This window comes from Pimephales promelas, chromosome 3 (genome assembly GCF_988280905.1).
Source record: "Pimephales promelas chromosome 3, fPimPro1.hap1.1, whole genome shotgun sequence".
Lineage (NCBI taxonomy): Eukaryota > Metazoa > Chordata > Actinopteri > Cypriniformes > Leuciscidae > Pimephales > Pimephales promelas.
This window is the reverse complement of record NC_142771.1, coordinates 44,018,689-44,082,352: the sequence shown is the minus strand read 5'-3', so window position 1 is coordinate 44,082,352 and position 63,664 is coordinate 44,018,689. Positions and strand designations below refer to the sequence as shown.

Sequence of the window (63,664 nt, the reverse complement as noted above, 5' to 3'; positions counted from 1 at the left end):
TTTGGGGGGAATTATTTATTTTAGCTCGTCTAGTCAATTAATCATCCTCTGTATCACAGAGGATTGCCAGGTGTGGTTTTGTTTTGGGGGATATTTTAGTTCTCACAGTCCTAAACTGTGTGAGCGTTCCCTAATGCTGCTGCTGTCAGAGCTGAACAGAGCCATACCGCCAAATTTCAATTCAGGAACATCAACTATTGCAATCATTTAATAAATTCTAAATAAAAAATTTTTCATTAAAATTTTTGTCTGTGTTGTTCTTGACTTAATGGACCTGACAGAAATTCAATTCCGATGCATTGCTCAATTCAACTTCAAAAAACTATAATATCTCCACTTCACATAGGGTAATGAGATCCTACAATTTGCATCAGAGAACAAAATCAGCCTTGCCTCAGTTTAAAAGAGAGCATAGAGTCCATAGGGCAGCATGTATAGACAGAAGAATACAAAAGACAAATGTACTGGATGTTTCCTTATGGAGCACAGTCACTGCTTGAAAAAGGGGACATTTGTTCTTATTACAGGAGGTAAATAATTTCCTCTTTTTGTACCATTTGCACAGGTTGTACTAACCACTTGTCCACCACAAGTCCTCCTCCCATCCAGCCCACCACCGGTCCTCCCATCCAGCCCACCATCCAGCTCACCACCAGTCCTCCCATCCAGCCCACCACCAGTCCTCCCATCCAGTCAACCATCCAGCCCACCACCAGTCCTCCCATCCAGCCCACCACCGGTCCTCCCATCCAGTCCACCATCCAGCTCACCACCAGTCCTCCCATCCAGCCCACCACCGGTCCTCCCATCCAGTCCACCATCCAGCTCACCACCAGTCCTCCCATCCAGCCCACCACCGGTCGTCCCATCCAGTTCACCATCCAGTCCTCCCATCCATCCTACCACCGGTCCTCCCATCCAGCCCACCACCAGTCCTCCCATCCAGTCCACCATCCAGCCCACCACCAGTCCTCCCATCCAGCTCACCACCAGTCCTCCCATCCAGCCCACCACCAGTCCTCCCATCCAGCTCACCACCAGTCCTCCCATCCAGCCCACCACAGAACCACCTCAGCAGAAACGCAGTAAGTTCTGCTGATATTTTCAAATAGCATATAAATCATGATTCAATTGCTAGTCGTGTAGTCAATGGCTAGACGCAAGTTCAAACGCTCAAGCTGTGGGCGCTCAAGCTTCTGTGCGACCCGAGAGCAGCAGCGTGAATGCTGATCGTTGCTTTTTTATGTGTGTTCACGTTCGTTTGTTGTTATGTCAGCGTGCACTTTTTAAAACTTTTAAACTTTTTTTATCTGTTAATCCGGAGCCATGAATTGTGTCTATTTGTCACTTTTGATTGCGATGCTTAATCGCTTTACCTGGGGAAGTGATGGCAACGGCAGGGCTGGCCACAGGATTACCTACTCCCGAGAGCTACTGCTTGAACTTCGTCCACTTGCATCTGCTGCTAATGATAATAGTCCATATCTGGTTCGCAGCAAGGAAAGTTCTACAACAGGGGATATTCATAAAGTTCCCAAAAGTCGACGGAGGAAGAGAGGAAGGAGAGGCGGTGTACAACGCCGATTAAGGAGATGTGGGTTGTCTGATAAACGCCGGCTCCCTCCGCTTCCCACCATTCTTCTCTCTAATGTACAGTCCATTCGGAATAAAGCTGATGAACTGGAAGCTTACGCTAGGTGTAAGTGTGACTTCAGAGACACATGCCTGCTAGCTTTCTCTGAGACATGGCTGGGAGACGCGGACAAGAACGAGGATCTACGCATTAGCGGCTTTGGGTGCCCTGTGCGCATGGACAGGTCACCTGTCATAACAAAAAAATCCACCGGGGGAGGAGTCTGCTTCTACATCAATGAGAGGTACTGTAACACCGTCACTATTCGGGAGGAAATCTGTACCCCCGATCTCGAGCTGCTATCTATCTCTCTTCGCCCTTTCTATCTTCCAAGAGAGTTTCCTCAGCTCTTCTTTACCCTGGTGTACATACATTCGTGTGCAAACGCTTCCTCAGCCGCTCACGTGATCGCAGAAGTGACCAATAGACTCGATGCTCTCTCACCTGATGCCCCAAAATTTGTTATGGGAGTTTTTAACCACTGACAGACACATAAGACACTGAAAACATATGAGCAGTATATTTCTTGTGCAACAACTATGAACAATTCCACCATTGACTTATGCCTCGGCTCAGTGCCTGGTGCTTTTAAATCTGTGCCAATGCCTGCTTTTGGCGCATCTTACTACAATAGTGCCCTCCTGTTACCTACCTATAAAGCCATCTGTAGGCGACAGGAAAGGATTGTTAAGACGGTGAAATGCTGGACTGAAAATGGCATTGCCAGCTTACAAGCTTGTTTGGAATGCACAGACTGGGACATGTTTTATAGTTCCTGCTCTGATTTAAATGAACTTACACAAACTGTGTCATCTTATATTTCGTTTTGTGTGGACAGTAATATTCCCTGTAAAAACATTACACTATTCCCTAACAACAAACCATGGGTCACTAAAGAGTTAAAAAGTGTTCTGAATAAAAAGAAATGCATTTTTTATACAGGGAGTAGTCAGGAAAAGAAAGAAATAAATAGAGAATGAGGAATGGGATAAGGAAAGCTAAAATTAAGTATAAGGATAAGGTGGAACACAAGTATAGCAGTGGGGATCTTCGTGCAGCCTGGAGGGGAATCAAAGCAATGTCCTCAGTTACTCAGGGAAGCGGAGACAGTAGGAAACCGGTAACAATTAGTGGAATAAATGATGCTGATCTCTCAAATGCTTTTAATAATTTTTATTCCCGTTTTGAAAAATATGACTTCTCTGTAAATATTTATTGTTTGAGACAGTCTCTATTTTCTCAAAATGAGGCTACCATCAGTCAGGAGTGTGTCAGGGACCATCTGAATAGGGTCAATATCAGGAAGGCCCCTGGACCTGATCTGTGGGCGGACACTACGCTATTGTGCCGATCAGCTGAGTAGCGTTCTCCAGCACATCTTCCAGATGTCACTGGACAGTAGTGTAGTTCCCTCTCTCTGGAAATCATCCAAAGTGATCCCAGTTCCAAAGATTAGCAAACCTATGCAATTAAATGATTTCAGGCCTGTTGCTCTAACATCACTAATTATGAAGGTATTTGAGAAAATCATTAAAAACCGGGTACTATCAGCTGTAGAGGAAAAACTTGACCCCCTGCAATTTGCATATCGAGCGGGGAGGGGAGGAGAGGACGCAAAGCTTTTTATTTTGAATAATGTATACAAGCATTTAGAGAAACCAAAATCCCATGCCAGGCTTCTGTTTGCAGATTTTTCCTCCGCTTTTAATACAATGCAACCGCATATTCTAATAGACAAGCTCCTGTGTGATTTTAATTTGCCTCATCAACTTGTTTTATGGATTTTAGATTTCCTAACTGTAAGAGAGCAAAGGGTCTTTGTAAATGGGCATTTCTCAGAATCCTTATTGCTCTCTACAGGATCACCTCAAGGGTGTGTCCTCTCACCCCTTCTTTTTATCATGTACACAAATGACTGCAGAAGTGCCCAGGAGAGTAGCTATTTGGTCAAGTTTTCCGATGACACTGCGTTGTTGTCACTCCTCCAAGGTCCAGTATCTGACCACGCGAATGCTCTGACTGATTTTATCTCATGGTGTGATAACCATTTTCTTAATTTGAATGCATCAAAAACCAAAGAATTAATTATTGACTTTAGGCGGAAGAAAGATACTGCTAGTTCAGAGAGCATTATTTATAACGATAAGGTGGAAATTTTTTCATCATATAAATACTTGGGCACTGTTTTGATGACCATCTTAAGTTTGATATAAACAGTGCTGCCATTGTGAAGCGAGGGCAACAGAGAATTGATCTTCTCCGCAAACTAAAATCCTTTTCTGTCTCGCCGGTCATCCTGTGTAGATTTTATCAGTCTTTTATTGAGAGTCTCTTAAGTTTTTCTTTTATCTGTTGGTTTCACAACCTGACAGTCAAAGACAGGAATAGCCTGAACTATATTGTGAATATCTGCTCTAAAATTATTGGTGTGAAACAGAGAGACCTCACTGTTTTCTGTAACCAACAAATAGTTCGGAAGGCAGCGAGTATCCTAGCTGCTCCGGGACACGCTGTGGCAGGCGAATTTTCTCTGTTGCCCTCAGGGCGTCGTTATGCGCTTCCCGTATGTAAGACGAACCGCTACTCCAAATCTTTCATTCCTTGTGCGATTAAACTATTAAACTCTAGGTAGGGTTTTTGAGGTTTTTTAAATGTGCACATAACTGACTGACAGTATGTTGTGAATATTGTGTCTGATTGTTCTATGTATTCATGCTGCTCTAAATGAATTGCCCCTTGTGGGATTAATAAAGTTGACTGAACTGAACTGAAGCGTATAAGAATAAATATATTATTTTTCATATATTTAATCAGGATATACGTGATAACCATGTTAAACGTCTCGGTTACGTATGTAACCCTCGTTCCCTGAGTAGGGAACGGAGACGTTACGTCAGAAGGGACGGAGATTGGGGGTTTCGCATAGAAAGCCAATCCTTTTCGAGTATTTAAAAACGAGCCAATGGCATGCGATGCCTTGGGGCTGCGGAAATTTGCATAGCGTACTCCGCCCTACTCCGTGAGTATAAAAGGAGGAAGTGAATGCAACCGCAGTATGTCCTCGCTGAGGAGCCAAGACTGAACTCGGCGTCTACCCAGCGATACAGCAGAAGTGGCAGGGAGACGTAACGTCTCCGTTCCCTACTCAGGGAACGAGGGTTACATACGTAACCGAGACGTTCCCTTTCGTAGTCACTTCGAGTTACGTCAGAAGTGACGGAGATTGGGGGTCTGTGCCATCACGCCATCTTCAAGCTGTCTTCCAGTGCCCTGCGAAAGTCTGGACCCCTGAGCCTTACCTTTTTATTTATTTTTTTTTGGGGATCCCACTTTGACACAGGATTACCAAGGTACACTGGGAAACATTTCCCGGGAGGGACATTTCCATTTTTTTTTTTTTTTTTTTTTTTTTTTTTTATGTATTTATTTTATTATTATTTTTTTTAGTGCCTTCTTGTCTCATTTAGTTTTTAAGTTTCTATTGCAGTTTTATATCTGTGTCTCTTTTATTCCTTGTAAAGCACTTTGGTCAACCTCGGTTGTGTTTTAAATGTGCTCTATAAATAAATGATTGATTGATTGATTGACATGCTACCAGCTGCCTACCAAAGGGAGGACTTACGAATACACATATGGCCACAAGGAACGCATATGGAATCACTGGAGCACCAACCGCAGGTGGCTACTAAAATTTAACTCCAGGGGTGGCAGATGGCTTGCCAAGGGAAGACACATGCTCAGAAAGGCTTACAGTGGATAATACACATGAGACGGTTACCATGGGGAACCGTACGCATGGAGGCACCTAGCCAGCATCCAGAGCAACAGCAGTGGTGCCCGCATCGTCGGTGCTGGAGGACTCAAGACTTCAATGGAAGAACTGAGGAAATATTGCACTTATCCAGTCCGGGGAGTGGAGTGGCGAGCAAGCGAAGACACCTGAGCGGATCCAGAACTGGCCGAAACGAGAACGTGAGAGGACACTGGCCCAATTCGCAGATTATAGAATCTGGCGAAGGTGTTGGGTGTCGCCCAGCCTGCAGCTCTGCAGATGTCTGTTAGCGAGGCGCCGTGCGCTAGAGCCCAAGAGGAGGCCACACTCCGAGTGGAATGGGCCGTCACACCAAGGGGGCACAGACGGCCTTGCTGCTGGTAAGACAAAGCAATGGCGTCCACTATCCAGTGGGACAGCCGTTGCTTTGAGAGAGCCCTTCCCTTCTGGCTCCCCCCATGACAGACAAAGAGCTGGTCTGAGGTCCTGAAACACCGCGTTCTGTCGACATAGGTGCGGAGAGCACGTACCGGACAGAGCAGTGCCAAGGCTGGGTCTGCCTCCTCCAGGGGCAGCGCTTGCAGGTTCACCACCTGGTCCCGGAAGGGAGTGGTGGGAACCTTGGGCACATATCCAGGCCGGGGTCTCAGGATCACGTGAGAGTAAGCCGGCCCGAACTCCAGGCACGCTTCGTCAACGGAGAATGCGTGCAGGTCCACCACCCTCTTGATGGAGGCCAATTCAACCAGGAGTGCTGTCTTCATGGACAGAAACTTTAACTCTACCGATTGCAAAGGCTCAAAGGGATGCCTCTGCAGAGCACTTAAAACTACCGAGAGGTCCCAAGAGGGTACGAGGGGAGGACGAGGCGGATGCAGCCTCCTCGCTCCCCTCAGGAACCTGATGACCAGGTCGTGCTTCCCTAAGGACTTACCTTCCACTGCTTCATGAGAAGCGGCAATGGCCGCGACGTAAACCTTAAGGGTGGAGGGCGACAGCCTGCGCTCCAACCCTTCTTGCAGGAAGGAAAGCACGACCTCGATCAAACACCTCCGGGGGTCTTCTCTGCGAGAAGAACACCAATTGATGAAGAGGTTCCACTTCAACGCATAAAGGTGTCGCGTGGACGACGCTCTTGCGGAAGTGATGGTTTGAGAGAGCCCTTCCCTTCTGGCTCCCCCCATGACAGACAAAGAGCTGGTCTGAGGTCCTGAAACACCGCGTTCTGTCGACATAGGTGCGGAGAGCACGTACCGGACAGAGCGTTCTGTTCAACGCTCAAACCTGTCTCGTCCCGTCCAGGAGCCACACGTGCAGCCTCCAAAGATCGGGACGAGGGTGCCACAGAGTGCCCCGTCTCTGAGAGAGTAGGTCCTGTCTCAGAGGAATAGGCCAAGGAGGTGCTGTCGCGAGGAGCATGAGTTCGGAGAACCACGTCTTGGTGGGCCAGTAGGGGGCTACCAGCAAGACCTGCTCCTCGTCCTCCTTGATCTTGCACAACACCCGTGCAAGGAGGCTCACTGGGGTAAACGCATACTTGCGTGGGCCCCGTGGCCAGCTGTGCGCCAGCGCATCTGAGCCGAGCGTACCCCCGGTCAGGGAATAAAACTGGGCGCAGTGGGACGAGTCCCGAGAGGCGAACAGATCTATCTGTGCCTCCCCGAACTGGTCCCAAATCAGCTGGACCGACTGGGGATGGACCTCAGGTGCTTCTGACTCCATATCAAGAGGTGGCGGGCGAGCTGCGACAACCGGCGTGAGCGTAGATCCCCCTGGTGGTTGATGTACGCTACTGCCGTAGTGTTGTCTGACCGGACAAGCACGTGCTGGCCCGAGAGCAACGCTCTGAAGCGGTGCAGGGCAAGCCGTACTGCCAGCGGCTCGAGGCAATTGATGTGCATGAGGCGCTGGGCTCCTGTCCAGGAACCGGCGGCTGCATGCCCATTGCACATGGCACCCCAACCCGTGGTAGACGCATCCGTGGAGACAACGAGAGGCCTGGAAACTCGCTGAATAGGGACCCCGGTCCGTAAGAAGCTGAGGTTCGACCACGGGAAGAAGGTTCGGCGGCACGCTGGAGTCACTGGAACTCGGAGCGAGCCGCGATGCCATGCCCACCTCGGGACTCGATCGCGAAGCCACAGCTGAAGCGGTCTCATATGAAGCAAACCGAGCGGCGTTGCCGCGGCCGCGGATGCCATATGCCCCAGGAGCCTCTGAAATAGTTTCAGTGGAACCGCACTCTTGCCCTCGAACTGTCGAAGACAAGTCAGCAGTGAGTGCGCGCGCTCATTCGTGAGCTGCGCGGACATGGCGACCGAGTCTATCTCCATGCCGAGAAAAGAGATCCTCTGCACGGGGCAAAGTTTGCTCTTTTCCCGGTTGACCCGAAGGCCCAGACGGGCTAGGTGCCGGAGCACCAGGTCTCTGTGTTCGCAAACCTGAGCTCGAGAGTGCGCTAGTATCAGCCAGTCGTCGAGATAATTCAGGGTGACGATCTTCGTGAAGACGCGAGGGGACAGAGCTAACCCGAATGGGAGAACCGTGTACTTATATGCCTGGCCCTCGAAAGCAAACCGAAGAAACGGTCTGTGTCGAGGCAAAATGGAGACATGGAAGTACGCGTCCTTCAGGTCGATCGCTGCAAACCAATCCTGAAACCGAACACATTCGAAAATGCGTTTGGCCATGAGCATTTTGAACGGTAGTCGATGGAGAGAACGGTTCAAAATGCGCAGGTCCAGGATCGGTCGTAACCCACCGGTCTTTTTGGGGACAATGAAGTAGAGGCTGTAAAACCTGGACCTCACCACGCACCCTTCCGCGCCCTCAGAGACAGAGAGGAGTGTGTGGGCTGACGCACTGGGATGTCGAGCACACCCACTCAAGTCTGTGGGCTCAGTGATGATGTCAAGTCTTTCTTTAACCAACTCAGGGTGCTGCCCACCCGTGGGTGAGAAGCGGGGAGCTGAGAACAAAAGATTCTCCCCCGGCCCTCCACCGGGGGAAGGAGGGGGCCTGCTACCGCCTCCTGGGAAAGACTCGACTTCGTCACTGAGCAGCCCGTGTCAGGATCGTCGCTTAGCCTGGCGTTTAGCGGGGCGTGCGGCCTGAGGGGGCTGTGACGCCTGCCTGCGGCCTCCTCCACGCCGTGGCCCGGGTGAAGGCTGCTGCTGGGGCCGGGCGGGAGGGAGGGGAGCCGCAGGGGGCTGTCCTCGGCGGCGAGCAGCGGGAGGCATCTGTGCCGGCGAGTGGGTGGTGGCAGCAGCTGGTCGCCGGGGCAGAATGTTTTTAATTGCCTCCGTCTGCTTCTGGGCAGTGGAGAACTGCTGGGCGAAGTCCTCGACTGCACCGCCGAAAAGGCCAACCTGGGAGAGTGGAGCGTCGAGCAGACGAGTCCGCTCAGCGCTCCGAACGTCTACAAGGTTGAGCCAGAGATGGCGCTCCTGGACCACACTGGTGGCCATCACCTGACCAACGGCGCGAGCGGCCACTTTCGTTGCCCGGAGAGCAAGGTCAGTGGCAGACCACAAATTTTTAAATGCCGTTGGATCAGTCCCGCCCTCGTGCATGTCTCTGAGCATCTTCGCTTGGAAGACCTGCAAAGTGCTCATCGCATGCAAAGCGGAGGCCGCCTGTCCCGCCGCTCTATAGGAACGCGCCGCCATAGCAGACGAGAACCCACAGGCTTTGGATGGGTGCTTAGGAGGACCACGGGAGGAGGCGCTCTCTGGACACAGCTGCATCGCAACAGAGCGCTCCACCGGGGGCATCCCAGTGTACCCACGGGCGGCCCCACCATCGAGGGGGGGAAAGGCGGGGGAGAGATCGCACTCTCGAGTGGACAGGGGAGCCCCCCAAGAGCGCGATAACTCCGCATGCAGCTCGGGGAAGAAAGGTATTGGAGTTGGCCGTGGCCTTGCGGCGGCAGCTTTGTCCAAAAACCAATCATCCATCCGTGAGAGATCGGGGCAGGACGGAGGGTTCCATTCTAGCCCGATACTCCCAGCGGCTCGAGACAGCATGGCCGTCAGCTCGGGATCCGACGCGGGCAACGCTGGTACTCCCGAATGAGGCAACGCAGCCGCATCCTCATCTCCCGAGGACTCTAGCCCGCCTAGTGATGCTGTGATAGACATCGCATCATCATCTGGAGCGCTGCCCGAAGCAGCCGGCGCCGCCGAAGAAGCAGCCGACTGAATCGAGCTAACGCTTGCTGGCTCTCGCACTGAGGCGGGAGGTGTGGCCCGAGGAACCGTCGGGGCTTTATCCCACACCGTCACCGTTAACCCACCGGGTCGACGGGCCCCCTTCCGTGAAGGAAGCCGATCGAGTAGGGGGGACCGGGGCTCTCACTCTAGTGAGATCATTGAGCCTCGACCTCAGTGAAGCGATGGTCATGTTCCCACAGAAAGAACATGAGTCATCCACGAACGCTGCTGCTGCATTCTGAATGCCCAGGCATACAAAGCAGCGCTCGTGACCATCAGATGACGACAGAAATCTACCACACCCAGAAGAACACGGGCGAACCATCTTTAAAAAGACGTGCCACGTGCAGCTCTTTCAATGAGAGGAGGAAATTCACTCTTTCAGCGCTGAGGCTACCAGGGAGAAGTGCAAAGTCTGGCAGACCACTGCTCAGATCGCAGGCGATGCAGAATCTCGCTGGGTACCGCCGTCACACCAACACTGAAGAGGACGCTCGTCTCGAAGAGTCTTGAACAGTGAGAATGGCTTTCATGAGTGAAGAGGTTCTCTTGGCTCCGAAGCGAAAACATACTGCGGTTGCGTTCACTTCCTCCTTTTATACTCACGGAGTAGGGCGGAGTACGCTATGCAAATTTCCGCAGCCCCAAGGCATTGCATGCCATTGGCTCGTTTTTAAATACTCGAAGAGGATTGGCTTTCTATGCGAAACCCCCAATCTCCGTCACTTCTGACGTAACTCGAAGTGACTACGAAAGGGAACATTTAATATGTCTCTCCTTCTTAAACTGAAATAATACTCTAAATGAAGAAATGTATTTAAATGTGGAAAAAAATACAAGTGACTGATTAGTGTGAGGTGACTTCTGAGGTGTTATACAAGTTACTACTGTAATATGTAGGTCTGGATAACTTGCCTTTCAAATATTACTAAAGGGAAATATAACGTTTAAAAATTCTAACAGTATGATTGACAGATTTTGAAGCAAAAACTTTTAGCAAATGAATTTCTGAGGTGGTATCGGCCACAATGTGCAACCAGAACAGTTTCAATCTATGCAGGAACTGATGATGATGGAGAGCACTGTTGCACATCCAAAGTCTACTGCAGGTGTTTTGTGCCTCATTCTTAGCTGTATAGAATTCACTTCAGTCTAAATTTGGCCCCTGAGGATCATACAAACCCCTATTCCAGTGAAGTTCCAATATTCAATGAATATACAACGAAGACAAGATGTTTAATGTTCAAACTGAGAAGCTTTATTGTTTGTTTGCAAAGATACACTCATTTTGAATGTCATGGTGCATGGGTATGCCATGGACACTAACACACCCCCATGGCTTTTGAACTTAGCACTGAAAACAATCTGGGAGGTCCTTTTCCTTTTTATCCGAGGAACACGACGTCCATGATTTCCATAAACTATTTTAAATGTGTACAGCACTCATAGTACTTGTAGTAGCGACAAACTGTGTTAACTGACAATTGTTTTCCAAGGTGTTCCTGAGCCCATGTTACAGTAATATCCTTCATAGTTGTGATTCCCAGCATCACATAGCATCCCCAGAAGAATCAGTCATTCACAACCAAGCATGACTTACTTGTGAATGAATCCTGGGATGCCCCTTTAATGCCCAATCATGACACTCACATGTTTTTAATGAACCTGTTCACCTGTGGAATGTTCCAAACATTCCCAGTCTAGATCCTATCCCTGTTCTGGTAATATAGGTTGAAAATGATTTGAAAATCGTTGTATTATGTTTTTATTTTTGTTTTACAGTTGACCCAGCTTGATTTGGGTTTGTAAAACCTATTGAATCAGATTGACAGAATCTTCATACTTAGTAAATCATTTTGTGAGACCCTGTGCCCTGTGAATTGAAGCATTATCAGTCTTGAAGACACATCTCCCATCAATATTAAAATTACAGGACAAAGGTGATATGTATAGGAGGAACTACATTCGGGGCGGCAGTGGCTCGGTGGTTCATGTGGGTTGTCTACGAACCGAAAGGTTGGTGGTTCAATCCTCGGTTCCACCTGACCAAGTGTCGAGGTCACCTAACCCCGAGCTGGCTGGCGCCTTTCATGGCTGACACCGCCGTCGGTGTATGAATGAGTGTAAGAATGGGTGAATGTGAGGCAAATGTGAAGCACTTTGGTGGCCTTTAGGTCTATGAAGGCGCTATATAAATGCAGTCCATTTACCATTCATTATTTTTCCCCTCATCTTCCAGGCTTTTCCTTGAATTGATCACCTGTTTGTACATCTTTCTATAACCCTTAGTAGAGTGAATAAGTGACCATACAACATTTGGTTGAACAGTGTCCATGTATTTCAATTAATACCCTGGCCTGCAAATATCTTTCCAATTGTAATGTGACATTATATATTTGTTATTGGAATAAAGGTATTTAGACCAGTATTCATTGTAATAACAGCTCTTCACAGATACATTTCCTTAATCTCAACAGATATGTCTGCAAACAACAGAAAGAAGCAGAAGAATTCTGCAGCCTCAGACATGTCTAAAAGAAAGAAACTGAGGGGGGTACAATCAGCCAAAGGTTATTAAGCTTTAGTAGTTTTACATCTCACCATTTCAAATCAGACTTCAAATACAGTGATTCTTTTGCCTTAGCCAGATATACTTCACTTCCAGCCAGGTCATAAATATATCATGTGTAGCCGGTCAAAATTTTTTTATATATTGATGATGTATGAGGTCAAACTCATTTACTTTTTTTGCTCATGTTCTTTTTTTTTTCAGATTGTAACCATGGAATCCTAGAAAAGGAGCCTTACTACCCAGGGAAGAGGGTGAGCCGCTGCAAAATGCAAAAGGTTAGCTTTAGAGTAATTTATAAAAGTTATAGATGTTCTCTGTACTCGGTGGAATTGCAGCACCACATCTGGAAACCCCTTAACTCCCAACTTTGATGTTTTTACAGGGGATCCAAATGAAGTTAGTGGAATGGGAGCCCTGTTCACTTTGGTATGTACAATTTATCATATATTCCATATTGATTGGAATAGCCTAATTCTTAGTACTTCAAAACAAAGTAATAGCCTTGGCTTGTATTTGTGGGCGGCTGTGGCACAGTGTGTCAAAGTGTCCTTGGGCAAGACACTGAACCCACACTTTCTCCCCAGTGTGTCATTGGGTGTGTGAATATGTGGGAATCCAATCTCCAAAGCCTGTCTGCAAACAGTTCTGTATGAATGTGTGTGTAAAAGGGTGGTACTGAGGAACATTGTAAAAGTACTTTGAGAGGTCCCAGAAAGTCTAAAAGCGCAATAAAAGTGCAAGTCCATTTAACATCCATAATTGCTTCAGCCACTTAACTGAACAGGTTGAATTCGGGATAGTCATCTATATGTTGCTTGCCTTTAATTTATTTTGTGCAAAGCTCTTGCTCAAATATAAATTAATTATAATTTTGTGCATGTGGGTAACATGAGACTAACTGGATGGATTAATTGTTTAGAATCAAACTAAATAATGATATGTCGCATGCTGCATAAAGTTTAAACATACACGTTAAACAGCACAAGGGAACTGAGATCTACTATGAAAAAAAAAAACTAACTGAGACTGAGTTTCACTTATCAAAATGTGCTATCACATCAAGTCCATGAGAGGGCGGACAATTTTTGGTACTGAGCTTTTAGTTCAAGTTTTACAGTTTGTGTATTTTATCAGTTATGTTTTGCTTAAGGCAGAAAAACCTGACTGATGATAATGGAGAGACATATGTTGGACATAATCACCAATTTATTCTGAGCCAGGATTTCCTTTTTCTTTACATTGAATTTTGATTAGATGTTGACATTGTGTTGACATAAAGTAACACACATTGGTTAAAGGCATTTACAAAAGTCAGAAGACTTGAGAGGTCTTTCATGACTACATTTTCAAGACAATTATTGTGCAGCAAATTGCAGAGGTCTTTTACAATGGATACCTTCAGAGCAGAGGTATATGATTTCAAATAAATGGCTACACCGTAGGTAATGCAGATTCAAACCTTAACCAAATTATTACCATAGGCAGACAATTGACTGTTATCAGGCGACTGTAAGTTTATAAACCTACTGAATGAAAGGGTGGCTTGCTGCTCCTCATTGCCCTTAACATTGTCATGATTGTTTTGAATTAAATTCATGGCTGATTTAAAGACCTAAATTAATAACAATCTCTTTTAATTACAGTGGGAAAACGTGGCCGACACAGTGGGTGACGGAGGAGAACACCAAGAATTAAGAAAATGTTCAATTCCATTGTTGTTTATGTTGTTACAGTATATTAAAATACTTTTTCAAAAGCCTTAAAGTTGCCTGAATTTTTTTTTCAAAAGCCTGAAAGTCTCCCACTTTGTAGAAAACCAGAGAACACATGCTGTGTTTGTAAAAAGCTTGACAAATCAACTCTCTCCTTCACACAGATAGATAGATAGATAGATAGATAGATAGATAGATAGATAGATAGATAGATAGATAGATAGATAGCGCATTGCCACCACCTGCTGTGATGGCAGATCCAGAAACTCTACAAACTACCCTCTACCCATCCTTCTTGAAGTCACGTGACTCAACCAAAACGTTTCAGTTTCACATTATTCTGGCGAGATCTAAAAATTCTAAGCAACAACGAGCAAGCGAGTGATTATGTACATTCAATGACTGAATATTATGAAAATAAAATATATGTTTCTCGCTAGAAATGTAATCAAAACTTATTTTCATGCAGAAACTAACTAAAAATATGGCGATAGCAGCGTCCATGGCAACCAAAACGTTTCAGTTTCACATTCTGACGAGATCTGAAAAATATTCGCAACAACAAGCAAGCCAGTGATTATGTACATTGACTGAGTGAATATTATGAAAATAAAATATATATTTCTCGCTAGAAATGTAATCAAACCTTATTTTTATGCAGAAACTAAGTCAAAATATGCCGATAGCAGCGTTATAGCAACCAAAACGTTTCAGTTTCACATTATTCTGGCGAGATCTGAAAGATATTCGCATTAACGAGCAAACAGGTGATTATGTACACTCACTGAGTGGATATTATGAAAATAAAATATATATTTCTCGCTAGAAATGTAATCAAAACTTATTTTTATGCAGAAACTAAGTCAAAATATGCAGATAGCAGCGTCCATGTTATAGCAACCAAAACGTTTCAGTTTCACATTATTCTGGCGAGATCTGAAAAATGTTTGCAATAACGAGCAAACAGGTGATTATGTACTCTCACTGAGTGAATATTATGAAAATGAAATATATATTTCTCGCTAGAAATGTAATCAAAACGTATTTTTATGCAGAAACTAAGTCAAAATATGCAGATAGCAGCGTCCATGTTATAGCAACCAAAACGTTTCAGTTTCACATTATTCTGGCGAGATCTGCAAAATATTCGCATTAACGAGCAAACAGGTGATTATGTACTCTCACTGAGTGAATATTATGAAAATGAAATATATATTTCTCGCTAGAAATGTAATCAAAACGTATTTTTATGCAGAAACTAAGTCAAAATATGCAGATAGCAGCGTCCATGTTATAGCAACCAAAACGTTTCAGTTTCACATTATTCTGGCGAGATCTGAAAAATATTTGCAATAACGAGCAAACGGGTGATTATGTACATTGACTGAGTGAATATTATGAAAATAAAATATATATTTCTCACTAGACATGTAATCAAAACTTATTTTTATGCAGAAACTAAGTAAAAATATGCCGATAGCAGCGTCCATGTTATAGCAACCAAAATGTTTCAGTTTCACATTATTCTGGCGAGATCTGCAAAATATTTGCAGTAACGAGCAAACAGGTGATTATGTACACTCACTGAGTGGATATTATGAAAATAAAATATATATTTCTCGCTAGAAATGTAATCAAAACTTGTTTTTTTATGCAGAAACCAACTGAAAATATAGTTTCCCTTTCAAGGGAACTTCGAGCTGCGTTGTCAAACGCGATGCGAAGGGAACGCTCTGCGTGATTGCGTCGTGAAGCATCTGTACAATCAGTCCAATGAGAGAGTAGGACGTCAGGTGACGTCATCGACCAGGAAACTATAAAGCACCCTTGAGATCAGACCGCGACAGCTTCTGTAGCCTTCAGCAAGCGATTTCTGTACTCTGTCCTTGTCTATTTATTGTTGTTTGTCAAAGCCAAGAAAAGAAATATATATCACTATCTATATTTATGGCAAGCAAGATTATAGACGCTGTGTGGTTCCCTGCCCTCGTTACATCACGGGTGGGGACACACATCAGCTATTTGTTTGGGAGTGGAGCATGCCAGCAGTCAGTTCTCGAGGGAGCTGACTGTGGGCATTGCGAGAAGCTGTCCGCGAGGACGCTCCGCTCCCGCCGGACGTTCTCCGAAGAGGACGGTTCGGTACGCGTTCCCCGTGCGGGTCTCTCTGTTGCCGAGGCACGGAGACGACTCGCATTTCGGGGTTCGCAAGATCTGACTGCGGGGGTTGGGACGAGCTCAGCTCTATTTCAGCTTTCACATGCCAGATCTAGTGGACTGCGATTTCCAGTTCCGAAGAATTGGTATCGTTAGTGTTTTGTTTTAAAAAGAAACAGTACAAAACAAATAAAAATGTTAAGAGAAAGGCAGATGTTTGACTTTTAAATGAATGAATAAATAAGTCAGCTCATAGGCCTATCTGCTGAATAAAGAGGAGCTTTTAAAAGGAGGTTTTATTTATGCTTTTGCCAGTTCAAATTTTACTGGCTAGCTGAATATTGTGAGGTTGAAAAATAAATAAGAGTTTTTAGATTAAATTTATCTTAAAAACTAGAAAACTCTGTATCTCAGCCTCCTCGTCGGGGTTTATATTTTATGTGTTTAATCCCCATGATGTCTAATTATAGCAATATTTGGGTATTTCAGTGCCTCGGCTTAAAGAGACGCTTGCGAGCTTTCTCTCTCCCGAGTCAGTGTCATCGTTTTTAACCCCGACGTTACCCACCAGCCATCATAAATAATGAATACATTTTTATTAGGCAGCCCTGGTGGGTATGGAATGAGTGCGAGGAGCGACTCTCTGAGGAGGGTCGCAGCGCTGCCAGTTCGGTTGTTCCCGCTGGTGGCCACAGAATTATATGTACATACTGTATATGTTTTTCCGATAAAAAGATAATGGGAAAATAAAGATATAAATATGTCTGTTCTTCTGGACGCTCCGCTTTCAAGAAAACTATTAAATAATCCATTCATCGGTGTTCCAGAGGTTTCTTCCTCACCAATGTTCCTGAGACTGCTGGACGAGAGCAGTCTCGGCCTATTAAGCTCCTCGCAGCACAAGGTGCAAAAAAGAACAGTCTATAGCCAGTTAGAGATATGCAAGCTCTGAGGACTGTTTTATCTCTAAAAAAGCTTGGACAAAGGAGAAGCCCTGACGCTGAGGCGGTCAGGCTTCTAAGGGTGGTCCCCTCTGGGGTAGGGACGGTTTTGAGAAATCGTTTCTCCTCAGTGCCCTTTGGGGCGCGACTCTCTGAGGAGGGTCGCAGCACTGACGGTTCGGTTTCCCTGTCGGTTCGCCGTTTTAGGGCACCAAGGTCTCAGTGTCCCCAAACGAGCCTTAAAAAAGAGCAGTCAGTTCGGTTTCCCTGCCGGCTCGCCGTTTCAGGGCGCCGAGGTGCCTGCTTTATCCAACGGTCCTCCGAGGAGGGTCGTAGGAACTAAGCTAGTTAAGAGATAGGCAAGATCTGAGGACTGTCATCATCTCTAATAAAGCTTAGACGAGAAAATGAGGCTATCAGGCTTCTGAGGGCTCCTCCGGGGCAGGAACGATTTTGAGAAATCGTTTCTCCTCGGCAACCTCTGGGGTGCGACTCTCTGAGGAGGGTCACAGCGCTGCCAGTTCGGTTGTTTCCTGCCGGTTCGCTGTTCAGGACACCGAGGTGTTGGCGTCCCCATACGATCCTCCGAGGAGGGTTGTAGAGCGGTCAGTTCGGTTGCTCCCTGTCGGTTCGCCGCTTCAGGGCACCGAAATGATTGTTCAAGCAAATCCAGAGGCCAGTCTTGAGAGACTGGATCCCCTAGTAGAATTTCTGGCAGCGTAAAAACTACTGCCACACATTTCTCAGTGGGTCCTGCACACTATAGAAAAGGGTTTCAGAATTCAGTTCGGTTCTTGTCCGCCCAGATTTCTAGGGGTCCTCCTCGTAGTGGTCTGCTACACTATCAGAAAAAGGGGTTCAGTAGGAGTCCATTTTTGTCCCCCAAGGAACAATCTACACTAATGTACCCCATAGGGCTTATTATTGGACCTCAAGGTACATACATATGTACATTTTTTAGGGTTAAAAAGGTACATATATGTTCCTGAGCATCAAAGGTACATATACCCACTAAGCAAAATGGTTTGTAAGATATCATTACACTTATACATCATAACATATCCTATTACCAAATTGAAAAGGAAGGCTTGCTGCGCTTCGGTTCTTGCACATTTGTAGCTTCTGTGGCGGCGCCCATCCCCGCATCGTATGCCCAGTGTAGAAATCTGTTTTAAAAAAAAATTATTAAAAAAAAAAGATTGCTTGTCAACTCCTGTAAATATTTTGCACATCCACTTTGAACTAGCCCATCACCCGAACGCTGAATTTACACATTACCTGCTGTCAGGTCTAAAAAGTGGCTTTAAACCTGGCCTAGAATACCTGCTCTCGCAGAACATCATGTGCAAAAATCTTCAATCCACCATCGTAGAACCTGAAGTCATAGACGAGCTGATCGAAAAAGAAGTCGAGTCAGGCTTCATGATCGGCCCGTTTGACGATCCTCCGTTTAATCTGTTTCGTATTAAGTCAAGTCACCTCTATTTATATAGCGCTTTTTACAATACAGATTGTATCAAAGCAGCTTCACAGTGATAACATGAAAATAATACAACACAGATCAATAATATTGTTGAATATTAAATGTCCCCAACTAAGCAAGCCAAAAGCCAAGGCAACAGTGGCAAGGAACCAAAACTCCATCAGGTGAAAGAATGGAGAAAAAAACCTTGGGAGAACCCAGGCTCAGTCGGGGGCCAGTTCTCCCCTGGCCAACGAAGGAACAGTGTGTGATTCGGGCAGCATTACAAGTCAAATTGGATCAGATCATTAAGAGTATTGTCACCGGTGACAAAATCGCTTGCCGATCGGAACTCTCCTCAGAGTCGCAAGTTCCCTAGGGGAACGGATTGTGTGCAACACACCACTGCGGTTCCGGGCGTGATGGAATCATGCCCGCACTGATTAGCGCTAATGCACTGCAGGTGCGAGAGAGAGAGGAGCGGCACTCACACAGGTTTCCTGTTTGACGAGTCAAGATAAACAAGATAAAAGGAGACAGACAGAAGGGAGAGGAAGGCTCAGACGGGAGGGGCTCAGACGGGGGAGACACAGACGGGGAAGGCTCAGATGGAGGAGGCTCAGATGGAGGACCCGATGACAGGAAAGGGGAAGGGGAAAGGGAGAGACGCCCATTTAAGCTTGCTGGAACAGAGTGATCGTTTGTAGGAAGACTGCTGGACTGAGCTATCGACTGGATATGTGCTGGGAAAGGAAAGAGCAAAGATAAGTGAACTGATTTTATGTGGGAAATGTATGTGGGAAAAATGCGGATCAGAGTAACACGGAACAGTATATTTCCAGACAAACCCGGAAACCTCACCTACGCGGGCATATACTAGCCTGGCTGCGCCCGCCTACGCACTTCCGCTCAATTTCATTTTCCTTCAGTACTGCGACTGGTACTGCTCCATATCCTTAGGTTTCCAGAAACCATTTTTTGTAGGTATTTCCTACCAAAAAAGAATGTGATTCACGAGCGGGCGTGTTTTCATCAGAGAGTGCAGAGGCCCGGGGAAAATGCAGAGTGCTATATCAGAGCCCTTTACGAACTCAGTGAGAATTGTGAATTCGGTGCAAGTCGAAATGAACATATAAGAGACAGACTGGTAGTTGGAATTCATGGTAAAGAGCTGTCTAGGAGGATGCAGCTAATGACAGCACTTACCCTGGAAACTGCGGTGCAGATGACGCGGCAAGCCGAGGATGTCGGGCAGCAGATCAGTCAGCAGGAGGGTCAGTCGACAAACAGCGGGCACGAGGTAGCCTCCAGACGTTCATCAAAGGCGGCAAATCGGCCCTGGACGAGAGAGAAATATAAAAGAGCTGGTGAGAAAACAGAAAACGAGTGTAGCAGGTGTGGTAAAACAGGACACAAAGACATCAGAAAATGCCCAGCAGCAGATACCGAATGCAGAAAGTGCAAAAGAAAAGGACACTGGGCGAGAATGTGCAAGTCAAAAACGGTGAGACAAGTGACGGCGAATGAAGTGAGTGAAGACAGCTTTTATCTGGGCGCAGTGAGTAACAAAAATAAGTCAGAAGAAGCTAAATGGAGTGTGTTACTTAAGATAGGTGATACCCCAGTTAGTTTTAAGATCGATACGGGAGCGGATGTTACCGTAATGAACACTGTGACATATGAAAAGCTTCAACCAAAGGCTCAGCTCCTTCGTTCGAACGTAGCACTAGACAGCCCAGGTGGATCACTGAATTGCATTGGACAGTTCACTGCATCAGTGGAGCATAAAGGTAGAAAATATGCCATAACCGTGGTTGACGGAAGGACTGTCAGTAATCTTCTAAGCCGACAGACAGCAGCTGATATGGGGCTAGTCAAAAGAATAGAGCAGATAACCACAGTTTTTGAAGGAAGTGGTATAATGAAAACTGAGCCGGTAAAAATACACCTGAAAGAAGGCGAAGAGCCATACGCAGTACATACTGCACGGAGAGTACCATTACCACTGCTTTCTAAAGTAACAGCAGAACTGCAGAGAATGGAGGAACAAGGTGTCGTGGAAAAAGTCACACAACCTACAGATTGGTGTGCACCCATGGTTCCGGTCATGAAGCCCAACGGAAGCGTGAGAATTTGTGTGGGGTTAAATAAACTAATCGACAACATTAAAAGAGAAAGATACATGCTTCCCACTACAGACGAAATTCTAGCTAAGCTAGCTGGAGTAAGCGTCTTTACATCATTGTATGCTGCGTCAGGATTCTGGCAGATTCCGTTATGTGATGAGAGCAGCTTACTGACGACATTCATTACTCCGGTGGGACGCTATTGCTTTAAGAGGCTTCCTTTCGGGATCAGCATAGCCCCGGAAATCTTCCAAAGAAAGATGAATGGACTTCTCAGGGACATTGAAGGAGTCGCAGTGTATATGGATGATGTGATCGTGTACGGGAAAGATCAGGCTGAGCATGACAAACACCTGGAGAAAGTGCTGAAAAGGATGGAAAGTGTGGGGCTCAAATTAAATAAAGAAAAGTGCGTTTTCAGGAAAGCAGAGCTGAGTTTCCTGGGTCACGTCGTGGATGCACACGGAGTCAGAGCAGACCCAGAAAAGGCACGTGCAATAAGTGACTTGCAAGAACCGAACAATGTGAATGAGCTGAGGAGGGCTCTAGGCCTCATAAACTACATGGGTAAATACATTCCGGACTTGGCAACGAAGGGAGGTCCCTTGTATGAGCTGCTTAAGAACGGACGTGCATGGACATGGGACCAACCGCAGAAAAGAGCATTCAACATTCTGAAAAGCTCGCTCACAAAAGCTCCAGTCCTGGCACACTACGATCTGGAAAAGGAAACCGTAGTATCAGAGGACGCTAGCAGTTACGGTATCGGCGGTGTTTTAATGCAGAAACATGAGGACAGCTGGAAACCAGTTGCGTACTGTTCGAGAAGATTGACGGATTTTGAAACAAGATACGCCCAAATTGAGAAGGAATGCCTTGCAGGCGTGTGGGCGTGTGAAAGGTTCCAGAAATACTTAGTGGGCATGGACACATTCAAATTGATCACTGATCACAAGCCATTAGTACCACTGATTAATAGCAAAGATCTAGACACATTGCCGGTAAGATGTCAGAGACTTTTAATGAGACTCATGCGGTTTAACGCAAAAGCGGAGTATGCACCTGGCAAAACCTTGGTTGTTGCGGACGCACTGTCACGTAGCCCATTGAACACCACTGAAGACTTCATGACAGCAGATGTGAGTTGTCACGTGAATGCGATCATCAGTTGTCGTCCTGTGTCACAGCGCAAGCTAACAGAAATAAAAACGGAGACACAAAAGGATGAGCAGCTACAAACCGTAGAGAAGTTCGTAACAGAAGGGTGGCCAGAATATGCTAAAAGCGTTCCTGATAGCGTACAGAGCTTTTACAAGTGGAAAGACTCTTTATCAGTGAGTGAGGGACTGATTGTGCTGGGGAATCGCATAGTAATTCCGAAAGTGATGAGACACGAGATGCTTAGCAAAATTCATGACGGACATCAAGGTTTGTCAAAATGCAGGGCACGCGCTCAAGAGACTGTGTGGTGGCCTGGGATTTCGGAGGATCTCAGACGTAAAATCGAGACGTGTAAGTTTTGCATTGAAAACAAACGTGCACAGCACAAAGAACCCTTTACAGTCAACACCACTGCCAGAAAGACCTTGGCAACGAATAGCCATAGACTTGTCTATGCACAGAGCGCAACAATATCTGGTACTATCTGACTACTATTCGCGCTACTTAGAAATTCTTCTGCTAAACGTAACAACATCTGAACATGTTATTCAGAGACTCAAAGTGTTGTTTGCGAGATTTGGCATACCAGAACAAATTGTTATCGACAACGAACCGCAGTTCTCCAGTGAAGCGTGGAGTATGGAATTAATATTGAGCCAATAAAAATGAACGTAACTTTTCAAGAAATCAACGAAAATATAAATTGAAACTGAAAAAAATATCTTTGAAACTGAAAAAGAATAACTCACTAGCAAATTTATTGACTTCGTTTTTAGCACACTGCATGTTTTGCTAACTATTTCTCATATTTCTTTCGCTGATCTGAACTTACAAATGCACTTCTAGAGTTTTCATTTACGCTTCTGACATTTTCGCTTACGCTTCTGAAGTTTTCATTCGCAATTCTGTCCCATACCTACCGTGTGGGCGGGCTTAACAGCGGTTTGCTCTCATTGGCTAGTGAGATTTGGATTGACAGATCCTTGAACCGGAAGGAGAGACTTCAGCGGCGCGAATTTTGGGATCTGCTGCAGACATTCTCTGGATCTGTGTCTAACAACAGTAGCAACACTGTGATATTAAAGCACATCATCGATCAATATTAATAAAACCGAGATGAGTAATAACCAGGAGCGGCACGGAGCGTCATCAACATCCTCAACTGCAGGGCATTCGAGGCAGCCCGAGGTAACGTTACGTTTAATATCAAATCCATAGACAAATCTAGAAACAAGTTTTTTCTGCTCTGTCCAAGTTATGTCTTTATGTCTAGTAGATCGATTTTGACGTGTTTATATTCGTATTATTCACATGTCTGCAGTGCAATTTTTGTAGTTTGAGTACTTTGATTGCTACCCCCAACATTTTTATTACCCCAACATATGTGATGCGTTCAAGGATGTTACATGATGTAATTTAAGCAAAGATCTCAGACTGATCTTTATTCTGCAGCAAGGCTCAAATGGTGGTGCAGCAGATGCTGCATCAGCTATTCAAAACATCATAGAGGTGCTCCACCAGTCGCTGGGTAAAACCAGCACAAGGCAGAGTCAGAATCAGGGGAATCAGAATCAGCGCTCAGGACAGTGCCAGACTGTGGACCAAGAGATGGCCAGGTTTCAGCTTGCAGTCATGATTGCAGTTGCAGATTGCAATGACAGTTACTATTTGCAATGCAATTTTGTTCACATGTAGCCTATGCATTTATCAGATACTTTTATCCAAAGCAACTTGCATAAGCCTACATAGAGTAGCATAAGCAATCTGTCACAGAATGTATGTATGTATGTATATATATATATATATATATATATAGTTCTAAATACTTTGAGTTACTAACTTTTTTTATTTAATCATCTCTTGTAGGTCTTTCCCAGGATTTTTTAAGCGGGGGTCCAAAAGGCGTTTACCCAGCTGTAGTAAACCAGCTAAGTTTAGTAAAGCTTGGAAACCATTTGTGTTTTCAGTGTTTCTTTTAAATAAAAATGTAGAAATGACCCCTTCATCAGCGGAGGAGCTGCAACTCATGCAGGCTGGACTGGGGAAACGAAATCTCTCAATGGCTGATGATTTGACGCATTCAGAGGTTATGCATAAAATATTCATTCATAGCTGATGGATACAATAACTTTATTTGTAATAATAATTTGTTGTAATTGTGGATTTTAGGTTTCCAGCTTGTTTTGTGATACCTATCCCAAAATGAAGTCAGCATCTGGAGGATGGCTTCTCTACAAGGCATCTGGTACTATTTGGACACCACTACAACTTCTATTTGCAAGTTACAGAGATTCACAGAATCACACAATGCAACTAGTTTCATGTATATTTTATTTGTTTATGTACGTTTAAATAGGTTGGTATAGTCAATATTCATGTTTTCAGCAATTAAACATCAAAGTGAATACCTGAGAATGAACAGCAAAATAATTAAATAGTACAAAAATGCTGATCATGTCCATATAATGAAATACTTTTTTTTTGTTAAAAACAACACAAAAACACATTACTCCTCTCACGCTTTTGCTATTTGGTTAAAAACAAAATCTTATTTTGCATTTGACTATCAAAAAGTCTACGAGGGAGTAAATATGTGTTTTTAACCTCCAGTATCATCAAATGCCTTTATTATTGACTAATATCAGTGCATTACTAGTATGATTATCAGGGTAATTAATTTGATTAATTTCTTTTTCAGTTTATTTTCTGTTTGTGAGGGTATATACATTTCTTTTTTCCATAAACCAGTTTGTAAGACTTTAAAAGGATGATATACAGTATATTGATGATGATGTTGTATAAAAGATTTACATAATAGAGTATATATATATATATATATATATATATATGAAGAGTTCAGATGCAAAAGCCTCTAAGTGCCATTTGAAAATTTCTTCTAGAATGATCATTTTTATCAAGCTTGTATATATAAGTTCAGTGATTTCACTTAAATGGCAATGAAGATTACCTATTAATTGTCATTTAAGTGAAATTACTGAACTTAAATATACAAGTTTGATAAAAATCATCATTAAAGAAGAAAATTTCAAATGGCATTTAGAGGCTTTTGCATCTGAACTCTTCATATATATGTGTGTGTGTGTATGTATGTATGTATGTTTTTATTTTATTCAGGTGGACAGGGAAGGCGGCGTCTTAATCTTGTTCCCCCGGAGTCGGACGGATACAGTGGCAGTACCATCAGATGTGCAACTGGAGGGGGGAAAACCATGCTGTATATTGTACTTTTACAGGATGAGTTCGATCTTTCTCCTCTTCCCTCCGATGCACAGGAATTTTCGCTAATGCCAAAAGCAGAATGCAAGAAATGTTTTAAAATGATGCCACTTCAAATGCTTGCCCTGCATGTGAGGGAATGCGATACTCTGGAATATGAGACACTCTCAGATTCGGAACCAGAGGTAAAAACTTTGTGTTTTTTTAGGTTACCTTTTAAGTAACTTATGTAGGCTGTTAGGGCTGTTACGATTCCCTCATGTTACGACTCGATACATATCACAATACGATATTATTGCGATACTCCAAAACGTATGGTAAAAGATTAACAATAAATTAACAGTTGATTAAAATTCTAAATTTGGTATTACATTTTGAATGAATATCTTGGACTTGGTGCTAGAAACCCAATGAACAGGACAAAAGTGACAATGCTCCTGAAAATACAGAATTAAATTAAACGAATATGCTTGCACTCTTTCACTGATTAACTATCCACGATACAAATTGTTGTATTTTTGTTTTGCGATACATTGTGACACCCCTATTGCATATGGAAATGTTTTTTTACATATATATTTTTGTCTATAACCAGGTACCTGATTCACCTCGTGCCTTTGAGGAAAAGGTAATTTACTTCTGGCATGGGATGACATCCTTCTGAGTGCTTTTAGTATTTTACATAATCACTTGCTTTTTAGTCGACAGATGCAGAGTGTCCTGTGTGCATGAAAACGTTTCCTCTGATGGAATTGGAGATCCATGCAAGTGTTTGTGGTGACTTGGAAAGGTAATGCAATACACATAGCAGTTTAGAAACTGCAGTCTAATTTTATGGTGTGTGATGTATATTTTGACAGTTCTTGATAGATTAGACTTTAATAGAAAGTAGCTACATATAAATGCACTGAATTAAATATTTTTACTTCACATAAACAGTATTATATTTTCACAGTTGCTTTTTTTCCTAGTTCAGAGTCCCTTCAAACAAGGAGCCCTGATATAATGAAGCCACAAAATGAAGAGATGTCATGGTACTTTCATTTAAAAAAGTAACATTAATATTGTTAAGTAAAAATGTATAACTTCTGTATCATGCGGTCTAAACCATTCCATGCTGAATATTTAAAAGATTTAACAGTTAAATATAAAAACAATTTACAGTGAGGAGGATGTCCTACGATGGCTAGCTGCTCAAGTTGACGCCTCCAAGGAATTCAGCATCTGTGTGTCCAGAATGAACCTTGTGGAACGAGCTCTGTTACTTTGGAGGCGACAAAAGATCAGCTCTCCAGTCAATACTTTAAAGATTACTTTCTTAGGAGAGGCTGGAGTTGACACAGGTGCTCTACGAAAAGAATTCCTGACAGGTCAGAATTTTTATATTTTTTTACTTGGTAACATATCTTAAGCGCTACACCAAAAAACATTTGATTTCTTGTTGATTTGTTATGGTTAGATATCTATTTTTTTATATATAGAACTGATTGGTGGCATAGAGACCAGACTCTTTGAAGGAGAGGAGGGCAAAGGCAAAATGCCAAAATATTCATTGAATGATCTTGACAATGGCCTGTTTCGGTAAGTGTTTCTCCTCAAAGAAATAGGTCACCCAAAAATTAATGTTGTCATTTATTTGCACTCATGTCATTCCAAACTTAAGTGTGCCATTTTCTGTGGAAAACAAATAAGAAAATCTCAGCTGTTATTGTCCGGACAAATCAATGACATTTAAACTTTTCTGGATCTAAATAGGAAGCATTTGTTTTAGGCTGAACAATCCTTTCAAAAGCAAATGTAATTTAAACATGTAAATTTCAAATACTGGTACACACTAACTGGTAAATTGTAAAATTCTACTATACTGTGTTTCTTGTTTACTTGTCATTGCAACAGAGTTGCTGGGGAGGTCTTTGCCGTTAGCCTTGCACAGGGTGGCCCAGCTCCAAGATTTCTTCAGGACTGGTGTTATGATTTTCTGTTGAGTGGAACCCTTGAAAACGCTACCAAGGATAACGTTTACGATGCTGAGTTTTCACCACTGATTAAAATGGTATCTGAAAAACAAATTGTCTTAGGTTATTTCTATTGCCACGTAATTTTTTTTTTGAAGTGTAACACTTAGATTTTCCTTTACTTAAAGATCGAGGAGGCCTCAGACTTGTCATCTTACTGTGAACAGATTGTCAACTGTGGCTACACGGGGCCTATAAATGAGGACAACAAGGAGAATATAACAAGGTTTATCTCTGCAATATTTTTAAATGTGTTTATTTTATGTATCTTCCACAGAAAATACAATGGTTAAACATTAACACTGAAATTTTTGTTTTATTTCTTTGAAGAGCTATTGTAATGCATGCTGCTGCGCGGAGAACACTCATGCTTCAGCAGCTCCGTGAAGGTTTACAGCTTTACCGTTTAATTGACACTATGGAGAAGAACAGGGAAGTGTGCCGCAGCCTCTTTGTTATGCAAGGTGGTAATGATAAGGTAAAGTGATAGGATTTTCAAAACATTCTAGTTCTATTTTGCATAACTGGTTTAAGAGATGTTACAGCAGTAATCCTTAAATAATTTTTTCTTTGTATATTGTATGATGTTGTTTATATAATGATTGTCATTTTTGTTGTGTTTCAGGTGGACTCTCATTACATTGTATCCCATCTTGTTCCACAAATGAGTGAGAGTGGCACTCTAAAACATACCAAAGAGGTTCAAATACTGAATCACTTCCAGGATTTTCTGATGGAGCTTGAAGGTAAGTTTGTATTCATTTCAGGTGTTTCACATGCAGATATTTATTATATTTCTACAATGGTGAAACATTATTAGTAAAAATATGGCTGATAACTAATTGATCAGATCGTTACTTGTCTTCAGTGTCACATGACCCTTTAGAAATCATTCTAATATGCAGATTTGATGCTTAAAAAAATTTCAGATTATTGTTAGAAAAAGTTAACATTAACATAGCTTAACATTATTGTGGAAGTAGTTATGTTTTTCATGATTCTTTGAAGAATAGAACGTTAATTTATTTATGCATTTATTACATAGGACTCTTTTGTAACATTATAAATGTTTTCTTAATTCAATTTATTAAATCCTTAATGAATACAATTATTCATTTGTCTTTTTATAATCTTACCAAAAATGTTTTAATGGTATCATTGTTTCCACACAAATGCTGCAAAAACTGATTTCAACATTGATACGTTTTTGAGCATCATATTAGAGTGATTTCTGAAGGATCATATGACACCGAAGACTGAAGTAATGATGCTGAACATTCCGCTTTGATCACATAAATAAATTACAAATGGTACAATTTATAAATGTTGTGATGATATAAATGGTTATTTAAAACATTGTATATTTTACTGCCCTAGATGGAGATGCTCAGGATGAGGCAGCACTCTCTGTCCCACAGGTGATGCAGTGGCTGACTGGTCAAGCGCATAGGCACCTGCTTCTGTCAGAGAGAGAGGCCTTTAAAATTACTGTTCAGTTTGACCACACTTGTATGCAACGACTGCCAAGCCACACACTTTGCTATCCAATCATCAGTGCATGCACCCAAACCATTACATTTCCCACTGCACATCTGTCAAATTGTGATGAATTTAAAGAAATAATGAAAACAGCTGTGCAACATGGAGGTTGCTTTTTTAGGGTGTAGAAAATTAACTGAAATGTCCACATAGAATTTCTCTCAATAGGTTTAATTTCATCTTTAAAATTCAGACAATGAGAGACAATGTTCAACGTGTTAATAACTTTACATGCTTCTGAATGGTTAAATGTTTTACAGCATTGTATAAAATTAATTAAATGTTTTAATGGCAATTAACAGATTTTTTTTTTTTCAATTAAAATTCTGACAGAACTGCATCTGTACTTGAGTGTTTTACTTAAACATTTAAATGTTAAATAGAGCACAATCTTTGGATGATAGCAAGTGTCTGGATATAAAGCTCCCTGTCATTCAATGGTGATGTCAAGGGATTAATCAATCCATGCAGAACAGCAAGTTTTTGGTCAGAAAAAGGGCAATGGATCTCTGGCACCACCACACCATCCTCTAAGTCAGTATCAGGAGTTTCCTCTCGAAAAAGTTGCTCCACCACCTGGAAAAACAAACCATTGTTATGTAAAAATTATTTTGTTTGATAAACTGGTTAATTATCTTATCCCAAAGAAGCTATATCGAAGTAAATTAATAGTTCACCCAGGAGGAAAATCCTGACATTTATTTGCCTAAATGTATTTTAGGCCTTATTTATACCAGGCATTGAAATGAGTCACGATTGCAGGGGTTCTCGACTCTGGTCCTCGAGATCCACTTTTGTGCAGAGTTTAGCTCTAAACTTAATCAAATACACAAGGTTGTGGCTAAACTTTCGGAAAGTAGATCTCGAGGGCCAGAGTTGAGAGCCCTCTGGCTATGTCAAGATAATAGTGCCAAAATGGAAAAGCATTAATTATTCAGCTATCTGAAAAAATAAAAACATTTACATTACATTTCATGTAATTACATTTCATGTCAAGTCGCTTCATTAAATTAAGGTTAAACCACTGGAGTCACATGTAAGGACATGATTTCCGGGGCTTGAAAGTGGTAGTTACATGTAGAGTATCAATGGAGGGACAGTCATTAAAGGGTTATTCACCCAAAAATGAAAATTCTATCATCGTTTACTCACCCTCAAGTTGTTCCAAACCTCTATGTGTGTTTGGAACAACTTGAGGGTGAGTAAACGATGATAGAATTTTCATTTTTGGGTGAACTAACCCTTTAAAAAGATAATTTCTGTTCTAAAGATGGATGAAAGTTACGGGTTTGAAAGCGACATGAACATTTACATTTTCAATTGAAATACCTTTTAAGGTTGAGCAAATGAAAACAGAATTAGCATTTTTGGATGTGTAATCTTTTTAACTTTGCACAGATGCTTAAAGCATACCTCTATATCTGGCTCATCCACTGGTGTCTGTAACATTCCGATGTACCAAAGCTGTTCTGGTGAAAGATTTCCCTCTGTTCTGATCGGATGGTTGTTCCAGCTCCTCGTGAAGCCCTTTAGGTCCGATTTCAACCGTGGAAGAATTGCATAGTGCACACAAAAGAGGTGCAGCTCATCGGATAGATCAAGCACTCTCTCTTCTTCCATTGTATGCAGGACTTCATAATATTTACAAGAGATGGCTGACCAAACATCACACCACAGACGCTCAATTCTAAAATAAAAAGACACATAAGTATGCACAAATCATAGCTTACAAAAAAGTAAAGAAAATGCAAATATTTATCATATTGCTGCATTACAAAGTTCAGGTTTCAAAGATACGTCATGGTGTGACCTCTAAACTGAATTGAAAGAACACCAATTTTAAAGCTGCACATGCAGCAATTTGAGAAAATTCTTTCCATGTGATTACATTTTCAGTCTCCCACAACTGAATGTATATAAATAGAAGTCAATATAACAAACAGTGTACCACCCCTTTAATCAGGGGAGATTTAAAAAATAAATTTGCTCATTGTTAGTAAGTTTCAAAATTAGACTCGAGTGGTTTCTGCTGAGATTAAATTAGAGATGTTTGTTTGTGGCATCATGTGTAAGGCAAGTGACTGTGCCCCACAAGAAATAAAGAGCATGTGATACAACTCTTAATGATTTGATTTGTACCTTTGATTGTGCACGCTTTTTCCAGAAATGAAACTGCCTCGGCCCGTTCCTCGTACTGAAAACATGCAACGAGCGATGTCCACATTTTCAACTCCCTGGTCACCACGTACTCTGCAAAAGATTTAGACAACATACATGCATGCATGGTGTTATTGATTTACAATTTTTTTTTACAAGTTCCTGTAATTGTATACTTATTGTCAAACACATAGATGATTTTAGCCCAGATTATCACTTTCAGTTTTGTGGAGACTGCTGACAAAAGCCTGAAATCTGAAGCAGATCAGGGCCCGCTCATGTGAGCGACAATCACTAAGTGCAAATTATCAAAGAGGCGATCTGACAAAAGATTTGAAGAGGTCTCATTCATAAGTTCAAACACTGATAAATCATCATGACTAACATGTCATGTAGTAAAGATAATTTTTACCTCGACGGCCACCCATGTTTGTGGACACCCTCCAAAAAAAATGAGAAAGCAGTCGATGCTTTGTTGTTTGCAGCAGCATCAAGATACAGGATCTAAAATAAAAACGATTTTAATATTTTATAATAGAACATTTACTTTTGAGACCAATTTGTCGTGACAACTCTGGCAACTATTATAACCTTTTGAGTTTAAAAACAGACCATATGCAAAGTTTGTCAAACAGTACCTTCCTTGAGAATCCATCAATTCCACCAAATATCACAATGTTGAAACTAAACACAAATACAGACACAACTATGCTGTTTATTGTAAGTCATTTGTTTTGTGTACATATGGTACATGCATCACTGTGTGAAGACAGCAATATTTTTTGTAGGTTTGTGCATGCAAGTGAAATTTACAGTTCAAATACTCACGTGATTAGTTTATGGTTGGTATCCACATGAACTAGGGACAATGGAGCAGGAACAGAATAACTTCTACGAGCTACAAAACCAAGCTGGAGCATTCTGGCCAAAATTCCAGCTCCATCGACCCGTCGCATACTGGCCTTCAACCTGTGCCATTGTATGCGGTGCCCTCTAGCCAAAAGCTCCCCTTTTACTAGCCTGTAACCAGCATGGGGCATTCTTCTTTTTATTTCTCTCACCACACGATCAAGTTCATTATCCGATATGCTCGAATAGCAGCCTCTGACAGAGAGGGACTGCTCCTTCAGTCTTCTATTCATTGTTCTTCTTGAAACACCACAGAGCTGTGCAAGAGTTTCTACAGGAAGAGCAGTAGTGAGAAGTTCTTTAAGGTCATCCCTGCTGATTTCCAAACGTGGGCGTCCCACGTTTCCCCAGGTGTAAGTTACAATTTCTGACGGATTTCCTGAAGGGTCTTCCGAATTCAGAGATATATTAACTACGTTGATTAACTCCTGTAGACCACTAATTAAATTATCTGGGATGTTAACGTGAGTTGATGCATTAATAGCCAAAGCAAGTTCTTGCTGAGCAACATCCAGGAGGTATTCCAAATCTATAGCTTCATTCCGACAAATCAAGTTAAACTTGGTTAGCATACGCTGTAAGATATCTTCTTGCACTTGTTCCTGCAGGTATCAACAATGCCTGGTTAGCTTACTTATCAAAGTAACTAACGTTACATAATTCCATGCCGATCTTGGCAAGTTTAGCAGGGTAACGCTGTATTAAAAAACAGCTAAAAACTTAACTTACCCAAGTTCGTTATTTTATGCATTCGAATAACATGAATGTATGCCTACCTGGAGAAGTGACATTTCTCTTTGGCCCTAAAAAATAATATCAAAAGAAAATAAGATTCTATTTTTTTATGGACAATAACAAAGATAGAATAATTTACTTAACGGTTAACAACACTGTTATTAAATACAAAAGAAGATGATTTAGATGATTCGAGAAAAACATATTTTAAGAAGTAACATTACCAGGGCTGCGTTTCACAAAAGCACGGTAAACATAACTTACAACCAGCCATCAATCAATGTGTTTTACGATTGTTACCTCGCAATGATTAAGAAACGCAGCCCAGTTCATTAATGAACGATCTAAACAAAGACATAACTTGGATTGAGCAGAAAAAACTTCTAGATTTGTCTATGGATTTGATATTAAACGTAACGTTACCTCGGGCTGCCTCGAATGCCCTGCAGTTGAGGATGTTGATGACGCTCCGTGCCGCTCCTGGTTATTACTCATCTCGGTTTTATTAATATTGATCGATGATGTGCTTTAATATCACAGTGTTGCTACTGTTGTTAGACACAGATCCAGAGAATGTCTGCAGCAGATCCCAAAATTCGCGCCGCTGAAGTCTCTCCTTCCGGTTCAAGGATCTGTCAATCCAAATCTCACTAGCCAATGAGAGCAAACCGCTGTTAAGCCCGCCCACACGGTAGGTATGGGACAGAATTGCGAATGAAAACTTCAGAAGCGTAAGCGAAAATGTCAGAAGCGTAAATGAAAACTCTAGAAGTGCATTTGTAAGTTCAGATCAGCGAAAGAAATATGAGAAATAGTTAGCAAAACATGCAGTGTGCTAAAAACGAAGTCAATAAATTTGCTAGTGAGTTATTCTTTTTCAGTTTCAAAGATATTTTTTTCAGTTTCAATTTATATTTTCGTTGATTTCTTGAAAAGTTACGTTCATTTTTATTGGCTCAATATTAATTCCATAGTGGAGGAGCTTTGTGTAAATGTATGAAAAGTGTTTCAAGGTGTATAACAATGTTTTTTCTCAAATAAAATTATGAAAATGCCAATTAGGCGCTCTCTCAGAGCAGCTCTGGAAATGTTCTTGAATTCATATCCTCAAATTGTTTGTGAGACGCTGAAAACAACATGAATGTCACGCATACTTGAGTATCTAAGTTAGTTGACAAAGCGGCGGAACAAATAGGGTTTTGTATTTACAAGCAGTATTTTTGTGCTTAATGATTCACAGATCATGTTGCGATTGGATTTATTGCACAGTTCTACTTTCCATATATTCATCCATCCATTATTTTGTGTGTTTTACGTGACATCTGCCTTAAGTGAATAATTCTATTTTCATGACTGGATTCCGGAATTCCCTCGGCTTTAAATTATAATCGGCACATAACTTTATCTGCAGGAGGAATGGTATATCCTCCTTTTGCAGCCACTTTGCATCCACATTTCTTGCAAATTGGATATTTATCCTCGAGGAAAACGTCTCGGTTACGTATGTAACCCTCGTTCCCTGAGTAGGGAACGGAGACGTTACGTCAGAAGTGATGGAGATTGGGGGTTTCGCATAGAAAGCCAATCCTCTTCGAGTATTTAAACACGAGCCAATGGCATGCAATGCCTTGGGGCTGCGGAATTTTGCATAGCGTACTCCGCCCTACTCCGTGAGTATAAAAGGAGGAAGTGAACGCAACCGCAGTATGTCTTCGCTGAGGAGCCAAGACTGAACTCGGCATCTACCCAGCGACACAGCAGAAGTGGCAGGGAGACGTAACGTCTCCGTTCCCTACTCAGGGAACGAGGGTTACATACGTAACCGAGACGTTCCCTTTCGTAGTCACTTCGAGTTACGTCAGAAGTGACGGAGATTGGGGGTCTGTGCCATCACGCCAACTTCAGGCTGTCTTCCAGTGCCCTGCGAAAGTCTGAACCCCCGAGCCTTACCTGTTTTCCTTAGGGGATCCGACTTAGACACAGGATTACCAAGGTACACTGGGAAACATATCCCGAAGGGGACATGCTACCAGCTGCCTACCGAAGGGAGGACTTACGAATACACATATGGCCACATAGGAACACATATGGAATCACTGGAGCACCAACCGCAGGTGGCTACTAATTTCAGCTCCAGGGGTGGCAGATGGCTTGCCAAGGGAAGACACATGCTCAGAGAGGCTTACAGTGGATAATACACATGAGACGGTTACCATGGGGGGAACCGTACGCATGGAGGCACCTAGCCAGCATCCAGAGCCACAGCAGTGGTGCCCGCATCGTCGGTGCTGGAGGACTCAAGGCTTCAATGGAAGAACTGAGGAAATATCGCACTTATCCAGTCCGGGGAGTGGAGTGGCGAGCAAGCGAAGACACCTGAGCGGATCCAGAACTGGCCGAAACGAGTACGTGAGAGGATACCGGCTCAATTCGCAGATTATAGAATCTGGCGAAGGTGTTGGGTGTCGCCCAGCCTGCAGCTCTGCAGATGTCTGTTAGCGAGGCGCCGTGCGCTAAAGCCCAAGAGGAGGCCACACTCCGAGTGGAATGGGCCGTCACACCAAGGGGGCACGGAAGGCCTTGCTGCTGGTAAGACAAAGCAATGGCATCCACTATCCAGTGGGACAGCCGTTGCTTTGAGAGAGCCCTTCCCTTCTGGCTCCCCCCATGACAGACAAAGAGCTGGTCTGAGGTCCTGAAACACTGCGTTCTGTCGACATAGGTGCGTGAGCACGTACCGGACAGAGCAGTGCCAAGGCTGGGTCTGCCTCCTCCAGGGGCAGCGCTTGCAGGTTCACCACCAGGTCCCGGAGGGGAGTGGTAGGAACCTTGGGCATATATCCAGGCCGGGGTCTCAGGAATACGTGAGAGTAAGCCGGCCCGAACTCCAGGCACACTTCGTCAACAGAGAGTGCGAGCAGGTCCCTTACTCTCCTGATGGAGACCAATGCAATCAGGAGTGCTGTCACATAGGACAGGGCAAAAACTCTACCGACTGCAAAGGCTCCAGGGGAGGCCTCTGCAGAGCACCCAGGTCTACTGAGAGGTCCCCAGAGGGCAGGAGGGGAGGGAGGGGATTTAGCCCCCTCGCTCCCCTCAGGAACCTGATGACCAGGTCATGCTTCCCATAGACTTACCTTTCACTGCATCATGAGACGCGGCAATGGCCGCGACATAAATCCAAAGGGTGGAGGGCGACAGCCTACGCTCCAACCCCTCTTGCAGGAAGGAAGCACGACTCCGATCGAACATCTCCGGGGGTCTTCTCAGCGAGAAGAACACCAATTGACGAAGAGGTTCCACTTCAACGCATAAAGGTGTCTCGTGGACGACGCTCTTGCGGAAGTGATGGTTGCCGCCACCGCAGGTGGCAGCGAACTCAAACCTGCCTCGTCCCGTCCTGGAGCCACACGTGCAGCCTCCAAGATCGGGACAAGGGTGCCACAGAGTGCCCCGTCTCTGAGAGAGTGCGGTCTCAGAGGAATAGGCCAAGGAGGTGCTGTCGCGAGGAGCATGAGTTCGGAGAACCACGTCTTGGTGGGCCAGTAGGGGGCTACCAGCAAGACCTGCTCCTCGTCCTCCTTGATCTTGCACAACACCCGTGCAAGGAGGCTCACTGGGGGAACGCACACTTGCGTGGGCCCCGTGGCCAGCTGTGCGCCAGCGCATCCGAGCCGAGAGAGCCGCGGGTCAGAGAATAAACTGGGCGCAGTGGGACGAGTCCCGAGAGGCGAACAGGTCTATCTGTGCCTCCCCGAACTGGTCCCAAATCAGCTGGACCGACTGGGGATGGAGTCGCCATTCGCCGGAGATGGAACGGGCCCGGGACAGCTCGACGGCTGCCCGGTTCCGGTCTCCAGGAATGTAGCTGCACGAAGGGACCTCAGGTGCTTCTGACTCCATATCAAGAGGTGGCGGGCGAGCTGCGACAACCGGCGCGAGCGTAGACCCCCCTGGTGGTAGATGTACGCTACTGCCGTAGTGTTGTCTGAGCGGACAAGCACATGCTGGCCCTTGAGCACGCTCGGAAGCGGTGCCGGGCGAGCCGTGCTGCCAACAGCTCGAGGCAATTGATGTGCATGAGGCGCTGGGCTCCTGTCCAGGAACCGGCGGCTGCATGCCCATTGCACATGGCACCCCAACCCGTGGTAGACGCATCCGTGGAGACAACGAGATGCCTGGAAACTCGCTGAATAGGGACCCTGTCCGTAAAAAGCTGAGGTTCGACCACGGGAAGAAGGTTCGGCGGCACGTCGGAGTACTGGAACTCGGAGCGAGCCGCGATGCCATGCCCACCTCGGGACTCGATCGCGAAGCCACAGCTGAAGCGGTCTCATATGAAGCAAACCGAGCGGCGTACCGCGGATGCCATATGCCCCAGGAGCCTCTGAAATAGTTTCAGTGGAACCGCACTCTTGCCCTCGAACTGTCGAAGACAAGCCAGCAGTGAGTGCGCGCGCTCGTCGTGAGCTGCGCGGACATGGCGACCGAGTCTATCTCCATGCCGAGAAAAGAGATCCTCTGCACGGGGCAAAGTTTGCTCTTTTCCCGGTTGACCCGAAGGCCCAGACGGGCTTGGTGCCGTAGCACCAGGTCTCTGTGTTCGCAAACCCGAGCTCGAGAGTGTGCTAGTATCAGCCAGTCGTCGAGATAGTTCAGTGTGCGAACCCCGTGTTCGCGAAGGGGAACAAGGGCTGCCTCGACGATCTTCGTGAAGACGCGAGGGGACAGAGCTAACCCGACTGGGAGAACGGCGTACTGATATGCCTGGCCCTCGAAGGCAAACCGAAGAAACGGTCTGTGTCGAGGGAGAATGGAGACATGGAAGTACGCGTCCTTCAGGTCGATCGCTGCAAACCAATCCTGATACCGAACACATTCGAAAATGCGTTTGGCCGTGAGCATTCTGAACGGTAGTCGATGGAGAGAACGGTTCAAAATGCGCAGGTCCAGGATCGGTCGTAACCCACCGGTCTTTTTTGGGGACAATGAAGTAGGGGCTGTAAGCCCGGACCTCACCTCGGCTGGAGGGACCGTCTCGATTGCACCCTTCGCCAGCAGGGTCGCAATCTCCGCTCTCAAGACTGGGGCATTGCCACCAACCATCGCGGAGCGAACTCCCCTGAAGCGGGGAAGAGACCGTGCGAACTGAATCGCGTAGCCGAATCTGATCGTTCTGATGACCCAGTGGGATACCCGGGAAGCGCTAGCTAGGCTTCCAGGAAGTGAGCCAACGGGGTCATGCGAACCACAGACGTCCCCCCGGAGGGGCAGCGTGGCGGGTCGACTGGCACGCGTGCAGGAGTTACCCCGCTCGGATGCGTCGAAGCCCGCTCCCCGACAGAAGAGACCAGGGAAGGCAGAGCGTTCCACGGGGGTCTGTTCTGCCGGGGGTCTGGCGACAGAGGGGGAAGGGATTGGCGTAGCCCGGGGACGACACACGCACCCTTCCGCGCCCTCCGAGACAGAGAGGAATGAACGGGGCGACGCAATGGACGTCGTGCGCGCTCATGCCAGTCTGTGTGCTCCATGACAGTGTCAGCTTTTCCTCAACCAGCTCAGGGAGCTAGCTAGAACAAAAGATTCTCCACCGGCCCTCCACCGGGGAAGGAGGGGCCCTGCCACCGCCTCCTGAGAAAAACCATGACACTATCACTGAGCGGCCCGCCTCAGGAACATCGCTTCGCCTGGCGTTTAGCGGGGCACACGGCCTGAGGGGGGGGGGGGGGGACGCTTACCTGTGGCCTCCTCCGCGACGCGAACCGGCTGAAGGCTGCTGCTGGGGCCGCGTGGGAGGGAAGGGAGCCGCAGGGGGGCGTCCTTGGCGGCGAGCTGACGGAGGCGTCCGAGCCGACGGCTGGTTGGAGGCAGCAGCTGGCCGTCGGGGCAGAGAAACCGCCTTCGTCTGCTCCTAGGCGGTCGAGAAGTGCTGGGCAAAGTCCTGGACCGCACCGCCGAACATATGATGCTCCTGGACCACAGCGGTGGGCATCACCTGACCAAGGGAGCGAGCGACCGCCTCCGTGACCCGTTTAAGGACAAGGTAGGCGGCAGGCTCGCAGCTCGCTTGGTCCGTCACCTCCTCGTGCACATTCCTGAGCAGCTAGCTTTGTAGGTGCTCATCATATGCAGGGCGGAGGCTGCCTGTCCCGCCGCTCTACAGAATCGCGCCGCCATAGACGACGAGAACCCATAGGCTTTGGAGGGGCATCTGAGAGCAACCGCCGGTTGACCGGGGGAGCCCCAGCGTACCCACAGACAGCCGCATCGCCGAGGGGAGGAAGGGCGGGGAACTAAAGCACGCCTTTTTTTTTTTTTTTTAATTATTTATTTATTTATTTTTTAGTGCGTGTCAGTTCCGCATGCAACTCGGGGAAAAAAGGAAATTGGGGTTGGCCGTGGCCGTAAGGCGGCAGCGTTACCCAAAAACCAATTATTCAGCCGCGAGAGATCGGGATGGGGCAGAGTTCCACCCCCACCCGATGCTCACGGACGCCCGAGATAGCACGGCCCTCATCGCGGGATCAGACACGGCGGCGCTGACGCTCCCGAGGGAGGCAACGCGGCCGCATCCTCACTTCCCGAGGAGTCAAGCCCGCCTAGTGATGCTGTGATCGACATCGCATCATCATCTGGAGCGCTGCCCGAAGCAACCGGTGCCACCAAAGAAGCAACCGACTGAATCGAACTAACGCTCGCTGGCTCTCGCACTGAGGCGGGAGGTGTGGCCCGAGGAATCGTCGGGGCTTTGTCCCACACCATCACCGTAAAATCACCAGGTCCCCGGGTCGACGGGCCCCCTATGGAGGAAACCGATCGAGCGGGGGGGACCGGGACTCTCACTCAAGTGAGATCATTGAGTCTCGACCTCAGTGTAGAGATGGTCATGTTCCCACAGAAGGAACATGAGTCATCCACGAACGCTGCTGCTGCATGCTGAAATGCCCAGGCATACAGAGCAGCGATCGTGACCATCAGATGACGACAGAAATCAACCACACCCAGAAGAACACGGGCGAACCGTCTTTAAAAAGACGTGCGCGTGCAGCTCTTTCAATGAGAGGAGGAAATTCACTCTTTCAGCGCTGAAGCGACCAGGGAGAAGCGCAAAGTCTGGCAGACCACTGCTCAGATCGCAGGCGATGCAGAATCTCGCTGGGTACCGCCGTCACACCAACACTGAAGAGGACGCTCGTCTCGAAGAGTCTTGAACAGTGCTTTCAGGAGTGAAGAGGTTCTCTTGGCTCCGAAGCGAAAACATACTGCGGTTGCGTTCACTTCCTCCTTTTATACTCACGGAGTAGGGCGGAGTACGCTATGCAAAATTCCGCAGCCCCAAGGCATTGCATGCCATTGGCTCGTGTTTAAATACTCGAAGAGGATTGGCTTTCTATGCGAAACCCCCAATCTCCGTCACTTCTGACGTAACTCGAAGTGACTACGAAAGGGAACCATGCTTTTTTCCTACAAAATATTTTCATACTGGCCATATTTCGCTTCACAAGAATTTGAGGGCGCTTAACCTTCAGCTGCATACAAATCATACTTTAGTAAAAGTAAAAGTACAGATTTTAAAAACTACTTAAAAAGTAGAAGTCCACAAACAAAACTACTCAATTACATAACACGAGTAAATGTAATTCGTTACTTCCCAGACAGCAAACTGACATTGAATTAATGTGGAAACGACGTCTCTCATGACATCGAAACAATCGGCATTCTTCAAAGCTAAATGAAAATCGAAAATTGGTTTGCTTTCATAACGTTGAAACAACGTTGATTTCAAGTTGATTTTCCGTTAGTTTTGAAAGAATGACCCGTCAGACATTGGTTCAACGTTAATTCGATGAGCAAAACAATGTCAGATCAACGTTGTTTCGATGTCATGTTTCCACGTTGATTCAATGTCAGTTTGCTATCTGGGTTTCCACCTCTGAAAACCATAAGATGCTTATTCTTATCTTAAAATTTGTTCTCATAATCAAATCATGCTCTTCGAATTCTTCTCCAAGTTGGTTTGTTTAGAGGTGATGAGGGCGGTAACAGCTCTGCGTTCCTTCACAGAGATCATTTAAATTTGAACAGCTCGTGCGCGTGTGGTTACATTAACCCCCTGAGGACCAAAAACGTGTCCCCGCGTTTTGATCGTTTTTTTTCACATAGCTGCAACGTAGACTTAAAATACTCAATTAATACTTAAAACAGTCATATAAATATAATCAATACATGATTATAAACTATAGAGGGTCTTCTTTTTTGTGTACACTCTTATTAATATCAAAACCTCGTGTTTTTGTCAAATAAATAAAATAAACAGGGTGCGCTTTCAGCTTACTCTGTCTCTGCAAAAATCTTTCTGAAACGCGTCTGAAAAATGAGCTGTAACTCATTAAATACTTGTCACAGAGACACGAAAGATCTCTCTTTATGAAGCTGAAATTCTCTTCTTTTAAATGAAGTCATTTATAGAAAAGAAAAAATAAAGGAAGCAAAGGAACAAAGGAAGATATTTGGAACTTGGAAGAATGTTTTAATCATCCTGTTTGATTAAAACATTCTTCCAAATATCTTCCTTTGTGTTCAGCAGAACAAATAAACACATTGGAACAACATGAGGGTGAGTAAATACTGACAGAGTTTTCATTTTTGGGTGAACTAACCCTTTAAACAGAGAATAATTGTTTTTGGTATGATTTACAGCATTACATCATTAAAAAAGATGACAGAACGCGCATCATGTTTATTTTTTTTATTTTACGAAAAACACAACATTTAGTTTTTATTATTAGTGTACTGTACACAAATAAGGGACCGTTCGGTATTTATGGAAGGGGCCACCGAAGGAAAATAGGGGAGGGTCATGCCTTTTTTTTCTTTGTTGAGGGGATGGTCATCCAACTTTTTTTTAGTCTAGGGGGAGGGTCACTCAACTTTGGTATTCATGAAAACAGCTAAATTTCAAAGTGGCTTGATCGATGCATATTTTCATTGTAGCTCCATCAGTCCCCCCTCTCCATCGCTAGCAGATGGGTCTGACCCAACAAAAATCACACCATCCCCCAACCCATTAATGCACAACACCTGATTCCACCCCAATAATCACAGGTAGGCTATAATGAACAACGAGCTAGCTCTTTTCAAAATTGATCACAACATTCTGAGGACGAAAGCACAGACTACTAGCTGGAAGCACAAAAACTTAATGGAGTTTCACTCCAGACGCTGTCGGGCGAGGAAACGTTAAAAAAAAAGGTTATTTAGGTAAATTTCTTCAAAAAGTAAATTCGTAGGTAAATTCAAAAATATTATATAGTTTTACTTGATCTTAGCGCTGCGTTCGATACTATAGACACACAATACTCTTAGATCGACTACACAATTACACTGGTGTTCAAGGACAAGCATTAAGCTGGTTCAGGTCATACTTTTCTGACCTCTACCATTTCGTCTACTTAAATGGAGAAAAATCGATCATAACTTCGGCAAACTATGGAATGCCGCAGGAATCTGTGTTAGGCCCTTTATTATTCTCAATATATATGGTGCCCCTAGGTAATACTATAAGGAAACATGGAATTAGCTACCATTGTTATGCTGAAGACACTCAAATATATATTTCATCACAGCCAGATGAATACGCTAAATTATCCAAATTGACAGATTGTGTTAAAAGATATAAAATATTGGATGACACTTCATTTTCTTTTATTAAATCCAGACAAGACAGCGGTAATACTTATCGGCTCTAAAAACCATCCACAAAACCTTTCGCAGCACGACTTTAACATATTAGGAAGCCCGGTTACTTTATCCACTACAGTAAAAGACCTGGGTGTTACATTAGACTGCAACCTGTCTTTTGAAAAGCATATTTCATATGTTACAAGAACAGCCTTTTTCCACCTTAGAAACATTGCTAAGCTAAGTAACATGTTATCTGTCTCTGATGCAGAAAAGTTAGTTTATGCATTCATGACCTCGAGACTAGATTACTGTAATGCTTTATTAGCCGGTTGTCCTGCATCCTCAATAAACAAGCTACAGTTAGTCCAAAATGCAGCCGCTAGAGTTCTTACGAGATCAAGAAAATATGAACACCGATTCTATGATCAGTTCATTGGTTACCTTTAAAGTTCCATATTAATTACAAGGTATTGCTTTTGACTTATGAAGCTCTAAATGGTTTAGCTCCAGTCTATTTAACGGATATTTTATCGCCCTACAATCCATCGCGCTATTTAAGATCACTAAATTCGAGGCTTCTGGTCATTCCTAGGATACCACTAAAGGAGGGAGAGCATTTTCACATTTAGCTCCGAAGCTCTGGAATAGCCTTCCTGATATTGTTCGTTGCTCAGACTCGCTCTCCCAGTTTAAAACTAGACTAAAGACGCATTTATTTAGCCAGGCATTCATAAAAAAAAATTTTATCTTACATTTACTGTAAATGTGGCCTCTAGTTCATAAACGACAGAGGAGAACTGGCCCCCGACTGAGCCTGGGTTCTCCCAAAGTTTTTTTGTTCTCCATTGGGTCATCTGATGGAGTTTTAGGACACCATTGGGTCACTTGATGGAGTTTTTCGGTTCCTTGCCTCTGTTGGGGATATTTAAATTAAATGACCCATCATACCATTGATCAGCTCTACCAAATTGGATGTCTTTTTTTCCAGTAATAAACAAACACTATTAAGTTGTTTTGATTGATACTGAAGCAGCTTTGATACAATCTGTATTGTGAAAAGCACTATATAAATATATTTGACTTAAATTTGACAATCCAAAATTACGGGGAGTCCAGATAGTGTTGGAGGAGTTGCTGGTAACGTTACCCTATAAAGACAAGCCATGTGGTGTACTGCACATGGATTTTGCCTTCGAACTGTTAGCGTCATTTTTCGAGAGCAAACAGTCGAAATAGAATGGTTACGGGACTGCATACTCAATCCCAAATATGGGATACCTGTTTTAATGTAAAGACAAATGGGCAAGCAGTGGATTGTATTGAACGACGGGTCAGCGTCAATGGAGAACATTTTCCTGCAGCTAGGACAGAAAACATAACCAAGACATCGAGGACTTCAATACTGAAACGGTACGTACAGTTTGGTTTTGAGCTGCACAAGTGTTGTTGAGGGTTCTGGTGTAACATTGCGACTAGATCGCAGTATCACAGAACAGCAGAGTAGGCCTATTAGTTCACTTTCGGGGTTGAACGACCCATAACACACACAAATTATGCCAAAATGTCCGTTTTGTCAAGTGTCCTCATAAGAGCAGTCTTGCATGAGTAAAGTATTTTATTTTGAACTTGATTCATTATTAATGGATAGTAGGTAAAGAAATAAAAACTGCAAGCTTTTAAAGCTTATCTTCCCATTAACACCACACATATTTATATTCTTGTGAGTTTACGATTGTTCCTATCATTATTCTCCAAACTCAAACATCTCTGGTGTCTGTCCCACCTTTCATTGCCAATATGCTAATCTGTGAATTAACATTTATTTTATTAATTGTTAAATTAAAATGCCAATTATCAACTGAAGGGATAGTTCAACCAAAAATGTAAATTCTGCCATCATTCCTCACCTCCATAATGGAGGCTCCATTTGTTCCATGCCTGCATGAGATTCTTTCTTCTGTTGAACACAGCAGATTTTAAAAAAAAATCTTGTTAAAGGATTAGTTAACCTCAAAATTAAAATTTCCTAATAATTTACTCACCCCAATGTCTTTCTTTACTCAGTGGAAGAGAAATTAAGTTCTCTTTCATCATCTCGTGTTCGAGATCCACCTATGGGAAGGGCATCCGTACCTGACCTCTGCAGAAGCATCCAATTGCACCAAGTCTGGCTAGACAGACAGAAGCGCGCGGCCAATGCCCGATGAGGCCACACCCCTCACCCACGGGCATATAACATCTGGGCGCGCTGCTATTCCTCAGTTGTCATTCGCTTCTCGCGACCTCTGCAATCTCAGCTCGGTTAGTTTTTACTCTGCTCACCTCGTGTCTACAGGAGAACATATCGGCCGGATCAGCCTCCACCGGACGTGACGGATTAATTTCAACTGCTGCTGTGTATTCGGAGCCGCCCACGCTCTCACTATTTCTCACCGTTCTACATCACGGCTGCTCGCCACGGATTTCTCCCTCGCTGGTATGTCTCTGTCTAAGCCTACGGCATCATCTGGGGATAGCTTTTCACGGGCCTGCCTGGCCGCGTGTGGAGCCCTTATCGCAGCAAAAGACCTCCACCAGCTTTGCGGTTGTCTGTTTGGGTCCTAAGCACGCTCGGGAAGCCCTTGAGAACCCAGATAACTGCAGTTTCTGCCTCTTGCTGCCTAGGAAACTGCTGAAACGTCGATTCAAGGTAGCAGTGACACAGTGCTCCGAGCTCAGCCCCACGGGCTCAGACTCGGACGGGGGACACAGTGATGACGACGCACCACCGAGGGCCTCTCGGGACGCTTCGTCGCTCGTCTGGGCTGACCAGCCCAATCCCGCCTTCCCCGAGGAGGACATCTTCGGGGATAACCTCGCTCTCGCCCACGAACCGGCCGGTTCTGGCGAAGAGGAGGATGCGGCCATTCTTGGGGTTTCAGAGGACGAGGAGGCCTTCCCGCCCTCTTTCGTTCCCCAGATTACCGCTCACGCGGCTCTTCCTCAAGCCATCCTCCTGGAGGTGTGTGAACGAGCGGCCGCTCGTCTCAACATCGAATGGCCAGCACCTCAGAGCGCCACCGTCCAGGAGAGGGATATTTATGATGGGAAAGTGTTGGGACCCCCTCCCGGCCCGAGGAAACAACTCTTCCCCATCCTCCCGGCGTGCGCTAAGCACATGAGGAACTATTGGAGCGATCCGCTCGACTTCAGACACGGTCTCACGGGACTCGAAGTTAAGGACATGGCAGCTCACGGTATGGGCGACCCCCCCCGCCGTCGAGCCTTCTATCGCCAGGCACCTTAACCCCGCTCAGGGTGGGCTGCTCGCCCCCCCCCCAAGCCAGTCCTGCCCAACAAAATGGACCGTTTCGCTGCGTCCGTTCACCAGGCAGCGTATAAATCCTCGTCTGTGGCTGTCAGGGCCCTTAACGTTTCTTCGCTCCTCTCCGCCTACCAGGCGGAGATCCTCGAAGAATTAGGGCAACAGCTAGAAAAAGGTAATCTTTCCGAAATCCTTTGGAAGGAGATCCTCACGGTGAACGACCTCGTCCTCCGTAACGCCCGTCAGGCTGTCCAAGCGTGCGGGCGCTCCATGGCGCTCTCCGTGGTGGGAGAGCGCGCGCTCTGGCTTAACCTGTCGGGACTTCCGGACAGCGAGAAGCGGCCCATCGCGGGCGCGCCAGTGGAGCCCGGCCGGGCTCTCTTCGGCCCCGCCGTCGCACTGATGCAACAACGGTGCGACGACAAGAAGAAGGAGGATGAGGCTTTCAAACTTTGCCTTCCGAGTAAGTCAGGCCCACGCCAGAATCCCCCTGTGCGTTCGCCTAACCCACCGGTCACGGGACGTCAGTTTCCCCAGGGCAAGGAAAAGTCCCGAAACAAACCGCCTTCACGACATCATAACCCAGCGCCCTCTAACAAACACTGGGTTAAGCCCGCTCCCGCCGCGGCCGCGGCTGGGAGACCTGCTAATACCCACCCCACCGACCAAACGAAATGCAAGCGGCATGCCTGACGTTCAGCCGATGGGGACTTCCAGTCCACGTTCACGGGCCGCGAGCCCCTTGGACTCCTCTCTCCTTCTAGGACCCCCGTCCAAAAGACCCCGGGAGTCCCGCGGATGGGTCAGCTTGCCGCCTGTCGAGACTGCCCAGCCCGTGTGTTCAAGGAATGTGTGTTTTCCCCCCACGTTCAGGGGGCCTCTGGTGAGAGGAAGGTTAAGTTCAGTATCAATACCACACTGCCCTCACTCTGTTCCCCTCACTCTTTCAATAAAGGCTTCGGCCCCAGTGTTTGCCCAGCACAAAACACACAAAACACAAATAAAAAGGAATCTAACAAATTCGTTTCAGAGGGAAAACCTCTCCCCGCAGAGAGAACCTTTCTCACTGCAGAGAGAGGAATCCCCTCCGAACCCTCGCATGTCGCCTCTAGTGTGCCCACGAGATGGCGCCATTGCATCACAAATAAATCTGTTGGTCTCAAGACACAGCTCCGCTCTGTCCCGAGCGGGGACACTCGCGAGTCACGAAGCAGCTTGGCGAACCGTTTCGGCTCCCGAGTGGGTTATGCGTACAATAATGCAGGGTTACAGATTGCAATTCGCAGTAAAACGCCCTCATTTCAACGGCATTCTCTTTTCTCTTTTATTCATTCTCTTTTCTCACACGGAAAAGAAAGCCTCTCACATTCTGGAAGAGGAAATTTCATCTCTCTTAAACAAGGGGGCGATTCAGGTGGTACCCCCCAATCTGATGAACCAGGGTTTTTATTCCCGGTATTTTCTGGTTCCAAAGAAAGGCGGCTCTCTCCGCCCTATCTTGGACCTTCGAGTGTTGAACAAACATTTGAGGAAATACAATTTCAGAATGCTGACACAGGGCGCACTCGCCCGTGCCATAAAACAGAACGACTGGTTCACATCAGTCGATCTGAAAGATGCTTTCTTTCACATAAGCATTTATCCTCCGCACAGGAAGTTTCTTCGTTTTGCCTACCAGGGCATATGTTACGAATTCACAGTTCTTCCGTTTGGACTCAGTTTGAGTCCCCGGTCTTTCTGTCTGTGCGTGGAGGCGGGCTTAACGTCTCTGAGAATAACAGGTCTGAGAATCCTGACTTACATAGACGATTGGCTCATCATAGCCGAATCGAAGGAGAAGGTGTTGCAGGACACCGGCCGTGTGCTCGCGCACATCACATCGCTCGGGTTCCAGGTGAACGTGGGCAAGAGCAATCTCACGCCCAGTCAGAATGTCATTTTCCTGGGTTTGGAGTTGAACTCGGTTGCCATGCGAGCGCGTCTCTCTCTAGAGCGCGTTCGCTCTCTAATGAGCTGTCACAGTTCAGAGAAGGGGCGAAAGTGCAATATCGCACATGTCTCAGGATGCAGGGTCTCATGGCTTCATCCACCCAAGTTGTGCCATTAGGACTCCTGAGGATGAGGGCGTTCATGAAATGGGTTTTGTCACTACATTTCAGCCCGATTCACGACCTTTGCCGCTCGGTTACAGTCACGCGCGCGTGCTCTGCAGCTCTGCGCAATTGGAAGAACGTTACGATGCGGAAAGTGGTGACGACAGATGCATCCTTAACAGGCTGGGGTGCCACCCAGGAGGGCAGAACGGTGAACGGTCTGTGGCCAAACAGACTACGTTCAGCACATATAAATTATTTAGAGCTTTTAACCATTTGGAAAGCTCTGAATCATTTTCTGCCTCGCCTGCAGGGACATCACGTGCTGGTACGGTGCGACAATACCACGGCTGTGGCATATATCAACTGTCAGGGCGGCTTGCGCTCGTCGAAACTTCACCTTCTAGCTCACAAGCTCTTGGTGTGGAGCAGACGGGTTTTCTTGTCGCTACGCGCGACTCACGTCCCAGGCATTCTGAACGTCGGCGCAGATCTGCTGTCGAGGGGAAACCCAATCTACGGGGATTGGCGTCTTCATTCGCAGATAGTGGAAATGCTATGGATGAGATTCGGACGGGCGAGCGTAGATCTATTCGCCTCACGCGAAAACTGCCATTGTCCTATGTTCTTCTCTCTAAGGGACATGGACGCGCCCCTCGGGGTAGACGCACTGGCCCACCCATGGCCGAGAGTGCTCCTGTATGCTTTTCCTCCCCTGTGCCTGATAATTCCCACATTGGCCAGGGTGAGAGAGCAGGGCCTGTCTCTCATTCTGATAGCACCCAGATGGCCCAAAGCACCGTGGCTGGCGGAGATAATCCCTCTGTTATACGCCGAGCCATTGTGCCTTCCCGTTCGCACGGATCTATTATCCCAAGCCAACGGGGAGATTTACCACCCCCACCCAAACAGGGTGGCTCTCTGGGCCTGGCCCGTGAGAGGACGAACCTGAACGCACTTGGGCTTTCGCCGCGTGTGGTCACCACTATTCAGAATGCCAGGGCCGTCTCGACACGGTCCTTATATGGCTGTAAGTGGCAAGTGTTCGAGGGGTGGTGTGATGGGCGCGGTATCACATCTTTATCAGTGTTCAGTTCCTGATATTTTGTGTTTCCTTCAAGACCTCATGGATAAAGGCAGGTCCTTTTCCACCATTAAGGTCTACTTGGCTGCTATTTCAGCCTGTCATGTGGGTTTTGAGGGCTCGACCGTCGGTCAGCACCCTCTAATCCGCAGATTTATGAAGGGTGCACGCCGCTCTTTGCCAGTCGTCCGGAGAACTGTCCCGGAGTGGGACCTCTCCATGGTGCTGGAAGCTCTGTCTCAACCCCCTTTTGAGCCTTTGGATAGTATATCCCTTAAGCTGCTGTCTCTCAAGACAGCTTTGCTTTTGGCCTTGGCATCTGCTAAACGTGTCAGTGAGCTACATGCACTCTCGGTTCATCCCTCGTGCTCTAAGTTCTCTCTTAGTGGTGATAAGGTCTTCCTTAAGCCTAACCCGGCCTTCATGCCGAAGTGCTTCCCTGCGTTCACTTCGGAGGTGTTGGAGCTGTCCGCTTTTCACCCTCCACCTTTTAACTCTCTAGAGGATCAGAGGCTGAATGCTCTGTGTCCAGTCCGTGCCTTACAGGCATATATGACCAGGACGAATGCTTTCCGGAAGAGCGACCAGCTCTTTGTTTCATGGGCTCCCCCTCACTTAGGGAGTCCAATTTCGAAGCAACGCCTCTCACATTGGGTTGTGGATGCTATTACCATGGCTTACAAAGCAAAGGGAGTGCAGCCCCCTAGGGGCATCAGAGCTCATTCCACGAGAGGTTTAGCCACCTCTTGGGCTCTGTTTAGGGGAGTGTCACTGCAGGACATCTGCTCCGCTGCCAGTTGGGCTTCTCCTCATACCTTCGTGCGCTACTACCGGTTGGATGTCACCAGTACCTCGGTAGCACATTCGGTTCTAGGGGTGGGGTCGTCTTAGCCCCTCCCTGTAACCCTGTTGGGATATATAACCATTAGGAGTGAATGGGCTGACTGGCCATGTTCATTCCTGTCACCAATCATTACTCCCCCTTTTGGGTATAGATTATGTCTTGGTGGGTTGGGGTTACTATCTCGCATGTGTCCCATGCGTATTTCATGTCCTGCTTGTCCACATTAGTTAGGTGTGGTTTCACCATCGCAGGCTCATGATTAAGGGACGTGTCAGGCACCGCCTCCCCGAGGTGACCGTCCTTCTCTGGCTTCAGAACCTCACTGTGAGTGTATTGGGCAATCGGGGAGCTGTCCATGTCTCTCCCATAGGTGGATCTCGAACACGAGATGATGAAAGAGAACAATAGGTTACTGTCGTAACCCCGGTTCTCTGAAACATCGAGTGGGGAGATCGACCAGCTTTGCCCCGCTTGCCGCACGAGAAGCGAATATACTTACTGAGGAACAGCAGCGCGCCCAGATGTTATATGCCCGTGGGTGAGGGGTGTGGCCTTGGGCATTGGCCGCGCGCTTCTGTCTGTCTAGCCAGACTTGGTGCAATTGGATGCTTCTGCAGAGGTCAGGTACGGATGCCCTTCCCATAGGTGGATCTCTCCACTCGATGTTTCAGAGAACCGGGGTTACGACAGTAACCTATTGTTTTTGTAGGAAAACATTTCTGGATGTTTCTCCACAGGCTGCACTTCAATGGTTACCATCATTTTGCAGTCAGAATCGATGCAGTTTCAAAGGTCTTTGAAAAGCTTCAACGGGCTGGTGAACAATCCAGCTGAGGATTAGGAGCGTATATACCGAAACGATCTCAATCGCTCCTCCAAGTTTTGCAGAGACTGTAGATCAGCTAGTGGCAGTAGGTTTGCTTCAAGGCCTATGTGTTCTTCCCTGACAGATTTTAGACCCTGAACCGTCCTATAGATTATCTTCATTTGGTCCATCATGATCTCTTGATTTGTGAGAATGTTACGCAGGAGGGCTGAAACAAAAGCAAGAAACTGAAATAACCCCCCTAAGTCTATTTGGTACACAATATGTATAAGTGGTACACTATACTACAAATTTCCCAATAAACAAATACTTACAAGTATCAAGAACAGCTTGATGTCTTAATAGTTTTTGTGGATGGTGTTAAACATTCCCTCTCTGACCCTGATCAGGGGAAGTCCAGCTTCTTTGCAGTGGGACAGGGGGTGAGTGACTTCTCTGAAAAGGGTCAGAGAGAGTATAATCTATTGAATAATATTGGAAGACCAAGTAAAAGAAGCAACCGAAATGGGCATGCAACTGGGCGATGCAACTCATGTCAAAGCCATCGCAGCATCAAACACTGGTGACGCTTTGTTAAACTACTCGCACGCGGCACACCACCATATCCATACTGGTAGTCACTGTACCCCTAATAAGCAGTGTATTTTTTAAATAAATTATTAGATGCTACTCCTCATAATGTATTTAAAATCATTCATTAGAACATAATTTTGGCTCCCGGTCTCATTTCTCTGAAGACTCAAATGAACACGTTTCTTGAGCCTGGTGTCTTTCGTCATCTGTCTATTTATTAAAATGTATTAAAGTTGAGCTCCAACCATTTTATAAAGTTGATAGCCCACAGGTCTGACAAATGCGAGCAGATTTGTTAGCTTTATTGTCGAGATCTAATCCTAAACAGAGAACTTGTTCGTATATACATTCACATTTTCTATTTTGTTCAAACATGTTTTTCGAGTTTGCAAGTAGGCTACTCTGCGAATCCTTAAATTCTTTTTGCAACACCGACATAAGTCGTTAGCACTCATTTTTCTTTAAAATACTTTTTCGTGCTTGCAGTTCACAGTTCTGTTGACAACTCGCTCAACATACGTCACTTACTGCGTTGCTCTGATTGGTTTTAGGTCTATCCAATTGAGTGCATTTTTTTCCTGTTTCAATTAAGACACACCTCATAATCAAAGCCCTATGGAGCAGTATCAGACTCACATTCTGAATAGAATATGAGTATGACGAATGCTAGAAAGGTTGGCTATTGAGGAGAAAAAAATATTGAAAAATTGATGGTCAATTGTGTTTCGTCCATAGATATTAGCAATGGTCAGTATTTTATTGTTAAAAGTTTTATTGATAATAACATATGGTTGAGTGATTAATAACTGTTATGTTTTTATTGATTAATATAGCTACACCTCTTTTCTTGAAGTTGTAAGATGGAGAGTATATTTGTGTTAATTGTGTATTTGTTCATTTCTTGTGTTCTGATTCCAAGAGATGCGTTTCTTGCAGTAAACATATATCTGCCTTGAGTTTTTTAATGTGGCTTAAAATTTTGGTTCTTGTAGCTGCTGGGTTAATGCCTCATACATTCCAGCTTACTAATTTTAGGTGTGACATTTTGTGTTATGATATACGGTCTGATAAACAATCCCCTGTTTCAAATACTGACAAAGTAGCATCGATAGCAAATTTATTTTTATGGCAAGAAGATCCATACCGAAATGCCATTTTAAGATGCTATTTTAGCAAGTAAAAATTAGTCTAAAAACGGAGACAAACAAACGTTGAGTGAGCACAGGGTCGACGGCAGGCCGCGCCCCCGGAAGTTCATGAAGTTCGGAAGTCAATATCGTCAAGCAATTTTTCCCTGGTACCACTGACAAAGCATGAAATGCTGATAAACCTTCAATAATAGCTCAAAGTATTTGCCATGGGCCTGCTTATTCTCAATTTTACTGAAGAGTGAAGGTCTGGTCTTTATTGCTAAGAAAATGAAGTATAGCAGGTTATCAACTCTGCAGGTGTTAGCCAATTCTATGGTTCATTTTGCTATTTTGTCCCTTCCTGCACCAGGGAGTTGAAGTGTACAGTAGTTGCTTTCCATGCCATATTTGTAGGTGGGTTGTAGTACTTTTTCTGTCTGCCTCTCTGCCATTTCTCCTCTTTGACAAAGAGCTAGTTCAATTTTGCTGTAATTTTTTTCCTTCTCATTGGCTGTGTTTTGGTGAATTGCCGAAACAGTGACACCACGCATTCTACCACAAATACATAATTTGTACAAAGTCTCCTGGTCTTCTGTGGAGTTTGTTTTTCAGCACTATTCGCTTTGTGGTTCGAAACCAGTTTTCAACCTGTGCATTTGTGTCTCTAGTTTTCCCCAGATGTTTTAACATTATGCCTGTCCATATTATGCCTGTCCATTATGCATTGTGGCACTGTTGCCAAGTATGGCTTGAGAATTTGTATCAAGCTTGGACAGTAATATGGGTTAGCTTGAGGTGTATCACTGCCTTGTTCGTTTTGTGCATCCAATAGTGTTTTTTCAAAGTCTTATAATGTCTTGCAAATGGGGAGTCATGATTTCGTTGAAATCAACATTAGCGAAGACAGGCTGAATGTGTATTTTAGTCTGCAGTGTGATGATCGAGGTGGGCAAAGCATCTCTTTGGGAAAAAAACTATGCAAATGTCTTGCAACAAAGATTGGATCTCAGTCATTGTGGTGGCATTCTGCATTAGTGCAAATGAATGCTGAAACAAGGTATTTGTTTGAGAGCAGAGCAATTTCACCATGTGCGTACCACATACTTGCACAAAAGTGAATGCACATGATTTTCCTTCCAGACATACCTCAAGACACTGTTGCAGATACTTGTGTATTGTACACTGACAGAACGTCTGTATGGTTGCATCAATGATTGCCCAATTAAAATCGTTTTCCACGTTTTGTGGTTGGAGGCCCTTTTTTTTATACATGTACATAAAATCGCGGGACAGGCAGGTCAACCAGTGGTGAATTGTCCGTGTGCTCTGATCTGAAGAGAGCATCTCGGCTACAGCAACTATTGTTTCTGAAGTAGACTGAACTGGGCAGCAAAGTGCATAATGCAACACACATTGCATTTTTGTGCACTTCCTGTGGCATCTAGACACACAAAAAAGTTTTTTGTCCTTTTGTAAATCTCTTAAGAGCTGAAGCTGTGTTGGAGTGTACATGTGTAATGTAAATGATGAAATTGACACAAACTGGAGGTATTGGTGCTTCGGGGGTGTAAACTGTTGGTTTAAGTCTTGTGCATCTTGTATTTTTAGACAATCCAAAAATGGATTAATGGATTAATCGATTTTTTGTTCTTGAAATCTTCTCTATGACGGTAATGATTTGAATTGGCCATTGCAAGTGTACCAAGCACCACACTGGACCAATGTCCCTTACGAACATCCACTTAATGTCCTCTTCACACACCTGTTAAAAATATTATTGTGGTAATGTTGTGGGAAGAGATATGCGTGTCTACTAAAAAGTATTTACTCATCATTGTCCTCTTCAACCAGACTCGAGCAAACTTTGGCTCGACAGTTAACAGGATGCTAACTTGATTAGGATACACACCAGAGTTTATTTTTACTTACCGACATGGCAAACTGCTTTCTTCCAAAATTAGATACATTTGTCTTCTAGGCCAGGGGTTCTCAACTCCAGTCCTCGCGACCCACTGCTCTGCATATTGTGTATGTCTCCCTTATTTAACACACCTGATTCAGATCCTCAGCTCGTTAGGATAGCCGTAGAGTCTATCTTAACGAGCTGAGGATCTGAATCAGGTGTGTTAAGTAATGCCGAGTTCAGACTGCATGATTTTAGCCACGATTTTGGCTCGCCGACAGGTTTTGAGAAATCGCCGACAAATGCCCGAAATCACAGGCAAATCGGCGCTCGTTCACGCGAGTGACAATCACGCAGTGTGAATGAGCAAAGACGCGAACTGAAAGAATCACCGACGAGTCGCCGACGCCCGTGAGATATTTGGCATGCTAAATATCTGGACCTGTCGGCGATTCAAAATCCTGCTGTGTGAAAAGTGTTTTGACTGAAAACTACATCGGCGATCACCGGCAGCCAGTGAGAGAGCATGATACAGAGCAGCAGGGAGTTCGGGGAGGAGTTATAGATCACATATCAACATGATATGGCAAAAAGGCTTCTTCTCGGTCTATTTGGACACAATAAATGGAAGACAAATGAGTAGAAATTTGGCAGGAGCACTCGTGTCTGTTTGACGTTTCACCAGATGTAACGTTACCACAACAGTGTTGAAAAAAAAAAGTCTCACGTGAGAACTCCGGTCTTGCACGTGTGGTGTCGCGTTGTTTCCTTTTCACATCTCACGTGTTTGTTGTGAAACGTAGTTTGCGCGCAGCGTGCTAGTCTGTCGGCGATTTTTCCTATTGTAAAGTCATGCAGTGTGAAACCTTCTGTCACCGATCAATCGTCCAGTGTGAACACAGCAGTGACTGAATGCTGGCCGAGATAGTCATGCAGTGTGAAAAGAACAGCGACCCGACTACTTTGAAAATCATGCAGTCTGAACTCGGCATAAGGGAGACATACACAATATGCAGAGCAGTGGGTCGCGAGGACTGGAGTTGAGAACCCCTGTTCTAGGCTGCGGTCGGAATCGCATACTCAATGAGTAGGTACTTAATTTCAATGAGTACTTACTTAATGAGCGCTAAAAGAGTAGGTACTTAATGGCCAAATCTCGTTAAGTATGAATGCGATCCTGACATCATTCACCATGTTGACGTTACATGTGACCTATGACGTTTTCACAAGCGCAACAATTTAAAAGTCATGAGCAACAGGTGCACGAACACCTGATTGCATCAGTAACTCGACAACTTTACTAGAACGGTTTAGTTCAGCGTTTGAAATGATTGGCATGTCTTCAATTGTTAGACTAAGGTGTGCACAAAGGAGACGTCGGGCAGCTGCTCGAAGATCTCGCCTTTTGGAGAAGACTGATGATTTTATTCTCAAACAAAGCAAGTATTACTACTTAAAAAATTAAGATTACCCCAGAAAGAATTTCATTACTAGCCCATCCCAAGACTTATGCACAATAATTATGACAAATGCTGTGACCAACAGTTAATTATATAACATTATTAATATTATTATTATAATATACGTATATGTACATTATTAATTATATAGTTTTGTAAAACAAGCAAACTTTTGTATTATCATATGACATAGCTATGCATAGACAAATGCAGATGATGTAAATACATACATTTTTATTCATGAAATTAATATTTTATTTACTGACAACAACATGAAACGTGAATGAATAAAAGAAATCATTACAATAAATAAATACATATACAAGTCAATACCACATGAAACATCGCTTTATTCAAGCTTTTTGTTCTAACAAACTATGATGTATTTATTACAGGCGGTGAACCCCACATCATACTGCCATCTCAATAGAGCTGTTCCCATTTTGCGGCTTTATCTTGATGAGGCAGCTGACCACTGTGCCCACCTTCGCCTGTCTCTGCCGTCCATCAGTTCCCTGATTGTTGCAGTCACACTGCAATCGGACCATGGATGGGAACAGGAGATTGAGGTCCTACTGGCTGGCCCATGCAGCATCCTACAGGGTGGTGTCGCAGAGCTTTGACATCCCAAAGACCTCTGTGCATGACATTGTGCACAGATTGAGCAAGGGCATCATTGGAATTTTGAGGAGGGTGATCTGCTTTCCGACCGAAGATGACCTGGAGGCAGTGGGAGCAGGATTTCCACAGCTGTCTGGGTCACCAGCTTTGAGCTTTCAGCAAAGCAGTTGGTGCAATAGATGGCTGTCATATCCATATTAAACCACCAGCAAATAACTCCCACTGTTACTTCAACAGGAAGCTGTTTCACTCATTGTCATTGAAATTCCTTGATGTCTTTGTGGGATATCCTGGGTCTGTGCACGATGCCAGAGTGCTGAGGAACAGCCCTGTTTATTTATGCTGGCGGCCTTTACCCACCTGCAGGCAAGTGCATCCTCGGGGATGGAGGCTATCCTTGCCTGAGTGCACCCATCTGCCTTACCACCCCTTACAGAGAGCCTGTACAGAACCCTGTGCAGGCTCGTTTTAACAGTAAGCACTCCTGTGCCCGCAACATCGTGGAGAGAGTGTTTGGGATGCTAAAGACACGCTGGCACTGCATTTTCTTCAAGGCCTTGGAGGTGAGCCCTGCCTTCGTGCCTGAGGTTGTGGCGTGCTGTGCTGTGCTTCACAATCTCGCTCTAACCAATGGGGACATCGTTGAGCCAGAGGATGAGGGAGACCTTGATGACGGCCCCCCTTGATCCCCACAACCTTGCAGCAAGAGTGGGAGAACAAGTGCAGGACAATCTGGCTGCTGCGGTGTCTGCTCCAAACATCCCTGTGCCTGCTCTCCATGAGCACGACTACTTTTAAAACCTTAAAAAAAGATTAAAATTCATGTTTTCAGCATTCGTTTTTTGACAAATGTCATTTTATAGGTTTACAATTACATGCAAATATTTGTCAGAGCTTTAATACCTTTTGTAGTGTAGAGGGATAAACCAATGAACTGGTTAGCAGAAGATTGCTCGTCGATCAGCAAGGCTCTTTACTCCAGGTTTGTCCAGGGTCATTGTCCCTGTAATAAATGGAGTTAATCACTTTGGATAAAAACATCTGTCAAATGCATAAATGTGATTGATATTTGTAAAGCTTTTTTTGAACCGGTCATGGGCATAAACACTCAAAGCTGCTTAGTTCGTCAAGGTATTACTATAATGCAAAATGCATAGATGCGTTTACTACAATTTCTATTTGGTGGGTTAAAGGGTTAGTTTACCTCAACATATAAATACAGCAATTGTTTACAGTTTACTATTTACTTATTTAATGTTTTTTTATTGTTTAAATACAAAAGGGAATTTTTGTCAAGTTTGTTCTGCTGGTTTCATACAATATCAGTCAATGGAGCCCAACTTTCAGAAGCTTCATGGCATTATTTAATGACGCTTTTGAAGCTTCTGAAAGTCCATTGACTGATATTGTATTAAACCAACAGTACAAACCTGACCAAAATCACCTTTTGTGTTCAGGAAAACAAAAAACGGTCCCACTTTATATTAAGTGGCCCTAATACCTGTGAACTTACATGGTTACTAGATATAGTCAGGGAGCCAAAGTCTCAAAAGCTCTATAAAATGGGTTGAACCTGACATGGTCTGCCATACTTTTTATTTGTGTTTTTTCTGTTAACTTTGACCCTAAGAACAAATAATTGGAGGGTCTGCTCTGCCGGAAATATCGCGAAAAAAAATTGTGGCCATTTTAGTGTACGCACCCTTTATTTTTTATCAGAAAAATGTGAAAAATTATTTTTTTCATCAAATCCTTAGTGGGTTGGGTAGGTTCTCAATAAATGCATTCCAGATACCCAGAACACATGACAACATACACTGAAAAAATAATTCTTAAAACACATTTCTACATGAATTTGCATCAATTTAATGCAAAAAAACAGGCGTTTTTTCACTTTTTTCCACTATTTTCATCTTTACTTCATTGGCAATCAACTATTCCATTAAGTTATGACAACAGGCAATATGCCATTCTTTTCACCAAACACTATACTCATTCCACAGAAAAAATGATAAAAATCCAAACAAAATCAATGGATCTGTGATGATTTCACTACTAGTTGGCGATCAACAGGCTCAGAATTTCAATAGAATTTTAGACTACTCTCAAAATTCTTAAAAACATGCTGTATATTTAGCATCATGGCTCACTTACAAACACACACACACACGCGTGATCATTTTTATGTGTTTGTAACAACCAACCAACGGTTACCAACGGTTACCAAAGGACTTCAAAGCTGCTCATCATTGTGTGTGGTAAGTGATAGTGACTAATATACCGATAGCTGCCCCAGAGTTTTGGGAAAAGAATGGTAATATGGATATTGTAATGGTAATTAACTGAAATGACCACACCAGTCTTCAAACAATAATATTTCTGATGATTCTTCATCCCAAACGTATCCCTGCAGCAGCAGCATTCATTCTCTACTAGTTTACTTAGCTAGCTTTAGCCGTTTTAGCTAATTTCCGTGGTTTCTTTAAACGGCATTACTCCTCACAGGTATGGGGTAGAGAGTAGAGACTTACTTTTTTTAAATGATCAGAATATTATGCTCTAAGAGAGGTATGTGTCCTATATGTTCAATAAGCTTCGACCAGAAGTTGAAAAATTGCCAAAATTTCAACTGGACTTGTTAGGTAAAGAAATAGATATGAGAATAAATGCTGCTACAGGGATACTTTTGGAGCGAGGAATCATTGGAAATAAACTTGTATGAAGCCTTGTGTGGTCCTTGAAGTGTTTTTCATGTCAGACAGATAGTAGGCTAGTAAGGATAGCTAAAGGCTACACCAAACGTTAACTGCCATTAGCAATTAGCTACATGGCTAGTTTTTACATTCAGGTTTAGAAAGTTTAGCTAGTTAGCTTGTGACATGGAATGAGTATAGTGTTTGGTGAAAAGAATGGCATATTGCCTGATGTCATAACTTAATGGAATAGTTAATTGCCAATGAAGTAAAGATGAAAATAGTGGAAAAAAAGTGAAAAAACGCCTGTTTTTTTGCATTAAATTGATGCAAAATCATGTAGAAATGTGTTTTAAGAATTATTTTTTCAGTGTATGTTGTCCGCACATGTGTTCTGTGTATCTGGAATGCATTTATTGAGAACCTACCCAACCCACTAAGGATTTGATGAAAAAAATAATTTTTCACATTTTTCTGATAAAAAATAAAGGGTGCGTACACTAAAATGGCCACAATTTTTTTTCTCGATATTTCCGGCAGAGCAGACCCTCCAATTATTTGTTCTTAGGGTCAAAGTTAACAGAAAAAACACAAATAAAAAGTATGGCAGACCATGTCAGGTTCAACCCATTTTTGAGACTTTGGCTCCCTGACTAATATGTACTAAGTATGTAAGTACAGTGTAAGTACACATTGGTACATAGTATTTACAGCTGTAATATTTGTGTAACTACACAAATGTAATAACACACTGAAAGGTATGGGTAAGTACAAATGTGTAACAGGACATTAGTAACAACACTTTTTTTCACTAGAGTAAGTACACATGTGTAACAGGCACTATGTAACTACATTTTGTAACAACATTGTATTTGCACACGTTCTTCTACTTCCACAAGGTCTTCAATACTGTAGTTACTAGTTTGGAAGGCACTGAAACTCCACTGAAATCATGATAATTCCTATGTGTATACCATGTATTTATTGTATGGTAGGACTGGCAGGACTCGTGCTGAATTACAGCTAAAGTTTCCCCTTGTGGTATCAGTGTACTGTACTTACACGGTAACTCCTCTGCACTTGATAGAATGTGTTAAACAATCATAACTTACTGTGTATAATAAAAACAACCAAACCTCTGTACAACTCTGTATTAACAGTGTACTTACATGGTAACTCCTCAGGAAGTGTCTACTTAACATAAAGTGTAAAACGGCCATAACTTACTGTGTAGTATACAAAACCCAAAGCTGTGTGCAACACTCTAGCAGTGTTACATGGTAACTCCTCAGTAACTCTGCACTTGATACAAAGTGTAAAACGGCCATAACTTACTGTGTATTATACAAAACCCAAACCTCTGTACAACACTGTATTAACAGTCTACTCACGTTGTAACTCCTCAGGAATGGTCCACTTGATGCAGTGTAAAACGGCTTCAACTTAACGAGTAATATAAAAAAAAAAACACAAACCTCTGTGCAACACTTTATTAACAGTGTTACATTGTAACTCCTCAGTAACTCTGCACTTGATACAATGTGTGAAACGGCCACAACTTACGGAATCATCATGATTTCAATGGAGTTCCAGTGCCTATTGAAGACTGTGTGGAAGTGGAAGAACGTGTGTAAATACATTGTTGTTACAAAATGTAGTTACATAATGCCTGTTACACATGTGTACTTACTATAGTGAAAAAAGTGTTGTTACTAATGTCCTGTTACACATTTGTACTTACCCATACCTTTCAGTGTGTTATTACATATGTGTAGTTACACACATATTACAGCTGTAAATACTATGTACCAATGTGTATTTACACTGTACTTACATACTAAGTACATATCTATTAACCATGTAAGTTCACAGGTATTAGGGCCACTTAATATAAAGTGGAACCTACCCTTTTCTACTGTAGCAAATCCACTTTCCCTGTAGTACTTTCCATCTTGAAATGAACTGTAGTGTCCGGGTAAGTGTTCATGTGTGAACTCAATTTTATCTACAAAACTGTCTAGATTTAACAAGGTTTTAAGCACCCGAGTGACTGGCACATGAACAAAGACTTCTTTGTGAGCATGTGCATAAAGATATTCTGTAGGTTCAATTATACAGAAATTCTCTATACATTATTAGTATACATTTCTTCTAGTCAGTAGAAAAAAGTACCTTTTTCTGATATGGATGCGAAAAGAGGATTTGTCAGAAATAAAGAATCTGAAATTTCTTTGACTATGGTACTATCAATTCTAATGTTGTGCTTTGTGAGAATCGATTCTATACCATTTAGGGCATGTGATTTGGATAATGACAGAAAATAGTTGAGGAACTTAAAAGTATTTTGAGTAGCATTTTTTGAGACATGCAACACAGTTTGCATACATAATAAAAGCGAAGCAATCTTGTGTCTGAGTATTTACATCTTCGACTGGTTCAATTCTATCCTCTTCACAAAATTCAGTTTCTAAAGTGTTCTGTGAGGTACACGGCACTTCATTATCAACACTTTCTGAGAGAGTTTGTATCACAGTTCGAAAGTCCTTAAGTGTATGATTTCTGTGATTTCTGCTCCTATGAGAGCTGAAGGTTGGTCGACTGTTCGTTTTAAATACACATCCTTTAAAGGGACACTGAACTGTCTCTCTGCATTTAAGATGATTTAAAAGATGTGTAAAAAAATTCTCATTACAAATCTCTCGGAATTCACACAATTCACAATTGAATGTTGAAAGTTCTCAACTGACCCTGTCACGGATGGGGTGCGATTTAGATAGGTGGGATCTTAAAGCACCTGCAGTTCTGAAGACACAAACACACTTGGTATGAATGCAAGGCCAGTTGGAAAGTCTTTGGTGATGCAGCTGATAGTGCTTCAGAAGGATATCCTCTTTTGAACTGCTGAATTTGCACCTTTTATAACACAGTCTCATCCCAAAAAGTCATATAACTGACGTCTTGGGACGAATTTTGACCATACGTCAATATCCGCCTTTTTAGGGCCCCCTTAAACGTCGGTAGATGGCGATCCCGGGCCGTCATACAACTGACGCTTTACCTTTAACGTCAGTTAGGTGACGGGTTAGGTTTAGGGTTAAGTTTAGGTCTGGGGTAGAGTTAGGATCCCATAACCTCATCTACCGACGTTTAAGGGGGCCCTAAAAAGGCGAATATTGACGTATGGTCAAAAGACGTCCCAAAACGTCAGTTATATGACGTCTTGGGATGAGACCGGGTTGCCTTTTACACTGCATTAAGTGTATGATTCATCCTGTAAAATAGAAAATGATCAATTAGAACCTTAAATTGTGAGATTCACAACCATATATTAATTAAAATGATTATAAAAAGTCAATTTAAAATGTAATGCATTTAAGAGCAATATTCTATATGTTAAAAAATACATATCTTATGTCCCCATATTTACATGATGTACAAAGGCAACTCTAAATATTTTATATGAGAATTAACTGTTCTAGGCTAGAAGTACATGGCTAAGTGTATGTATGAAATTTCAACGATGAAACTGCACATAGAAATGGCTACCATGCATTGTATGTGAGGTTTACACAATAAACATTTAAATTACACGTCCATTCAGACGCGAGAGAGAGCTCAATTCAGAACTCGCGTGCTGTGATGATGAAGTTATAACGTTAACTTAGCTTTCTAGTGCACGGTCGGCTGCAGCTTCGGTGTGTGCTCCCAAAAAAAACCCGGACAGAACTCACTTTTGCATAATCACTCTTATTGAGATCGATATGTCAGCTCTTCTCTTTCTCCCAGACTTTTAACTTTACATTTGTTAACGTTTTATGAGACATGCAGCTGCCCTGTCCATTCGCATCTAACGTTAACCGTAACACAAACGCAGGACATATTCTGACTAGAATATGTCTCCCCAAAACGTCCATATCTAACATTTTCTTATAGTTTTTGTTCGTTAACGAAAATTCAAACGATTTTCGTCAGTTTTTTTCCGTTTTAAACTATAATATCGTCTCATTTTCGTATGTGACAATAATGTCGGTGATGAAAATTATTCGTCAAGGAAATCAACACTGAATAACACACTTTCAGCTCTGTAACATTCGATTCATTGCATGCATGGAATTAAAGTAATCTTAATACTCACTTGTAGCCGTAGGACACTGTGGAAGAGTTAAGATGAGCAAACTCCGACATGCCACCGATAAAATGCTGATAAAATGAGAGGATTAAGCACAAAATGGAGAACAGGAGAAGGGAAACCCTGTGCATTTGGCGCGATGTTCTTGCGCACTACGCATGCGCAAACATTTAGATCTTGGCATTGCCGTTCAACATAAAAAAGTTTATTCAGAAAACTTTGTTTAACATGTTGTTGTGACATTTTGGAGAATTTTGTTGGATAAACATGTATTTTTATGTAGATTCACAGTCTATTTCTAATATATGTGACTCAAAAAGCACACTATGCTGGATAAATGGCAATTTTATTTTTTGCAGTGTATATTGAGCACAAATTTCCATTTGTGAGGCCTGTTGAGTACCTCATTGAATCAAATCACACCTGCATGTATGTGCCCATTCTCTCCAGTTTGCAGTTGTTGAAAAAAACAGATGTACTTGAAAAAGTACTGGAGACTTCACCTTCACAAGATGGACGTTATGCAACTTTTTGGGATGGCACTTATTGTGAAGAAAATCCCATCCTCTCAGATGACAAACTAAAGTTTGCTCTCATACTTTAGATTGATGATTTTGAGGTTTCAAATCCTCTGGGTACTTCTCGTACAATTCACAAAGTGTGCGCAGTGTATTGGGCATTAGCTAACATTCCAGCAAAATTTTGCTCTGCACTTCACACCATACAACTTGACCTAAAACATGTTGGCTACACTAGGGTTCTTGAACCTTTACTAAATGATCTCAAGACTCTTGAAGTAGAAGGTGTTTACATTGAGACTCTTGGTCTCTGTGTAAGGGGTTCAGTTTTTTCTGTAGTGGCAGACAATCTTGCTGCGCATGGCTTGGCTGGCTTTAAAGAAAGTTTCAATTCCTCATACGTTTGCAGATTTTGCTTCAGTCCCAAGACAGACATACAGACTTCAGAAGTGACCACTGGCAA

General features: G+C 44.1%; 2 protein-coding genes and 1 pseudogene across 2 annotated transcripts; 2 read left to right on the top strand and 1 right to left on the bottom strand.

Annotated features, from left to right (window-relative positions):
* The first annotated feature begins 23,613 nt into the window (after nucleotides 1-23,613).
* On the top strand, nucleotides 23,614-28,666 carry LOC148982116 (uncharacterized). Its single transcript, XM_089128953.1, has 13 exons — nucleotides 23,614-23,833; nucleotides 23,917-23,992; nucleotides 24,883-25,169; nucleotides 25,580-25,612; nucleotides 25,686-25,774; nucleotides 25,956-26,018; nucleotides 26,149-26,354; nucleotides 26,466-26,565; nucleotides 26,881-27,037; nucleotides 27,128-27,225; nucleotides 27,330-27,477; nucleotides 27,625-27,745; nucleotides 28,377-28,666. Exons 1-13 carry the CDS (start codon nucleotides 23,741-23,743, stop codon nucleotides 28,664-28,666), a joined length of 1,761 nt encoding a protein of 586 aa, XP_088985079.1. The 5' UTR covers nucleotides 23,614-23,740.
* A 152-nt stretch (nucleotides 28,667-28,818) lies between these two features.
* On the bottom strand, nucleotides 28,819-33,295 carry LOC148982115 (uncharacterized). Its single transcript, XM_089128952.1, has 7 exons — nucleotides 32,763-33,295; nucleotides 31,524-32,407; nucleotides 31,334-31,379; nucleotides 31,108-31,199; nucleotides 30,678-30,788; nucleotides 29,952-30,225; nucleotides 28,819-29,114 (listed from the first exon to the last, which is right to left on the bottom strand). Exons 2-7 carry the CDS (start codon nucleotides 32,174-32,176, stop codon nucleotides 28,914-28,916), a joined length of 1,377 nt encoding a protein of 458 aa, XP_088985078.1. The 5' UTR covers nucleotides 32,177-32,407; nucleotides 32,763-33,295; the 3' UTR covers nucleotides 28,819-28,913.
* Nucleotides 33,296-47,381: 14,086 nt separating this feature from the next.
* On the top strand, nucleotides 47,382-49,786 carry LOC148982114 (uncharacterized; annotated as a pseudogene).
* Nucleotides 49,787-63,664: the final 13,878 nt, after the last annotated feature.

Bases quoted from the DNA above. Each gene is read 5' to 3' on its own strand.
- LOC148982116 (XM_089128953.1), top strand. From the start codon at position 23,741: ATGACCCCTTCATCAGCGGAGGAGCTGCAACTCATGCAGGCTGGACTG. The intron at 25,613-25,685 runs GTAATTTACTTC...CTTGCTTTTTAG, and splicing joins CTCGTGCCTTTGAGGAAAAG to TCGACAGATGCAGAGTGTCC. The intron at 25,775-25,955 runs GTAATGCAATAC...TTTTTTTCCTAG, and splicing joins GTTTGTGGTGACTTGGAAAG to TTCAGAGTCCCTTCAAACAA.
- LOC148982115 (XM_089128952.1), bottom strand. From the start codon at position 32,176: ATGCTAACCAAGTTTAACTTGATTTGTCGGAATGAAGCTATAGATTTG. The intron at 31,200-31,333 runs GTACTGTTTGAC...TTTTTATTTTAG, and splicing joins TTGATGGATTCTCAAGGAAG to ATCCTGTATCTTGATGCTGC. The intron at 29,115-29,951 runs GTATGCTTTAAG...TTGTTTTTCCAG, and splicing joins TGGATGAGCCAGATATAGAG to GTGGTGGAGCAACTTTTTCG.